At 56.1% G+C, this 69,038-nt stretch overlaps 2 protein-coding genes and 1 long non-coding RNA gene across 5 annotated transcripts; all 3 read left to right on the top strand.

The window, feature by feature from the left end:
- The first annotated feature begins 11,184 nt into the window (after positions 1-11,184).
- On the top strand, positions 11,185-29,162 carry Nptxr (neuronal pentraxin receptor). The gene is made up of 6 exons (XM_077109275.1): positions 11,185-11,271; positions 12,320-13,231; positions 24,272-24,497; positions 25,394-25,641; positions 27,829-28,008; positions 28,702-29,162. The coding sequence occupies exons 1-6, from the start codon at positions 11,185-11,187 to the stop codon at positions 28,924-28,926; spliced, it is 1,878 nt and encodes a 625-aa protein (XP_076965390.1). The 3' UTR covers positions 28,927-29,162.
- Positions 29,163-44,793: 15,631 nt separating this feature from the next.
- On the top strand, positions 44,794-56,369 carry Dnal4 (dynein axonemal light chain 4). Of its 2 annotated transcripts, XM_076853322.2 has the most exons (5): positions 44,794-44,872; positions 52,305-52,502; positions 53,958-54,041; positions 55,268-55,366; positions 55,733-56,369. In XM_076853322.2, the coding sequence occupies exons 2-5, from the start codon at positions 52,434-52,436 to the stop codon at positions 56,069-56,071; spliced, it is 591 nt and encodes a 196-aa protein (XP_076709437.2). In that variant the 5' UTR covers positions 44,794-44,872; positions 52,305-52,433; the 3' UTR covers positions 56,072-56,369. The 2 variants fall into 2 exon arrangements, with proteins under 2 accessions (XP_076709437.2, XP_076709438.1); XM_076853323.2 differs by having other exon boundaries at positions 55,268-55,815.
- An 8,820-nt stretch (positions 56,370-65,189) lies between these two features.
- Positions 65,190-67,046, top strand: LOC143397241 (uncharacterized). Of its 2 annotated transcripts, none has more exons than XR_013091143.2 (3): positions 65,190-65,475; positions 66,415-66,511; positions 66,819-67,046. It is a non-coding gene; the product is annotated as an uncharacterized LOC143397241 (long non-coding RNA). The 2 variants fall into 2 exon arrangements; XR_013091144.2 differs by having other exon boundaries at positions 66,415-66,565.
- Positions 67,047-69,038: the final 1,992 nt, after the last annotated feature.

The following is a 69,038-nucleotide window of genomic DNA, read 5'->3' as shown; positions in this document are numbered from 1 at the left end:
CAACAGATGAATGGATAAAGAAAGTGAGGTACATATACACGATGAAATATTATTCAGCCATAAAGAAGAATGAAATGATAGCATTTTCCAGCAAACGGACAGAACTGGAGAGTGTCATGCTAAGTGAAATAAGCCAATCCCTGAAAACCAAAGGCTGAATGTTCTCTTTGATATGAGGATGCTAATTCACAATAAGTGGTGGGGGTGGGGGAGGGAAGAATAGAAGTTCAATGGATTAGACAAAGGGGAATGAAGGGAAGAGAGGGGGTATGGGAATAGGAAAGACAGTAGAATGAACTGGACATAACTTTCCTATGTTCTTATATGGATACACGACCAGTGTAACTCCACCGCATGTACAACCAAACCAACAGGAAGTTACTGCAGGTATGTGTGGTATGTCAAAACACATCCTATGTCATGAAGGACTAAAAAGAAAAAAGAAAAAAATCTAGGAAATCAATAGCAAGCAATAGTCAAAACAATGTTGCTCTGACATAAAGACAGACATCTGGACCAAAGGACTTGGACAGGATCTGGAATGTAACCTTCACACACATGTCGAGTGATTTGGGGCAAGGAAGAGTTGCAGGACTATTTGAAGGCAGAAGGACAGTCAACCCACACTGCTGGGAAAACGATTTCCATGAGGAAAAGAATGAAGTTGGGTCCTCCTCACTTAGCAGTGGCCCCTTGGGATCCAGGGGGGTTGGCTCCAGCCCGCCCCCAACATTCCACAGCCTCCCAACGCTCAAATTCCTTATATAAAATGACATGGTATTTGCATATAACCTGCATTCATACTTCCCTCGTTTGTCACCTCTAGATTATTTATAATACCAAAGGCAACGTAAATGCCGTGTAATACTATCATACTGTGTTGTCTAGGGGATAATAACAAGGGAAATGTCAGCACGGGTGCAGGGTTTGCTTGTGTGTGTGCTTGTTTGTTTTGTTGGTTTGTTTGTTTTTTGCAGTTCTGTGGATGGAACCAGGGCCTCTACCATGGGGCCACACCCCAGCCCTGTTTTTAGTATTTTTTTAGTTGTAGATGGACACAATACCTTTATTTATTTATATGTGGTGCTGAGGATGGAACCCAGTGCCTCACACATGCCAGGCAAGCACCCTACCACTGAGCCACAACCCCAGCCCCTGTTTTTGATATTTTTGATCAGTAATTGCATGAATCCGGGGTCATGGAACTCACAGACACTGAAGGCCAACTGGGTCAGAATGAACTCAGAATGGGTCAAAGATCCAAATGTAAGACCTAGAACTAAAGACTTAAAACAGTGCAGAAGCTTCGTGACATCAGGTTTGGCAATGATTTCTTGGTGTAACATCGAAGGTAGAGGCCCCCAAAAGAACTAAACAGGAAAAATTGGGCCTGGTGTGGTGGCGCACGCCTATAATCCCAGAAGCTTAAGAGGCGGAGGCAGGAGGATCAAGAGTTCAAAGCCAGCCTCAGCAACTTAGTGAGACCCTACGCAAACCACTGAGACCCTGTCTCTAAATAAAATACCAAAAAAGGGCTGGGATGTGGCTCAGGGGTTGAGTGCTCCTGGGTTCAATCCCCAATCCAAAAAAAAAAAAAAAAAAAAGGCATATTGGGCTGCATGAAAATTTAAAAATTTCCTGCATCCAAGGACATTACCAACCGTAACAGGGCAGAACAGGAAAAAATACTTGCGAGTCATATATCTGATAAGAGGTTAATATCCAGCATACGTAGAGAACTCCAAAAGCTCAACAACAACAACACCAAAAGACTCAAAAATAGGGAAAGGACTTGATTAGACATTTGTCCAGAGGATACCCAAATGGCGAATAAGCAGAGCGACAGCAGGGGACTGCCGGTGGTGGGGACAGGCAGCAAGGGGCGGGTGTGTTTAACCGGTGCAGAGTCTGAGTTCTACAGGATGAGCGTTCTGGAGATGGGGGAGGTAGTGCGGGCAGCAGTGTGCCAATATGTACATTGAAAAATGGTTAGGGTGGGGGCTGGGGCTGGGGCTGGGGCTCAGCCTAGCACGGGCTGGACCGGGTTCAATCCTCAGCACCATATGAAAGTAAATAAATTAAATAAAGGTATTGCGTTCAACTACACCTAAAAATAAATATTTTTTTAAAATGGTTAGGGTGGTGAAGTTTATGTTGCATGTTTTACTATAATAAAAAATGGAGGGGGGCAAAACAGAATCAAGAGTAAAAAGATAGCTAGAAAACAAAACTGTCACCCCACTCCCTCTCCCCCCCATCCCCCCCACATCGTGTTCCCTCCCCAAACTTCTGAAAACTCTAGAAAAGTGAGATCCAGGGATGGGTGTGAAAATGTGAAACCGTGAGAGGACAGACACCTGCGGGGCACACAGCCAATCAGAGTTGACATGGATAGGGACAGGTCCCCCTCTGGTCCCCGAGACGGGAAGTGGCCTTCATTAGAGCAAGTTGGTAGCAAAGTCTTCCCTGCTGTTTCCAAAGCGGAGTGAGCTCAGAGCGTGACAGAGACGCGCGTTCCTTTTAAACGACAGCCACCAGCCTTTGTGAGTAAGCGGGTCTGGGGTTGGAGCAGGCAGAGCCAGGGGGAGCCCAGGGAAGCGGAACAAAGCCGGGTGTGGGGGGGCGATTCTGCGGAGCAGAATAAAGTGTGCGCTTTATGCCTCTGTGGTCTGCAGTCCGCTGGGATCAGCAGGCTCTGGGCTGGGTTTGGGGGCCCTGGAGCCCAAGGCCCAGAGACGCCCAGCGTGAGCAAGGAGACGGGACACACTTTGGAAAAGAGAAGTTGGACCCTGGTCCCCCATGGGGGCTCGTGAACGTGCTCCCCTGGCGTTCCCCGCTGGCACCCAGGCCTGGACTCTGGGCAGTGGCCACCCACTCGCTGCCTCGAGGTCTCAGAGGTCCTCCCAGAGCTCCTCCTGCCGCCCACCCTTGTCCAGGACTCGGGAGGCCTGGTTTGTAGGCCAGGCTTTGGTGCTCCTGTCCCATGAAGGAGGACTGGATGCTCCTTACCTAGCAGTGTCATTTGGAAGGAGTGAAGGAGCTGAAGGGGAGGAAGAGGCGCCCGCCACAGCTGGGTGTGGCCTGACCACTGCTCTGGCCTCCTGTCGGGTGGTCAGTCTGCTACCACTCAGTCTTTCCTTTTTTCCCCTGTACTGGGAGTTGGACTCAGGGCCTCCGCCACTGAGCTGTGTCCCTAGCCCTTTTTGTTTGTTTTTTATTTTGAGACAGGATCTCACTAAGTTGCCTATGCTGACCTCAAACTTGTGATCCTCCTGCCTCAGCCTCCCAAGTACTTGGGACCTACAGTATGTGCCAGCGGGCCTGTCTCTCTTGCTAACTCTTTCCTTCCTTCCTCCCTCCCTCTCTCCCTCCCTGCCTTCCCCTCTCTCTTTCTTTCTTTTTTCTTTTGTACCAGGGATTGGACCCAGGGGTGTTTAACCACTGAGCCACATCCCCAGCCCTTTTTATTCTTTATTTTGAGATGGGGTCTCTGCCAAGTTGCTGAGTCTGGCTTTGAACTTGCCATCCTGGAGTTACAGGCCTGTGCCCCCGTGCCTGGCTTTTGCTCCTTCTTGACGCCTTCCTCCCGTGTAACAGCTTGAGGACAGTGGACACTGGCTGGAGTCTCAGTGTGCTGTGATCTCAGGCAGTCAGCCGCCCAGTCTGGGATCCTATATCCTCAGATTGGAGAGGGGCCTTCTTCCAGTTTCCCTTTCCAACTCAGAATTACTCTAAGGATAACTAACGTGCAGAGAGGATTTTATGAGGACTGACTCCTAACAACCCTGAAAACTCAACTCCCACCCAGGCTCAGGCACAGTAGAGACGGGAGTTTATTGTTGTTTTGTTTTGGGGACTTTTTTTTGGTGCCAGGGATTGAACTCAAGGGTGCTTACCCACTGAGCCACATCCCCAGCCCTCTTTATTTTTTATCTTTTTTTTTAAAAAAAAAAGACTTGAAGGAATTGTTTTTATTTTTAAAGAGAGAGGGAGAGAGAATTTTAATATTTATTTTTTAGTTTTCGGCGGACACAACATCTTTGTTTGTATGTGGTGCTGAGGATCGAATCCGGGCTGCACACATGCCAGGCGAGCGCGCCTACCGCTTGAGCTACACCCCAAGCCCTTTATTTTTTATCTTGAGACAGGGTCTACACGAGGTTGCTCATAGCCTTGCTAAGTGGCTGAGGCTGGCTTTGACCTTGCGATCCTCCTGCCTCAGCCTCCCAAGCTGCTGAGATTACAACACGCATCACCACTCCCAGCTAGAGCCAGGGGTTGACCCCTCGCTGTCATGACTGACCACTGCCCGACATGTTACGTTCATAGCAGTGGGTAAGGGAACCATGGTAGAAGCTGGGTCCTGGGCGAATCCCTTACCTGCTCCGAGCTTGGCTTTGCCATCTGGACCAGGGGACAGCAGGGAGCTTTGCAGGCTGGTCCATGAGCCGGGCCCCGAGCTGCCTGTTTGAGCTCCACTTCTCTTGATCCTGCCATGGTGCAGTCAGGGAAACTGAGGGGGAGGCTGAGTCACTCACTCCGGGCGACATTGTTAGCACGGCCCACAGCTGGGACAGAAACCCACAGGCTCCAACTTCAAGGTCCACCCCTCGGACCACTCTGCCCTCCCTCAACGGGACACCTCATAGTCCACATCTGAAGCACACCTCCTGACTGAAAATCTCCGCCGGGCTGCCTGACTCCCCCTCCAGCTCCTGGGAGCCTGTGCCTTGTCCCTGAGTCATTCCTTTCCAGCCAGCGACCAGCGGTGGTGACTAACTGACCCCTGAATGGAAACGCCACTAGATCTATCCCTCCCTCTCCAGCCCTGCAGGTCCCCTCCAGTCCAAAGCTGAGAACAATGGTCCCCATGTCCCCACTTGTCTGGCCCACGGCCCAGCTGTGCCCGGGCAGCAGGAAAGATCGCTGAGAGACCAAAGAAGACACCGGAAGACGGCGGGCAAGACGGGGGCTACTGAAAAATGCTCCCGGGAAGGCCCAGGGGCGCCAGGCTGGACAGGAGCGCCTCGGTGCACAAGGTGCCTCACCAGGACATGACCGCTGTCCCCCTCAGTGCTTCGTCCCTTCAGTCACCCTGGGTTCTGACATCCTGGGTTCTGCCCCAGTGGTCACAGGGAGAGGGGTTTATGCGTTAGGCCACAGAAGCAGTGACGTCATTTGTTGGCTCAGTTTGCTTAGTCCCTTCTGCGACCAGCATCCCAGGGAGCAGCTGTCCTGCTATGTGCAAGGCACCTGCTCCCCCAGAGGGCTCCAGCCCCCCACCTGCAGTGGGTGAGAGAGTCAGGGCCCTCCGGGGTGGTGTGTACCTGGCCACTCTGGTCTGGCCTCTTCTTACCATTCCCCTACCTTGGCTAGATTCTTGGGGATGCCAAGGGGCATACTGGGGTGCTTAAACCCAGGGGTGCTCTACCACTGAGCTACATCGCCAGCCCCTTTCTATTTTTAATTTTGAGGCAGGGTCTAAGTTGCCCAGGCCAGCCTAGAATTTGCCAGTCTCCTGCCCCAGCCTCCAGAGTCCCTGGATTAGAGGCCTGTGCCTCTCAACTGGCTCAGTCCTCCCTTTTTTAAGGAGGACCTCTCAGACCCCCAGGCTCAGACCTGCCAGAAGAGCCTTCCCAGGGCTGGGCCTCCATCTGGAGATATGGTGGGTCCCAGAGGCCGTGGGCTTAAAGCACCTCGACTTCGTCACTGAGTGACCTCCAGCAATTTGCTCCACCTCTCTGTTTCAGCATCACTGCAAACCACCTGGGCATGGTGACCATGGCACTCTCCACGAGAGAGGACTTCCGAGGTTTCAGTGCGCTGTCACATGTCCAGCGGTGCCTGGGAAGCCAGCGCCTCCTCAGCGGGAGGGCTCCCCATTCTCACGAGCCTCCCCCTCGCTGCACACTCTCGGCCCCCCCACTTCTCACTTTCTATATCTGAAAAATAAATTGTGTGTGGGTACAACCCGCTAGTTACTGCCACCGTTGCTGGTGGCAGGCAGATAAGAGATGAGAGAGACCCAAGCTTGGGCCCATCCCTGAGGGCTGGCAAGCTCGGGGCGTGGGAGCAAGGGGGTCCAGCCCGTGGGTCATCCCCCCACGTGCATTGTCCCCTCGCCCAGCCTGAGGGTCTCCCCAGCCTGCTCCCCACTCCTAGGACTCACCCGGGGTACTCTGGCTAGATCAGAAAACAGATGGCATTTGAGGAGTTGCTGCCAGGGACACATGAATAGCCACCCAGGCAAGGTCCCAGCCGGCTCTTGCCATCGGTAGCTCAGTGTTGTGCACACCCATTTTACAGACTAGAAAAGGGCATTTCCCAGAACCCGAAAACTCTAAATGCAGTGTCTTAAGAATCCTGGGGACATCAGGAAACTGCCATTTTTTTGGAGATGTGGCCGTCAGCCCCAGGATTCCATTGTGCATGAAGCGGATACACCCTGGACGCTCCCAGGTGCCAGTGGCCCTCGAATGAGGAGACAAGGTGGCAGGACTTGGGCAGTCTGTGGACTCGTTGGGGAAATGCGAGCTGCAGACCACTGGGCGGGAGCAGAAAGGGCTGCAGCGGCCAGTGGGGACCAGGGACGAGTACAGGCAGGAGGGACCCTTCCCGGGACACCCTGGTGCCTCCTTTCCGGGTGGGGCCTGGTCACCTCTCTGAGGCCTGTGAAGTCTGATAAGTTCTGCCTTCAAAGGCCAGTATGTCCTCACTGGCCGTGGGACCCTGGGCTGAGGCTGGGCCTCTCTGAATTTCCATTTTCTTATCTGTGAAACGGAGACCACTGCAATATGGAGCTGCCATGCTCCACAGGGGAGACCCAGCACAGGACGGGACCAGCCACCAGGGCTGTCACATGCCCTGGGACAGGCAGCCCCCATGCAGCACAGAAAGAGGAGGCGGCCATACTAGCTGGCTACTCTTTCTGGCCTTTCTTCTCTGGGCCTGGACTCTGGCAGGCACTTCCCAGCCAACTCCCAGGCCCCCCACGTGGAGGACACGTTTCCTCCGGTTCCAGTTCCCTCCTGAGCCTGTGTGGGAGCAGATGTCCTCCTTCCTGCCCAAGCCTGTGAGCGGGGTTGGCTTCCAGGGAGGCAGAACTCTGGATGGCACTCTCTGGGCTTCCCCGAGAGGGAAGCTCTCTCGCCTGGCTCCAGCCTCCTCCCTGGTGCGGGCTCCTTTTTCCAGCTCAGGCTAGGGGGGCACAGGCTTCTGGGTCCCAGCTGAGCCTCTCTCCTGGGAGGCCCCAACCGGGGTGTATGGACTGGAAACGTGAATGGGCCTCAGACTGAACCCTCCCCTGACTCTGCTTAGGAAGGGGACCGGAGGGGACCCAAGAAAAGGCTTTGTGGGAGAAGGCGTGGTAGGCGCTGGGAGTTCCAAGCAAAGAAGTAAAAAGGGGAATTAATATTTACAAGAACTGGGAGTAAATAAGGAGGGGGCAGCATGTACTGGACGCCTACTAAGTGCCAGGGGTAATGTTGGGCCCCTGGGAGAGTCCGCACACTGCCTCTCACCTGGCCTTCTTTAAATCCACCCCGCAGATGAGGAGACCAAGGCAGCTCAGGACCCCAGACCAGACCCCGAGGAGACCAGACCCAGACCTTTGGGATGGAAATGTCCAGGATGGACACGGAGGGCTCTGTGTGTCCCCAACCCCTGTTCCCCACATCCTGGGGGGGCAGTACCCACCCATTGTGCACCAGCACCGAGGGATGCAGCTGAAGGGCGGGGCCATCTGAGACTGCCATGGTGACCCACTGTCACAGTTTGTCAGGGACTGAGGTTTCCGAGGATGCAGGACTCTCAATGATGAAACTGTTCCAAAGAGCCCAGGCCAACTGGCCCAAGTTGGTCACCTTGAGCGCCATGTTCAAATTCTAGCTCTACCCTGGCTTGTGGCAGAGGTGACCAGTTATCTAACCGGAAGCTGGTGACCGCCGAGCTGTTACCCAACCTCCATCTTTTAGAAATCACCTGGTGGTATTTCCCTGCCCAGTCCTGCTTTCTCCACACCCCACCTTGTTACGATTAATCTCAGTTTAGTGAGCACTTACTAAGCAGATGCCTTCCCACGGATGTGACTGGACCCAGGGAATGAGAGACTGTCCTTCCCCCTGTTGGTCAGTGGAGGCCATGGCGGAGGGCAAGACCAGATGGCGGCTGGGGGAGGCAGCAGGCAGGGAGCACTGCTCATGCCAGAGCCCAGGGGCAGCAGTGGAGCTCCCTTCACCCCACTTCCAAGTCCTCTCAAGAGCAGGGGCCCCCTGGGACCATGAGGAAATGCTCCCTTCCTCCACATGGAGAAGCGGGTCTTGAGAGTGCAGGGGTAGACGGTGGCCCTGTAGGGGGCGCACTCCACACTCCCTTCAAGAACACATTTGCTGCTCAGTTGCCTGAGTGTGGTGAGCAGACACCTCCAACTTCATGATACACCCCACAATTTGAGCTAAAGCCACGCCCTTCTGGGGCAGTTCACAGCCAATGACTGACTTGGTCCAGGAGCTCACTACTGGGTTGGCCAAGACTTTGCCAGATTTGCATTGAGGTCTGAGGCTCTTCCTGCCTCCTCTGTCTCTTCCTCTTGTATCCTTCACATAACACCATTGCTATAAGGAAATGCCTGAGGCTCTCGGTTTATAAAGAAAAAAAAAAAGGTGTACTTAGCTAATAGTTTGGGAGGTTTCCAAGATCACATTGTGGGAAGGGACATTGGTTTGGCTTCTGGAGAAGGCAGTGGATGGCGGCAAATCCTGGGAGGAGTATGGGTAGGAGCAAATGGTCACAACTCAGACCAGAGCCCCACAATCCCCTCAAGGGCATGCCCCCCAGGACAACACTGAAAACTTGATAACAGCACCAGGACCAACCCTTTACTCGCACATCTAACACCATCTCAGTGCCTGCTTCTGGAAGACCCAACTGACAAGGTTATCAAGGTTATCGCTAAATAAATCTACAGTCCATCCTGATCTTCAGCATCATGGTTTCAAGGGCCCCAGGGCTCCAGGGCTCCTGTTTCCCCTCCCATCCTTTTGTGACCCAGTCATATCACTTCCACACTTGAGTCCCTCCAGTTGGACTTGGAATCAAACCCATTCCCCGCCCCCAGGTGGGAAAGCCCTGGCTCTACCTCCTTCCCCAGCCTCTGCCCTCAGGTGGTGCTCACTCTGCCCAGCCCCACTGGCCTTCCTTCCGTTCTAGGAACACACCAAGCTCATTTCTGCCCCAGGGCCTTTGCACTAGTTGCTCCCTCTGCCTAGAACACTCCATCTTTCCCCAGATTTCTGCATGGCTGGTTTCTTAGGTCATTCAGGTCTCAGCGCAAATGCAGGCCTTCTCTGAAAACTATGAATGACGTCCATCTCCCAACTCCCCAAGTCCCAGGTGTCCTATAACTATCACATCACTTTAAAATTTCTCTTTGTAGTTCTCACCACTATTGTAAATTGACTTGCTTATTTAATTATTCATTTGTTTACTGTCCGCCTCCCACTGGAATATGAACTCTGAGATTTCTGGCCCCACCCCACTGCCGGGCATATGCGTCACAAGGACGATGGAAAACTTTTTTATTTTTTAAATGAATGACTATGTTTGTTATTTACAAAAGAATTCTCTCGCCCTAAGAACGAAATGAAAATAAAGAAACCTAAAACTCAGGAGACAGGAGTTAAGGAGGAAAGTGTGGGAATGATCCCAGCTTTATGGAGGGTTCCCCGAGAATTCTGACCAGGCTTTGAAGAATTCTAGGTTAGGATTGAGGAAGGTCCAACAAAAAGCCCCAGAGAAACAGGCTCCCAGACCTCAGTGTCCTCACTCCCCACGGTGTCCCCAGCAGCAGCACTGCCTGGCGGGAGCCAGTCCAGCCAGAATTCATCTAGAGGAACCTGGGAGGCTCCAGCTGGGGCTGGAGAAGAATCCAGGAGGTGTGGCATTCCAGGCTGGGGGGGTCACAGGAGCAAAGGCAGGGAGGAGCAGTCTGGTGGCCTGGGGGCATTGACACAGTGGTATTGCTGCAGGCAGAGGGACTGGAGATGGGCTGCAAGTGGAGGGTGTTCTGGTTACCAACCATCTTGCTAACACCAGAAGATATTTACCAAGGCTGTCCTTGGTCTCCCATGAGTCCCATCTTAGAGATCAAAACACTGAGGCACAGAGAGTGTGTCAACAACTGGGAAAGGCCTGAGATCTGAGCTTACCTGCAAGTTACCGCGACTGCTGATGCTGGCAGAAGACTGGAGACAACCCTGGGTCAGAGACAAAAGACTTTGTTACTCAGGCAGCATGAATATCCCCAGGGGACACAGGCCACCCTAGGTAGGTGCTGCTCACATCACCAGTCTGAGTCACAGCCAAGCAACCATGGGTTTAGGCATCTCCAATCTTCTATGAGAGGCTGTGAGCTCTCCTGCCCTACTTTTAGCCCAGAGACATGAACTTTATTATTCTGAGCAGGGAACATGGTACCTGCTCTCGGGTCCAGAGGGAGACACTTCCTTTGTTTTCCACGGCTGCTCATCAGCCTTGAAATGATGATCCAGAACAAGGATGGAAGCCACTCACAGGTTTTTAAGCAGCAGAGCGACATGTTCCTATCACAAGTTTAAAACCCATGCTAAGGGGTGAGCACACTGGTTGAAATAAGATTCACCTCCAGCCCTGAGACCCACTTATCCAATTGCCCCAAACTCTCTCAGGGCAGCTTACATAAAGGTGGTACCATTTGACACCCAAGTTACCGTGGCTCTGCTGTTCCTGCAGCGGCTCCCTGTCATGGCCTCCCCTGTCCTTCCCTCAAACTCCCACGACAGTTTCTCCTGGGGATGTTGTCTGGATGTGTCTGTCTTCCCAGGACGCGTGAAGATGCACCCAGGGTCCGAATGCTTCATAAGTCTCCAGGGCTTTAGGGGGCCCTGCCACCTGCCCCTGCCTCCACAGAGCCCAGTCACCTTTGTCTGGAGATGTCATCTCCCAGCTGCGCTGCTGGGCTGGGTTTTCAGGTCACTGCTTCAGTGAGCACCAGCTCACACCCATGCACACTCGGCTCTGGTACTGGCTGGAGCTAGAGCTTGCACGCGCCTTACCCCCAGGTGAAGGCTCAGATCTGGACAAAAGTCTGTGACTCCCAGAGAAGGGGTGGGCAGGGAGGACATCATCCCCATGGCGGGGAGGAGCTAGATGGAGCACATGCCCAAGGACTCCTGGACAGGACCCCAGTGGCCAGACGGGGTCCTGCAGGACTGCTGCCTCCGCAGAGATGTTCTGGTAACCCCTCCCCCCAGCACTATGCAGACACCACTCAAGACTACAATGCAGCCCTGGTGACCCCACAACCCTGGTGTGGGCTTCCCTTCAAGTCGGGAATGCAGGCCTGGAAGGAGTTGGGCCTGGGGCGAGGGGTGGCCCCAAGCAATTCCCGTGAGCCACAGGCTGCCCCGGAGACTTCCACATCCTTCCTGTGCCTGGGCAACCCCAAGAATCCGCACTGGTCAGGGGAGGATTTGTGCAAAAATGCAGCTGGAGCTGGAGGGTGAAGGATAGTAGGATTTTTTTTTTAAGTTTTTAATTGCAAAGTTAATTTTCTCCAGCGTATATTTAGACATTTTTGACAGGATGAAGTAAGATGCTTCCCCAGCTGGCCTCCCCACACACTGGCTAATCCCATTGCTGCTTGTTCCTTCCCTGCCCGGTCCTCCTGCCCAAGGGTCTTCCTTCTGCCACCCGACTGCAGACTGTGATGGGTGGGGGGCACAGGCAGGATTCAGAGGAGGGGGTTTCTGCTATCCCCTGAAATCACAGAAATACTTATTAATGGGGGTGGAGGGAAGCGAACTCCTTTAGGAGATTAGAGGTGGCAGGCCACAGGTAAACGGCCATGGTACAAACAGTGGTTCGGTCAACACCCCCACCCCACCCAGCACTGGCCTCTCTCATCCTCTCCATCTTCCACCCCAGCTTTATACAATAATCTGATCCAGTCGGAAGAAACGAGGCACAAATGCTGCTCCAACCCATACTGGCTGTGCGACCTTGGCCAGCGCCTTGACCACAGTGGGCCTCAGTTTCCTCATTTGTATTGTGCGCCTGTCCCCAGCGAGACTTAATTGAGACCCGGCTTGTAGGGCGCTCAGCACAGAGCTGCACAGGAGGAAGCTCGCTGCAAGGTGGCTGTCGGCATTGGGTACCCGGGTGAGGCCAGAGGGCGCGAGGGGAGGGCTGGGGGTCGCCCAGGATCCCGCCGCGCGACCACGGCGTCTCCGCCCTCTGCGCCGCGGTGACATAGAAGTCCTGGGCGCGGGCCCGTGGTCCGCAGCGGCGGGCATCCTCGGGCGACCGCACCTGGGCGCCCGGCACAGAACGGGTGCGGGGCTGGGCCAGGGCCGCCGGGGGAGCGAGTGGGGCGGGGCCGCGGCGCCCGCTCCCTCCCCGCCGCCCGCCGCCTTCTCCGCCTCCCGCCGCCCGGGCTCAGAGCGGCGGCAGCAGCGGCCGCGGCGACAGCTCCGGCTCCCGCTCCCGATCGGCCCTGCGCTCCCGGGCCCGCGCCCCGACCCCGCCGCCGCGCCTGCCGGGGGCCTCGGGCGCCCCCGCCGCCCGCCTCACGCTGAAGTTCCTGGCCGTGCTGCTGGCCGCGGGCATGCTGGCGTTCCTCGGTGCCGTCATCTGCATCATCGCCAGCGTGCCCCTGGCGGCCAGCCCCGCGCGGGCGCTGCCCGGCGGCACCGACAACGCTTCGGCCGCCGCGGGCGCCGCCGCGTCCCCGGGCCCGCAGCGCAGCCTGAGCGCGCTGCACGGCGCGGGCGCCTCGGCCGGGCCCTCAGTGCTGCCCGGGGCGCCGGCGGCCAGCGCGTACCCGCTGCCACCCGGGCCGCTCTTCAGTCGCTTCCTGTGCACGCCGCTGGCGGCCGCTTGCCCGTCGGGGACCGAGCAAGGGGACGCGGCGGGCGCGGGGCCGGGCGAGCGCGAAGAGCTGCTGCTGCTGCAGAGCACGGCGGAGCAGCTGCGCCAGACGGCGCTGCAGCAGGAGGCGCGCATCCGCGCCGACCAGGACACCATCCGCGAGCTCACCGGCAAGCTGGGCCGCTGCGAGAGCGGCCTGCCGCGCGGCCTCCAGGACGCCGGGCCCCGCCGCGACACCATGGCCGACGGGGCCTGGGACTCGCCCGCGCTCATCCTGGAGCTGGAGGACGCCGTGCGCGCCCTCCGGGACCGCATAGACCGCATCGAGGTGAGCGCCGCGCGCCGTCGGGGAGCCGCCGGGGTGGGAGGGGCCGCCGCCCGCGTGCAAGGGCGCCAGATGCCCGCGCCACACCCGCGGATCTCGGAGCCTCAGATCTGCTGTCTGTGTAACCGGAGGATCTTTCCTTGCGGGCGAGGCGGGAGGGTTGCTGCCAGGAGCAAGCAGGTGTCTGGAACGGTGACAGCGGCTCCTGGAGCGCGCCAGAAAGGCTCAGTCCCTTTTCTCTCCATGCACCTCCCGGAGTCTCAGTTTCTGCGACTGTAAAATGGGTATAACGGCGTCCCCTTGTAGTGGAAATTGAACGTGTGTGGAAATGCTTGGCACGTATGAAGATCTCATTAAATGTCCGTTTCCTTCTCCACGAACCCCCAAACAGCTCCAGTCCCACTCCTCGGTCAGGTGAGAAGAGGCACTGGCCAAGACTCAGAGTTCCCCTCGCATGCCAACGAGCCGAGAACAGAGTGCCCATAAGACAAACCTGGGTGCCCCTCACCCTCTCTCACTCTTGAAGGGGCTGGGGCTGTGGACCTGAGGGAAGCAGCTCAGAGGCCAGGTCCCGCCTCAGATACTTGGAAGGACACAGCTATCGGGTGGGGAATGGATGGCGATGGGGGACCCACCCTGCTGCCTCCTCCTCCTCCACTCACCTTTTCCAGATTTTCCCGGCCCAAGTTCTGGGTCAGGCATGGGTGGTCTGAGGCAGCAGCCTGCTTCTCTTGGGTGTGATGAACAAACAGCAGGAAGACCCTGGCCATCCCCAGGCATGGAAGTGGACCACAGGAAGGGGGTAGCCTGGTGGAAAAGGGGGAGAAGGTGACAGCACCTCCGCTTTCCAATCTGAGTGCCACCAGGCAAGGCGAGGACGGAGAGAGGAAGGAAGTAAATGTGGGGCCCCCACGGCTCCTTCAGGAAATCCCAGGGCAAGCAGCACAGGGGATGCCCACCAGAGGGTTGGCGGTGCCCCTGACCAGCAGTCCTCTAGCCGGCTAAGGGCAGAACCCTCCCCAGGGTGTCAGAGTCATGACTCACAGCACTGCAGCCGCCCTCTGATCCCCTTACAGGTGGGAAAACCCAGCTCAAAAACCTCCTCAAGTGAGGAGAAGAGAGGGAGGAAGCCAGTCCAGCACCCTCTCCCCTGATTCCACCTGGGCAGTGTAAGGACATTACCAGGGATAAGCTTAAACTCCAAAGCAAAAGGGAGCCTGGGTTTCTTCACCTGTGAAATGGGCATAACAGTAGCATGTGCCTCACCAGGTGGCAGAGGATTGAGTGAGTCTACCTGATGTGAAAGGACCCGGAACCGTCTCTGGCACAGAGGCACGCTCAGGCAATTTGAATGAATGCTATTCTGATCATTGTGCTATAATATAATCAATTTTAAAAAAGCAATCAAAAATAAAAATGGAAACAAACTCTTCTTTTAGGAAAACAGATTTTATTCATGTTAAATAATTAATGTCCAGTCAACGTCCTTTGGCCTCTCTTAGCCCCCACCCCCATGCCCAGATGGCACGGGCATCTCCTCCCATGTGTGGGCTGGCAGGCTGGGCTGGCCTGGATCTGTTCCCCAGCACCCGCAGCTCTTGGCAGGGTGGGCTCCCCTCGGGAGAACCCACTGAGGCCAGGGGATCCTGGCGGCTGGGATCTGGCGCAGGTTGGCCTTCCAGGCAGGGGGCCGGGCTTCCCCACATACACCTTCTCATTTTTTCTGTGTGGTCGACAGGAAGAAACAAAGGCGGGTGGCCTCCTGGCCGCCGGGGCTGTCTTCTGAGGCTGGCGGGGGCCAAAGCCAGTCTCAGGGGGCCTTTGGCAGGGGCCCACGAATATGGGGTCAGGCTCTGGCTCTCAGGTGGGACCATGAAGCCAGCATCTAATTTCTCACTTCTCTTCCCATTCAGTATCTTCAGGAAGCCCCCAGATTTTTCAGGGTCTACCTCCTCTGCCACCAGTGTCCTGAAAGTGCTCTTGCTAATGTCCCCAGAATTGATAAGCAGCATAGAGACTTTCCTTTTCTTGCTGGGCCTGACAGCTGCCTCTCCCCCTGCCCCCTGCCTGCTCTGCCCGGCTCCTGTCTCCTGGCAGGGTCCACCTCCTGCATGGTGTGTGCCCCTCTTGGCTGGCCTGTCCCTTTCCCTGCATGAACCTAGCCACATCTGGAAGCTTCCAGCACCCTTTCCACAATGGGCCAAACCAAATCTCAGTTCTGGCCCCAACTTCCTTCCCAGCTCCAGACCCGGGGGTGTGGACACCACCTGAGCTCCTGCTCCTGGCCTCCCCCCTCCTGACCGCCCTTGTTCTCCCTGCTCCAAGGGCCCACTCGCTCTGGACTCATCTCCCGTGCACCTTGCAGCAGCAGCCTTTTTGCTGGTGTCCCACCTCCAGGTCCCCCCTCCTCCAGGCAGCCCCAGGGGTCCCCCTTATATCGCTAGAGGGGCTCCCCTGGGGTGCAGTCTCCAGGCTGCAGTTTGGGACTCTGCTGTGCTTCCAGCCTTACCTCTAGCTCTTCCTACCTCTGCCTGGGTCACCCCAGCACTTCCTGCTCCCCATCTAAGAGTCCCTCCTGAGGTCACCTCCTCCCAGAGGGCTCCCGGATCATGCTCTGCCCACCCCACACCATGCCGTCCCTGCCCACCATCACCCATGCCTCTTGGACTCCCCCTCCCCTCCCAGCCACGCGCTACTAGAACCTTCTCCCCATAGACCTCAGGTGAAACCATCCTTTTGTGTATTATGTACACATGTATTTATTTATTGTTGTTCATTGAAAAAGTCAAAGGTTTGGGGGAATTTCATTTAATTCCATTTTCTCCCTTTCTGCAGCCCCCCTAAGTCCCAAACATGCGCAGTGAGCTGCTGTGTAATTAGCATGTTAATGACTGACAGTTCCCTGGGACTCACCTTCCAGCGCTTTCTCTCCTCGGTCACTTGACGGGCTCCTGTTGCTGGGCTGTTGCCATGGGCTGTATCTACTTGTTTTTCTTCTAGATTCTCATTGTCACATCAACTTGATGTACAGTTGTTTCCTTTTTAAGTCTGTTGAATCATTTCTCTCACTGAATTCCCAGGAGTCACATTACTGGGTCAGAAGATATTGACTTTGATCCTGGGGATAGAACCCAGGACCTCACAGGCGCTAGGCAGGTGCTCACCACTGAGCTACATCCCCAGTCCCTTTCTTTTTTCTTTTTTTTCCTTTGAGGGGCTGGGGATTGAACCCAGGGCCTTGTGCATTCGAGACAAGCACTCAACCAACTGACCTATATCCCCAGCCCTGGCGTCAAACTTTTGATCCTCCTGCCTCAGCCTCCAAAGTAGCTTTTCAGCCTCCGATTATAGGTGTGTGATTTTTTTTTTTTTATGGCTCTGGCCAAGAACTACTTTCTAAGAGAGTTAGACCATTTACGTGGCAACTCACTGTGAATGCATGTCCCAGTATTTCATTTTTGTGCTAATTTATGTGCACAATGAAACTTCAAGGCTGATTTAGCGTTTCTTTGACATAAACCCCACCCTTAACCCAGCCTGGCAAGATGATTGCCTTCCCCCATCCTGAAGTAGGAGCCATAGCAAGGAATATCCTGCTGCTGACCACAGGAGACGTTGGATTCAGGGAAGCCACAATTTCTGCTGTATCCGAAATCAGTGCTAGTGCCAGGTGTGGTGGCGCACACCTGTAATCCCAGCAAGCTCAGGAGGCTGAGACAGAGGATTGTGAGTTCAAACCCAGCCTCAGCAAAATGAGGCACTAAGCAACTCAGTGAGACCCTGTCTCTACATAAAATACAAAATGGGGCTGGGGATGTGGCTCAGTGGGCGATTGCCCCTGAGATCAATCCCTGGTACCTGCCAAAAAAATCAATGATAGCAATTATAAGTCACAGTTACTGAGCACTTACCCTGCATCAGGAACTATGCATTATCTCATTTAATCCTTCTAAAATCTCTATGGGGAAGTACTATTCTATCCTCCTTTTACAAAGAAACAGCTGTTTAGAGAGGTTAAAAAATTTGCCCCAGGTCCCATAGCAGTGGAGCCTGGATTTGATCCATGCAGTGTCTGGCTCCAGAGCCCAAATTCTTTGATTAACGCCAGACTCATCTGCAAGGGTCAGATGCAAGAAAGAAAGACAAGTGAGGGCAGTGCCCATTGCTGGATACTGTGCTAGACCACGTTGGCCTTAGAACACTCAGAACAAGAGAGGGCCAGGCCAGAGCTCAAAGGCACGTCCTCCAGCCATTGAAATAATCCGGGGCCTCACTGTGCTGTTCATGATAATGGCAACTTAACGAGGCACTTGCAACATACCTATTAGCTTGTCAGTCTTCAGTCCTATGAAGTAGGCCACACGCAATCCCATCTTACACAGGGGCCTGGAGGCTCCGAGTCTGAGGGGCACACCCACACCGGGGCCAGATGCTCCCTGACTCCCTTCCAGCTCCAGATAACTTCTGCTCTGGGAAGGCTGCTGGGCAGGGCTGAGTCCTTGCTTTGACTCTCCTTTTCCGGGCCTCAGTGTCCTTGCCTGTAAGATGAGAGGAGGGGGCTAGGTGAGGCCCACTTTGGAGTCCCTGAACCTCCCACTCCAGCTGATGGTGGCCCTTCACTCTAGGAAGAAGCCTGGACTCTAAGTTTCTGCATTTGCTTTTTGTGGTCCTGGGGGTTTAACCCAGAGGAGCTCGACCACTGAGCCACATCCTTGGTCCTTATTTTTTCAAGATTGCATCTCACTAATTGTCCAGGCTGGCCTCGAATTTGCCATTCTCCTGCCTCAGCCTCCTGAGCCACTGGGATTATAGGCCACGGCACCTGCTGAAGCCTGGCTTCTTAAATCCCACCTCTCCGACCTGCTTGCTGTGACCTCAGAAAACTCCTTCTCCTCTCTGACCCCCAGTCTCCCATCTGTCAAATGGGAAGGGCCAGCCTGTGTCCTTATAGTTCATACCTGCCCGTCTCCTCTGGGAGGGGAAACCCTTCCCTGCTGTTTCAAGCTGGCAGGAGCCACTTGGGCAGAAGGCAGAGTGTCCCCTGTGGATATCTTAGATCCAAAACATGGAAAAGCTCGTCCATGGTGCTTTCGAAGGACACAAATCCTATGTGGACAGCTCCTGGAGATGGTGCACGGGTACATCCCTGAAAGCACCCCCAGATCAAAGCTAAGACCCCCCGGCATACCAGAAGGCTCCCTCCTGCCCCTCAAAGTCAACACCTCCCCACAGGCCCTTCCTAGTCCACCCTTTGGGGTCCATCTTGCTTGTACTTGAACTCGGGCCTCCTTTGTGCCTGGGTTTTCCATTCTACATCACACCTGGGACATCAGTCTCCAGGCATGTGCCCAGGGCTCCTGGGGGTTCACTGCCGGGTGATGTCCCGCACTTTAATTCACTCACCTCTTCTTCTGCCGGTGGGCATTCGGGTTGTTGCTGATGTCACAAATAAAGCTGCTTTGGACATGTTGGTGACATCTTTCGGTGGCTGTCAGCCCTGGTTCTCCTGCATTCATCTATCCCCAGAAGTGGGACGTCTGGGTGGCAGGAGCGGTTATATTTAGCGCCGGGGGTACTGCCAAATGTGTTCCCAAAGTGGCGGTGAGAGTTTACACGCCCACCTGCATTTGAGCCTCGCCAGCCTGGGCCTGGTCATTTTCAGACACCCCTGTCGTGGTGGGCGTGGAGTGGGCCCACGTGGTTCTAATCTGGGTGGTCCTGGTGACTCCTGCTTAGCTGTGTATTGCCCGTGGGAGGTGGGGTGAGGTCAGAGGTCAGTGCTCCTCACCGGGGGAGGCATAGGTTGGGGTCTTTCCTGGACAGCCTTGGGTGCACCAGCCCCGTGGAACTCCGGGGACCAGGAGTGAGGTGCTCAACCCAAAGTGGAAGCTCCTGGAGATGGTGTCCCCACAACCCTGGTTTAACTCCAGGGGAAACTGAGGTTCCCAGAGGCACAGGGCTTGCCAGGGCCACCCAGTGTGGCAGAGGTTGATCCAGGGCCACCCCAGGTCTGGGTGTGGGTCCCAGAAGGTGTGTGGGCAGGCAGGACCTGGGAGGAAGTTCTATCGCCTTCTGGAAGCAATAGCTTGATTTGAAGTCCTTAGAGGGGACAGGTGACAGAGGCTGGGGAGGCTGGGTCCTAACCACACTCTGGGGACTCTGGGCCCACAGGGACACATGCACCCTTCTGCAGCTCCAGAGAGAGTCTTGTCCCCTTTCGTGTCCTCTTTGCCTGTTTGTCTTCTCAAGACAGCTCCAAGCTGGCACTGGGGACCAGGATGACAGAACCCAGTCTGGCCCCTGCCCCTGGCTCTCCAGGCTGGGCTGGGGGAGTCAGGAAGCTTCTGGGTGTGTTCCTGAGGAGGAAGGTGGACAGCAGGGCGGGGCGCATGGCTCCCACTGGGCTCCTTGAGAGGCCTCCCAGGCCCCACCCTGGTCTCTGTGGTGCCGTCGCCCTGTGCTCTGGCCACACGTGCAGCAGCTGCCTCTGTGCCACGGGGTTGTGCCACGTGAGCACCCAGGGCAGGCATGGGGTCTTCCTCTCCTTAGGGACACAGCAAGCAGCAGCAGCGATGAGATGCCCCTGTGCCCCAGCCTTCCAGCCCCTACTGCCCTCCCTTTCACAGACAGTGACACAAAGGAGGCTCAGAGACATCCAGACGCTTGCCTACTTGTTCTGCTGGCACTTTGATCCATTAACCCAGGTCCAGGACCCAGACTCCTGCCCCTCAATAATAGCAAAGAATAATAAGAATAGTTATGACCATTTGCCAGTCACTTATGTGCCGGGCTGTCCATCTATTCTCTCATTTTATCATTACTTATGTTCCCAAAGGTAGGCATTGTTAGAACCCACATCTTACAGATGAGGAGACTGAGGGTCAGAGTGGTTGAACAACTTGCCCAAGGTCACAGATCTAGTATCAAGGAGCCTAGAAATAATGCAGACCTGTGTGGTGTCCATAATAGGAACACAGTTGACAGATGGATGAATGAGTGAATAAAATGAATGAGCGATCTGCAGCTCTGCCAGAGAAGCCCTCAGGGTCGCTTCTCTCCCTTCGGAGCATCTTAGCTCAGGCATCAGGGAAGCTGCCATCTGGAGGGGGGCAGGCACTGGGCAGGGTGGGGGGCGGGGAGAGTGTTCTTGGAAGAAGGAACAGCATGTGCGGAGGCCTTAGGAGGGAGCTCAGTTGGGGGAGTTGGGGCAGCTGGGGACTTTGGGTGGGCGTGACAGACAGCCTGCTGGGTGTGAGTGTGGTCCTGTAGTGGGGTCAGAGACCAGAGAGGGACTTTATTATGGGGAAGAGGCTACTGAAGGATTTTAGGCAGGAGACCAGCGCGGCTGGACTGAGTTTAGGTGGCGGCCTCTGGCTGCTTTGCGAAGGGACACAGCCACAGCGGGATCCCAGCCCAAGGGACCCGGCCTGCGCTGGAGGAGACAAAGGGCTGGGCGACGCCAAGGAAGACACAAGACGCGGGGCTGGATTCTGCCGTCAGGCGCTCTGCTTCGGGATTTTGTTTTCGGTTTTTTTAGTCTCTGGAGACGATTTCAGATCAGGGGTGTAAGTGTGGCCAGCCCCTGGGGACCCGGAGCGGTGGTCCCAGAGCCCGCCGCGCCGGCCCCGCCCCCTGGGGGCCCGCCGTCCTGATTGGCTGGTGTCAGCCCCGCCTTTCCAGGCGGCCGCCTCAGTCCCGCGTCCGGGCCGCGCTACGAACAGGTCAGGAGTTGGAGACGGACAGTGGCCCCTGCCAGGGAGAGTTGAGTGGTGTTGGCCAGTAACGGGCCGGCCCTCCTGCAGCCCTTCGGTGCCAGCTGTACCCTACCCTCCTCCAGTCGCCCGTCCAACCGTCACGATGCCATGAGACAGTAGTGTCATTGCGCCCTTTCTGCCTGGGGGAGACTGAGGCCCCGCACCCCGCCACGGCAAGGTCGTCCAGTGGTGGAGCCAGGGCGGATGCCGGGCAGGACTCACATAGGACGTGGGGTGCTTGGTTGGGAAGGTGGGGGTGTGACCCACCCTGCCCTGCCGCCTCCAGAGCCCGCCCTGTGCTCAGCCAAGCAGGGGTGGCCTGTGCCTTCAAGGCAGCCGAGGCAACCAGCGCAGTGCCCACTGGGCCAATCAACCATCTGAGACCCACACCCTCAGGGCAGCACTGAGGAGTGGACACAGTTCCCTGGGTGGTGGAGGCCTTGGCGGAGTGTGTGCTCAGAGCGTCCCTAGAGCAGTACTCGGCATGCCCGGAACGCGCCCTCTTGGCATTCCTGGTACCGAGTGCCCAGGAGCCCCACACACTAGCGGCTGAGCTGGACTCTCCTGGGCTCTGCTCCAGGCCCAGGAAACTTACCCTAAACTCCACCTGCACTCCCAGCAGGACGGCCACGGCTCCAAGCCCCACTTTCCTGCCTCATCAGGAGCTGAGTGGGGCGGTGGCGTGGTCATCACCCCCTCTCTCCCACACCATCTCAGGCCAGGGGCCCACTTGGCAGCTGGCCGGGAGCCCACGCAGCATAGCGAGCGCCCGCAGCAGATGGCAAGGGGGGTGGGGGAGTGGTGTTCTGATTCAGGCGCTGGGGTGGGGAGGGGCTGTGCGTGATGGGGAGCCCACCTCCTCCCTGGAACACGTGGCCACCCCCCAGCTGGCATGCATCCTGAGGGGGCAGTGGATCAGCATTAGTGTAAATAGCCGGTGTCCCCCCTGTCCTGATGCCCAGCTAGAGAGGCATTGGCTCCAGCGGCACCAGGCAATGCAGAAGCACTCCTGCTTCAGTGTCCCCAGCAGTTCAAAGGGGTCCTGAGAGTGTCACTTTCGGTGAAAGCGTGAAGATTTATTAACTGCACGGGAAGTGTCAGGTCTGGCCTGACCTGCGGTCTCCCGGGTGCGCACTCTTTCCAAGTGTGGCACGGAGGCTGGTGGGGAACTGGGAGCAGATCAGAGGGTCAGAGCCGGGGGCGGGGGTCTCTGCCACGGCCTTCTCAGCTCTGAGGAGGGGCACCCCTGTGAGCTAATCGCCACAGGCCAAGCCGGACATACTGAGAGGCCCACCCACCCATCCCCACTTCCCCCAGCCCAGGGACCACGAGGGCATTTGGAAGGGTGGGCAGCTGTGACCTCTAAGGTGGCCGGGGTCTCCCTGCCCCACTGCTTCATGGGGTCTCCTGGACCTTTTCAGAGGCTGGAATAGGGAGGTCGAGCTCAGTCCCTCCCCCCGCCACCAGATGGAGCGGGGCTGAATTTGCACTGGTACAGACCCCAAGGCCACCTCATCTTTCCCACAGGAGCCTCTCAGCAGAGCTTGGGGACAGACAGGACAGAGCAGTGGCAGGACAAGTGTCCAGAACAGCCAGGTGACAAATGATGCCTAGTGAAGATAGTGGAGTGGGGCTGCCAGGGGACTCCTCTGCTGCCTGCTCCCGAAGTGACAGTGGGTGACTCTCACCCCAGTTTCCCTGCCCACAAAATGGGGACACTGATGGTATCTTCATCACAGACGTGTTACATGGATCAGTGGGTGACTGTTGGCGAGAGGCCTGTTGGGCCTGAGCCAGAGAGACAGCACCGTCCCACCTGGCCCAAGCCGCGCGTCATGCCCCAGCACCCACTCTGGCCAGGCTCTGGGTGGGACCCTCCCTGCGGGACCCCCCCCCCGCCCCCGCAGGCCATCACTCACCCTGCACAGCCTGCAGCGAGCGTGCCAAGGCCCCGTCCTGCAGACAGGAGCAGTGGTCCCAGGTGGTCGGCCACCTGCTCCTGCTCTCTGGGCACAGTGCCAGGGAGCTGGTCCCTCCAGTTCCTTGACATGAGGCCACCCCAGTATTCACGGGGTCAGCTCCCATTGAAACATGGGACACACTTATCCTCCTGCCACGTGGCTAAAAACAGGGACATGCCTGTCACCCAGTAAATGACCAGCAAGGCTGGGGCTGGGCTGATGAGGCTGAGAGGGTCATCTCTGCTTGTCCCAAGCTCCAGAGGCAGCCCCTGGCAGTTTGGGGCACTCACGAGATGGCAGGTCCTGGGCTTTCTGTGTCGCTGTATCTCTACCAGCCTAAATGGGGGCCCAGCATGTAGTAGGTGCTCAGTGAGTGAACTGTGAGGATTTGAGGAACTCAAGTCTGGGTCCCAGGCCTGGGGACAGGGCCATGACCAGGCAGAGCGGGAACTGCCCAGGAGCATGGAGGAGACAGGAAACCCCTGGGAGCGCGGATGTTCAGTTTGTTCCTAGAAGCTATTAGGAATTCTTAATCTCTGACTGATTTCCTGTGACGTGTCTGCCAGAGACTGTCCCCCAAGAGTCTGAAGCCGCAGCCTTACCCATCTCCCTCCACCAGGAGAGGGCAAGAAGAGCTCCCTGCTCCCTGCCCCAGTTCTCCTTCCGGCTGGGACCTTATGGCAGGACAGGAGGGGCTCTGAGCACTCGGTCCCCATCCTGAGCTGGGTGAAGTGAGTCCCCCACCCCAAACACCGTGTCCCAGGCAGTAATCGCAACAGCAGGCTGCCTGTTGGCGTTGGCCCTCAGTGCCCCACAGCCCTGCCAACTGGGTGCCATTGTCTGGGGAGAAAGTAAGTTCAGCGAGCTCGGGATTTCCCAGGGCCACGGGGCAGGCTGCCTCCAAGCTGGACTTGAGTCCGGGGACATCAAACTCCAGTCTGGGATCTTCTTCCTCCAAAGGCTGTGCCCCAGAGTCCTGTTCCAGAAGACCCTGGCTTATGCCTCTGGGTCTGCCTTGATGGCAGTGCCACGTGCAGAGAGCCAACGCCCCTGGGGGCAGTGGACACGGCCCAGCAGGCTGACCCCGACTGGTGCCTGGGTGTGAGCAGTGAGTAGAGGGGCCCGGCCCCAGCACTCCCAGGCCTCGGCAGAGCTGTGCCAGCCCCCGTGGCTCTAGTGACAGGCCACCCAGGCCTTGCTAGCTAGAAGGCCGACAGACCCGCGGAGGCTCGGCCGCTGGCTTCTCTAAGACAGTGGGCGTCCAGGTGCCTGAGGCTTCCCTCTCCGTCCCGCGGCCTCACCTTCCCTCCTTCTCTCCCTCTGAGCAGCAGGAGCTCCCAGCCCATGTGAACCTCTCGGCCGCCCCAGCCCCCGCCCCCGTGGTGCCCACCACCCTGCACTCCAAGATGGACGAGCTGGAGGGGCAGCTGCTGGCCAAGGTGCTGGCGCTGGAGAAGGAACGCGTGGCCCTCAGTCACAGCAGCCACCAGCAGCGGCAGGAGGTGGAGAAGGAGCTGGACGCCCTGCAGGACCGTGTGGCTGAGCTGGAGCACGGTGGGTCCTGGGCCCCACGAGGCCCCGAGGTGCCAGGTCCACCCTGAGCTCGTGCTTTCCAGAGGCTAAAGCTGGATGGGATGGTGGGGAGGAGGCTGGGAGTACAGAGTAAGTGGGGGACAGTATCATCAGACCTAAGTTATCATTGACAGTTGAGGAGTGGGCTAAGCGCACGACATGTCAGCTGTCAGTCCTCACAAACTGCACAGGGATTTTCACAGGCGAGGAAACTGAGGTTCAGAGGTCAAGTGACTTGCCCAAGGTCACACAGCCAAAAAGTGGAGGATTGAGACCTTTATCCAGTTCTGTTCGACTCCACCGTCATGCATTTAAACACCCACCAAATAACACCTGCAGCAACTACCAGGCCTGGCCCTGCTGGGAAGGCAGAGCAGCATAATAGATGGTGTCAGGTGTGGGCATCAGGAGGGCTCGCTCCAGGCTCCATATCTGTCACTGGCTTACTCTGTGACCTGGGAAGGTCACTTATTTCCCCAGGCCTGTTCTTCTCATCCAAGAAATGGGGGTTTAGGACTCCTGAGATCTCATGGGCCTTTTAGACTTGAAACCTTGTGGAAACAAGTTGGGGAGCAGGAGAAACCATTGGCGGAAGGAACTGAGGCCCAGAGAGGTCAAGTTGAACTTGTTGATGGTCACACAGCCTGGAAATGGCAGAGGGAGGATTTGAACTCAGGACATCTAGGTCCAGACCCCGGGGGTGGGGGTGGGCGGGCTTTCATCACGTATATCCCTTAGTCAGAGGCAGGGTAGAGAAGACCTGGTGGGAACGACCCGCTCGACGCCTGTGGGTGGCCGGGCGCCCCTAGCCCTCTTTCTGGAGCGCCTGTGCACCCAGCCCTTGCTGGCTGCTCTGACCCCGCCATGCCACCCCCCAGGGTCCTCGGCCTACAGCCCCCCGGACGCCTTCAAGATCAGCATCCCCATCCGCAACAACTACATGTACGGGCGCGTGCGCAAGGCGCTGCCGGAGCTCTACGCGTTCACCGCCTGCATGTGGCTGCGGTCCAAGTCCGGCGGCACCGGCCAGGGCACCCCCTTCTCCTACTCGGTGCCCGGGCAGGCCAACGAGATCGTGCTGCTGGAGGCTGGCCACGAGCCCATGGAGCTGCTGATTAACGACAAGGTAGGCAGGAGGGGCCCTGCAGTGCCGCCTTGCGACGGGTCAGCGCTGGAGCTCTGCCGATTCAGCACACATTAAATGCCTCCTGTGGGCCAGGCGGGTGCTGGGATGGCAAAGGCAATCCAGAGGTGGGCTGGCCAGGTCGGGTCGCTCCCGTTGTCTAGAGGAGCAGGGGAGGTCACAGACTCGTGGTGACTTCCCCAGTGGCCCAGCTGTGGGGGCGGGGCTGGAGGTGCCCGTGCCCAGGGCCTGCTCTGTTCTCCCAGAAAAAGAGAAAGAAGGAAGGGAGGCGCATGGACCGGCTTGGGGAGGGGCAAGGCTGAGGACTTCCCCCTCTGCCAGTTCCTTTGCCCTCCACTCTGTGGGGGAGACATGGCTGGGGCCATTCTGGGACCCGAGTGCCTGGTGGAAGCAAGTGCATGGCGCCCACTGAGTGAGGTGGCCATTCGCCTGCCTGGGCCTTGATTTCCCACCTGTGAGCAGGAAGGACAATAGTCCCTGCCCCTCAGGTTGTCATAGGAAGCAAGTGGCTTAACCTCACATAGAGGGTCTGAGCAGAGCCTGGCATTTAGCACGCCTTGACAATGTGAGCTCCGCTGTCACCCAAGGCACAGCGCTAAAAAGCTCTCTCCTGCTGCCACCCCAGCCTGCCCCACAGCCTGGGAGGCAGGTCCCTTCATTGTCCCCATCCTGCAAGGGGAGCAGAGAGACTCAGAGGGGAAGCCAGGCTTCCTGGCCACGCTGCTGGTGGAGGGCGAAGGTGTGATTTGGGGTTTTGGGCCCCAGAAGTCACCTCTTACCCCCTCCCTTGTTCTGCCTCCTCACACCCAGGCTCCCGTCCCCATGTCCCTTCCCCTGACCTGGCTGGAATACAGGGAAGGAGGAGTGATTGGCAGGGCAGGTGATGGAGGGGCAAGAAGAGGAACCTCTCATCTCCCCTGTTCCCTGCCAAAGTTCCTCCTCCTGCCTGACACACTGCTTTGGCCTTGCTGGTACAGTGATCCCTTAAGGTCCCCTGGAAATGCAGGCATCACATGTCACACCCACCTCTGACGAGCTCACAGCCATGCAGAGTCAGGAGGTGCCTCTCCTGGGTGTCGTGGGAGAAAAGGAAGGAGATGGGCCCAGGATATAGTGAATTTCTCTTGTGGCCCCAGAAGCTCCAAGACCGTCCAGGTAGCTGGGCTCCATCTAGACCCTGCCACCTTGCTCCCACCACCACCGGCTGGCTGCCATCCCTGGCCTTGCCCAGGACAGCCCAGGAGTTCAGCACCCTGGACAAGGCACCAGGCCTCTCACTTTCCTGCTGGGTGGTGCGTGGTTTGCCTGGCACAAAGTGGCCAGATACCACTGACCTTCCAGGTGTCCTCTCTTCCCATCTCCCCCTTCCTCTGGCCTTCACAGCCACTGTGTCTCCCCGTGGCCTCTGTACTACTTTGGCAGTGCTGACCCTGAAGTCCTGCCCTCCTGGGCAGGCACAGCTCACTTGAGGCCATGACCAGACCCATCTCCCCAGTGTCCAGAATCAGGCCTGGCACCAAGTAGGCCCCAGAGAGCGCATGGGATGAGGGAGCCCTTTGGGAGTGCCATGTCCACGTACTGCAAGTGCTGTCACCTCACAGGCCAAGCCCAGTCCCTCAGCAGAGGCCCCAGAGCTCGGTGATGAGTCTGAGGCTCGTGGTGAACTAACCGTGGCTTCCTGGCTGGAGGGAAAGACAGGGCTGCTGTTTGCCCTCCTTTGACCACTTCGCTTTACAGACGAGGAAACTGAGGTCCAAGGCGGGAAGAACAGCCTCCCTGGTCACACAGGGGGTTGGTGGCAGAGCTAGAGCCAGATACTGGCACCTGGCCTTGGGTCCATGGCCTCTTTTTTGCTGCCAGTGCCCCGGCCCCGGCTGTGTGTGGACATGGGGTGCTGCATGCAGGGGAGTGGGCCATGGGACACTGCCTCCACCCGCATGACCTTGTGGGCCTAGAAGCAGTGGAAGACCTGAACTGGACCGTAACTCGTGACCTGAGGGAAGCTGCTTGGTTAGGCTGTGGGGGAAGGGAGAGGGGTCAGCGGAACCCTGGGACGGGAGGGAGGCAGGTTCAGGACTTGGGCCAGTCCCTGGGTCTCCCAGCCCCACCCCCCTGCTCCAGCTTTGGGCCTGTGGCTCCCCTGACCTGGGTTGGGGGACCTGTGTCCAGGTGGCCCAGCTGCCCCTGAGCCTGAAGGACAACAGCTGGCACCACATCTGCATCGCCTGGACCACAAGGGATGGCCTGTGGTCTGCCTACCAGAACGGGGAGCTGCGAGGCTCTGGGGAGAACCTGGCGGCCTGGCACCCCATCAAGCCCCATGGGATCCTCATCCTGGGCCAGGAGCAGGTAAGGGTCGGACTGGTGTCAGGCTGGAGGCCCAAGAGCCTTCCCAGGGCCCCTGAGGGGAGAGGTAGGTATAGGGGACCTGAGAACACAGCAGTGACCATTCAGGCAGATCTCCCATTCTACAAATGGGCAGACTGAGGGCCAAAGACAGTAGGGACTGGCCAAAGGGACTGGGACCTTAGGGAGGACTAGAACCTCAAGGTGGGGCTATGTCCTTGGAGGTGGGGCTAGAACCTTGGAGGTAGGGGTAGAGCTTGGAGGTAAAGGGAGAACCTGGGGGTGGGGCTGGAACCTGGATGTGGGGCTAGAACCTTGAAGATGGTGCTAGAACCTTAGGGATGGAGCTAGAACCTTGTAAGTGGAGCTAGATCTGGAGGTGGGGCTAGGACCTTAGAGTGGAGCTTGGATGGAAGCAGAGCTAGGACCCTGGAGGCGGGACTAGGACCTAGAGGTGGGGCTAGAACCTGGAGGCGGGGCTAGGACCCGAAGGCGGGGCTAGGACCTGGAGGCGGGGCTAGGACCTGGAGGTGGGGCTAGGACCTGGAGGTGGGGCTAGGACCTGGAGGCGGGGCTAGGGCCTGGAGGCGGGGCTAGGACCTTGGGCAGGGCCTCCCGGGGAAGGGGCCTGGCTGCTGTCCTTTCTGCTCCCTCACGCCACACCTCTTTCTTCTCCCTGCTGCTCTCTTGGCCTAGGACACCCTCGGGGGCCGATTTGATGCCACCCAGGCCTTCGTCGGGGACATCACCCAGTTTAACCTGTGGGACCATGCCCTGACACCCGCCCAGGTCCTGGGCATTGCCAACTGTACTGGGCCGCTGCTTGGCAACGTCCTCCCCTGGGAGGACAAGCTGGTTGAGGCCTTCGGGGGTGCAACGAAGTCCTCCTTCGACGTGTGCAAGGGGCGAGCCAAGGCATGAGGGGCCACCTCGCCTGCCACCTGGGGGACCCCGGGGCGGTCCTTCCCTCCTCAGCCTGCCCACACTCTGGCCTCCCTCCTGCCCCTCCTGGCCATGTCTCCCATCCCTCTCATCTGTACACACACCTCCAGAATCCCTGCCCTTCGATGGGTCCCCTTGGCCTCCTGGGTGGGCACAAGCATCTCAACAGGCCAAGCCCGGGGACTCCAGGCCCCGCCCACCCTCCTGGCGTTACGTGGTGGCCTGACCTGCCCGCCCTCAGCAGCATCCCCTCGGGGTCGTGTATGGCGTGGCCTTCAGTACCTTTGTCCCCCAGGCTGCAGGTGGCCCCTTTCTCTCGGGGCCGCAGCAGGAGGTGGAAGGGGCTGATGCAGGCATTGGAGAGCAGACTGCCTCTCCCTCCTCTCCCGCTGCCCATGGAGGGCTGGGTCTGGACGAGCCGCCCACCCTTACCCCTCCTCCCTCCTGTGTGTGTGCAGTGGTGTGAATGTCGGTCCCACAACCAGGCTCACCCGCCTCAGTTTCCAGGACATTCCCTGCCCAGCCCCACCTGCAGGGCTGGAGTCCCATGGACCAGAGGCCACAGGACTATCGTCACTTCTTGTGTCCAGGGCTTGGTTCACTTTCTCTGGTCTGGAAGCAGCTTAAAGCAGAAGCGTCATGGCCCAGGACACTCCTTCTGCATAGCCCTGGGGAGGGAGGAAAATGCTGAGAGGGCCCTGCTGCTAACCTGCTGTGTGGTCTTCTATAAGTGCCTGCCCTCTCTGGGCCTAGTTTTCTCTTTGTGAGTTGAGGCCCTTGGTTTGGCCATTTCCGAGAGCTCTCCAGATGGATAGTGAGATGACGCCCCCACCTGACCAGGTGGATAGTGCAGAGAAAACCTGAGAACCCAGGGGCTTGGTAGGGGCAGGTCCTGGGACTGGGCATCAGATGGATCAGGCTGGACATGTGTCTCCAAGGGTCAAGGTTCAGGGTAAGGTTCAAGACAGAACAGACTCACACATGGATCCTAAGTATCAGCTCCTTCTGGGTCCTGCCAGCCTGGTACCCTTGCCTAAGAGTGTCACAAAGACCTTGAGTCCTCACCAGCTCCCCCAAGAGAGTGGAAGAATGTCAAAGCTGAGAAAAGCCATCGAGCCTCACCTCTTGCTGTGAGAAATGGGGAAGAACTCAGAGAGGGCAAGTATCTTGCACAGGATCACACAGCACAATGGGGCAGAGTCAGAACTAGAATCCAGAGCTTTTTGACTTCCTCTTCAGTGCTCCTTCCTCCACACCACACTTTCTTTGGGTCCAGTCCACACCTGAAAGGGTGGACATTTGAGAGGGCAGGATGCTTTCTAGCACGCCACCGGAACGTCTCCCTTCAGGCAACACCCAGACATCTTGGCACCCCAGGACGGGAGCATGAGCCCTGGGCACTGTGGCAGAAGGGACAGCTAGGGATGCACGTGTCCCTCCCAGGCATCTGAGCAATGGCACTGGTGCCTCTCACCCCACCTCTTGTTTCCTGCTCCGCTCTCCATGGCCGCTCAGCCTGAGCTGAGACGCGAGAGCCACAGGATGTGGGGCTCAGTGCCCTGGAAGTGTGTCCATGTCCTGGACTTGTGGCCTCCGCCCCCAGGTCCTCGTTTCCATTTTGAGAGCACAGACGATTGCTCAGCCCCTCGGTCCCAGGGCCCTGGAAGCCGGGCTTCAGCCAGGACCACTGCGATCTCGGTTGCCCCGGTAACAGCCAATGACATCAGCCCAAGTGCTGGGTCAAGCGTCTCATCGTGACGACACGGGCTGTTGCTGGGGCAATGGCGGGTTCGGAACGTAGATGCTGGGGACGTGACCTTGTTGGGTTTCTGCTACTATTTTGAGACCTTAGAAGGATCAGGCCTTGGGAGGGAGGTGACAGAAACTGCTTGGCCACTTGAGCCCACCCAGACAGTCATCCCCAGTCCTTTATGCTTTGTCACAGTGAGGACTCCACATTGACGCCTGAGCCTCGTTTCTATGCCAATCACCTTGGTCAGCCCCAAGAGGGAAGGGAACAAACTGGCGATGTTGGGGTGTGCCTCTGAGTGTGTCCCCACCCCTCCCTCATCTTTTCAGCCTTCTGCGGACCCAGGGCACCTGCTTTTGGGACAGTCGGGTAACTTGAGCTGCTCCCGGACATGTCCAAGAGACAGGGAGAAAGGGGCTGGGCCTGGCCACCAAGGAGGATGGAGCTGGCCATGTCGGGCCTCTTTAGGTACCTGGCGCTCGCTGAGCCCTGCGCAGGCATCGGATCGTCCTCACAGCACAGTCACAGGTTAGGACCCTCTTGGCCCTGCATACAGGGAGGTCACTGGGGCTCAGAGGGTGAAGCGCCCTGCCTGTGTCCATCAGCCTCCCAGGGGTGAAGTACAGATTTCTACCCAAAGGCCACACACAGGGCCAGCCTCAGCCCAGGGCCGGAGAACCCAACCGCACAGACGAGCTCAGGTGCGCTGCTGCAGGTGTGGTTCGGCCTGAAGGTACGGCCCACCTGGCTCAGAGGGATGGAGAGACAGGTGTTTCTGGAGGGACCTTCCCCAGGGCCAAGGTCCCTTTGGTGAGGCCGTGAGAAGGGTCCCAGCCCTGAGGGATCTTGTCCCGGGGACCAGGCAGGGAGGGGACGCATCTGCTCCTCTTCAGACTCCGCTGTGGGCCACGCCCTGGGCAGGTGCTCCACAGCTGCGCTCTGCCAGATTTGCCCACCTTGAGGCATGTGGCTGCACCCCTCCCAGAGTCCCAAGGGGGCGTACGCCCTTGCCACAGTCGGGCATGACCCGGGACCACAGATGGGGCACGGAAGTTCTCGGAGGAGGACGAAGCCCTCACTTTACAGATGAGGAAGCTGAGGCTGGGGAGGGCGAGTGATCCCCCAAAGCACCCTGCTGAGCCTGGGGTGCTGTGAGCCCCGCTGGCAGGCCGGGCCCCATTCTCTCCAGGACCCAGGCCCCTTTCCACGCATCCTAGGTGTCCCAGACCCTGGCCTGAGGTGACCAGGGAGGGGCCCTGCCAGAGATGGGATCACTCTTCACCCCTATTTCAGATGCCTGCCACCCCAGACCCCACCCGACACCCTGACCCTGGGAAGGGGCCCGTGTGGCCCAGGCTGAGCAGCCGGCAAGCATGTCACGTTGTCTGTGAAGTCAGTGCCCCCACTGCCCGCCCTCCGCGGCTGCCCTCCGGGTCCCTCCTCCCCGTTTGTACACAGTGGCCTGCGATGCAACGTGTGCGCGTGTGTGACCTGTGTCATGGTTTTTGTTACTTTTTCGTTTTTGTAAATTTGAATGTTCAAAATAAACTTTCGGTTTACTCGAAGGCTCTTCTTTGGGGGTGGGGGGTGCTGTCCCCGGGGCACCCGCCCTGGACTGCCCCAGAGCCTCCCCACCAGAGCCGCCCTGGACCTGGCTGGTTCTGCCAGTGGCGCTCAGTCACACCTCTGTTCCAGCGTTCATGCCGCAAGCTGTGGGAACCAGGTCCCTCATGGAAAGTGCCCCAGTTCTGAGAACTGGGCTTTGGCCTCGTTCTGAACACCCCTTCCCCACCATGTGCCCCAGTTCCAGGATCCAGGCCCCCGACTTGTTCCCTAGGACCCAGTCTGAGTCACCTGCTTGGACCCTTGGGGTCCTGGAGATGGAGTCGGGCAGGTAGAAGGACCCTGTCATATTCCAACCCCTCCCCCAAGGCGGCTGGACTCCTCTGGCACCTGCGGCCTGGAGCCTGGGCCCTGGGAGCAGCATTAGGGTCTGCTCCCGACCCCACCCTTCTACCACCCACCCCCAGCCCTGCGGGGTCTCCATCTTTCCCGGGACCTCCCTGCGCACATGGTCACGGGGGCACTTTACCAATGTGACCACTGTTTGGGGCTGGACTTTGTCTACAAATGACCCCTGTGAAGTCAGGGGCTAGGCAGGGTCACACGAGCAGAAGGGACTCGGCAGGCTGTCCCCAAAGCCTCCCAACCTTCCAGGAATTCCAAGAGTGAATTCCAGGTAGGGCTGGCTGCAAGTGGCCTGTCCAGCTGGAAAGGCCCGAGGGAAGTCGGCTACGGTAGCTGAGAAGCCCACGCGCTGCCTTGACTCCAGGCCAGAGCCCCAGATTTGTTTTAGGACAAGGATGTTTTCAGCGACTTCCCACCAACCAGAAGACACACCTTGAAGGCCGAGCTGCCAGATGCGTCCTGTTTATCCTCTCCTGCAGGATTCACCTGCAGACGCCCCCTCTCCCTCTGTCCCCCAGGCTGGCTGCCCAGCCCGGTGCCATCCCACCTCCCCGTCTGCTTCCCAGCTCTGCACAGCTGAGTCCTGTGTGGGGAGGCCCAGCCCTGGCACCCCCTGATTCCCATTGAACTTCAGGCCCGAGGTCCCCAGGGCTGCGTCTCCCTGCCCCGCGACCCAAGCACTCTCTAAGGCTACGTTATACTGTCCCTGTCCTCAACTCTGCAACCCCGCACCCCAGCCCTGTGCCTCACATCAATTGTACCTCCTCATTCCTGGAGGGGACAAGGCCATCACGCGGTCCCTCCCTCCTCACGACCTCCAGGTGCCCGTGAACCAGCTGGAGCCCACTCCTCAGCTTCCTCCTGTCACCCTAACCTGTCCCTGCTTCTCTCAGAGGCGCTGTGAGCTAGAGCCCTTCCCCTCGACCATCTCCAAAACGTGTCCCCCAAGTGACCAACTCATCCCCCATTGCTTTGTCACCCCAGCGGGCGCGCACTTCCCCCCAGTGTCTCCTCCCTTAAACAAAATGGCTTTGGTTCCTGGAGGGGCTTGGAGAGGGGCCTCGCTCAGGATGACCGTGTCCTTGACGCGCCAGCTGCAGAAGACAGCAAGGCTCAGACGGGCAACGCGGGAGGGCAGCACAGGCATCAGGGTCTCGGGTTGTTCAGTCAAAGAGGATTTGGTGGGGGTGGGGTGGGAAAGTGCGTGGGGATGGCATCGGCATGGTGACCACAGGACAGTTTAAGGTGGCCTAACGGTTCTCAGGATCCCAGGTGGACGTTGTCTCCTCTGCTTGATCCGTGGACAAGGCTGGGAACGCTGCCTGTATTACAGGTTTCTTAAAATATCATATGTCCTTTTGTTAAATCTATTCTAAAAATATGCGTTCATAACTCACTCTGTGCAGTTCTCATGAGCGCATGAACCCACAGGAGCTTTAAGGTTCACAGATTTCCCAAGAATTTGCGAATGGCAGGCCTGGGAATGGAACCCAAGGCCTCACACATGAGGCCAGTGTACTACCACCGAGCTACATCCCAGCCCTTTCTATTTATTATTTTGAAAGAAGACCTTGCTCAAATGCCCAGGCTGATTTTGAACTTCAATCTTCCCTCAGCCTCCCGAGTAGCCGGGATGCTGGCTCACACTGGAATTTTAATTCAGTCTGACTCTGGAAAAAGCCTGCTATGTGAGCCAGCTTCTGACACTGTAGCAAAATACCGGAGACAGTCAGTTCACAAAGAAAATATTTATTTGGGCTCACAGCTTGATAGGTTCCAGTCAGTGGTCAACTGCTCTGTTGTTCTGGGCCTGTGGCTGGGCAGCACGTCATGGAGGGCATGTGGCAGAGCCAAGCCACCCACCTCATGGCCAGAAAGCAAAGAGAAAGAGCCTGGGGTCTCACAGTCCCCTTCAAGCACACTCCTAATGATCTAAGGACCTCCCATAGCCCCCGCCACCAACACTGCTACCCTCTCCCAGTAGAGTCCCTGTGGGGACCGAGCTTTTAACACAGGGCTGTTCAACATCCAGGCTGTGGCACACAGATGCCACACTAGGTGTCTGTGATTGGGTCCCCTGTCCTTTCAGAGTATCAAAACAACAGCTGGCAGAGTTTTCCCACTCCCCGCTGAGAAGCCCAGGAGAAAACGAAGGGCATGTTTGAGATGTCCAAGGGGCGCCGAGGCTGTAGCTCAGTGGTCAAGTGCTTGCCTCTCATATGTGAGGCACTGGGTTCAATCCTCAGCACCACATAAAAGTAAATAAAGGTACTGAGTGTCCATCTACAACTAAATAAATATTAAAAAAAAAAAAAAAAAAAAAGACGTCCAAGGAAGGCACCAGGGAGGAGCCAACCACAGGCGGTTTGAGGGACACCAATGTGAGGGATGAGAAGTGCAGAGGGTGAGTCTGACCTCAGGGCAGAGCCCGCCATTGCAGGCACCTCCCACAAATGGCTGTGTCCCACAGCTGGCCAACTGTCCTAGAAGTCAGATACCAAAGAGGTGTAGAGCGTCCAGCTGAGAAGAACTCCAGGTTCAGGAGGATGCACTCTGGCAAATGACCCAGACTTTCAGGGGGCCCCAAAGCGTTAGTTTATTATTATTTTGTGTACCAGGGATTGAACCAGGGGGCACTTTACCACTGAGCTGCATCCACAGTCCTTTCTATTTTTTATGTTGAGGCACAGTCTTTCTTGTTAAGTTGTTGAGGCTGGTCTCCAACTTGCAATCCTCCTGCCTCAGCCTCCCGAGTCACTGAGATGATAGATGTGCCACTGCACCCAGCCAGGGTCACAGCTTCACAATAGGTACCCTGCAAACATCCAGTCCTTCTGTGGATTACCAGCTTCCATTCCATTCATCAACTGAATTACAGTATCAGCCAGTTCACCGGCAGCTTTCTAGAAGCAAGCAAGAAAGAAAGAAGCAATAAAGAAAACACTATTTTACTTTTTCCCCCTAAGGTGAGGTCTCACTACATTGCCCAGGCTGGTCCGGAATTCCTGGGCTCAAATGACCCTCCTACTCTGGCTTCCCAAGTAGCTGGAACTACAACATTGCCAGGCTTGTAAGATATTTGCTATACATGATTTGGCATTCAATAGAAAAGTATCACATATCCAGAAACAAACTGAATGGCTGAATTTCCACAGGGGGGAACAACATTTAAAGTCATCTGATAAAAGTGCATAGAAATAGAAACACACACACGGGTAAAAGTGGAGGGAATCTGGATATGGTCGCATCTGAGTCCATACCTTGGTGATGTTTTACTCGGGTAAGAACACAAGAGATCTCACTTTGATACACACACACACACACACACACACACACACACACACACCAGAATGGAATCTACAATTATCTCAAAGTAAAAAATAAAAAAATTAAGAGATCCAAATAGTGGAGTTATAAGACCCTTGAAAGCAATTATGAAGTCACTTTCGTAATTGAAACACTGGAAGGCTATTCTATTTGGGACATTAGAGAACAAACTGGAGAATTTCAACAGAGAATGAAAAAAGAATCAAATGGAAATCTGAGAACTGAAAAATACACCACCCAAATCTGTGAACTTAATAGATCTAACAACAGGCCAGATGCAGGGAGGAATCTCTATTCAAGAAATCAAACCAAACGAGGGGAACATGGAGTGCCGAGAAGGGTGAAGCAAACATCAGGCACCGCGCAAAGCCTGACACACAGGGAGCCCGAGGAAATGGGAAGTGGGATCAGGGCAGAAATGACATTAGAACACATAGTGTCTAGGAATTTTCCTCAAACCATCGAAATACATTAAGCCACAGGTTCAAGAACCTCAGGAACTCCAAACATGGGGAATGCAAAGAACACCACAATGAGGGCCTGAAAGTGAAAAAACCGTAAATCAAAGACAAGAAGAAGATCTTAAAAGCACCCAGAGAAGGATGTTCTACTTTCCAAGAAGCAACAGCAAGAAGGATAGCTTCCTGCTGTGACTTGAATGTGTCCCCTAAGCTCACACGTTAGAAATGCAACCCCAGTGCAGCAGCTCAGACAGGCAGGTTCAACAAGGGAGTGGAGGTCACAGGACTCTGCCCCTGGTGCACTAATGTCGTAGTGGCCAAGGTGGCTCCCTCTGGTTCTGATGCTCTTCCCCTTCCCACCCTGTTCAGCTGTGGGATGCACAGTCAGATCGCCTTCACCAACTGCAGGTGCCGTGCTGTTGGCCTCCCCAGCCTTAGAACTGTGGGAAATAAACTCCTGTTCCTTATAAATCACTCAGTCTTGCAGAGTGCAGTGCTGCATGCCTGTAATCTCAGTTACTCTGGAGGCTGAGGCAGGAGGATTGCAAGTTCGAGACTAGCCTCAGAAACTTAGCAAGACCCTGTCTCAAAATTCAAAAATAAAAGGGCTGGGGATGTGGCTCAATACTAAGGAGTCCCTGTGTTCAATCCCCAGTATCAAAAAACTAAAAACAAACAACTCAGTCTCAGTTAAAACTCAGCACAAAATGGAGTAAGACAATAACTTTTCTATAAAAGGAAGGGAGAAAGGAAGAAATCTCCCAAGTGCTGGAAGGAAATAACTGGCTCCATGGAATTCTGTATTCACTGAAAACATCCTTCAGAAATAAGACAGAGAGGACTCTGAGCCAGGCGTGTTGTGCACTCCCATAACCGGCTTAGGAAGTGAAGGCAGGAGGAGGGAGAGTTCGAGGCCGGCCTCACCAGCAGAGCTTCCCTGAAGGAAATACTAAAGAAAGTGCATCAGGGGAGAGAAAGTAATCCCTGAGGCGAGCATGGAGATTCCAATGGAGACCACCAAAAAGGATGGCTGTGTACCAAGTAAATATTGATGGAAAAAAACAAAAGCAATTACGTCTTGTGAGGTTTCAAACCCATGACACCAACAGGAACAAAAGGTGGGGGAGACACACACAGGTAAAGTAGTTCAATGTCCTTCCTTTGTCCTGGAAGTAGCAAAAATATGAATTTACATTAAACTTTAATATGCCTAGGAGCACTGTTATTTGTCCTATGGTATCACTAAAAGAACTGTGTATTAACATGGGACTCACAAGTTATTACAAAAAAAATGGAATGATAAAAATTCAAAAGAAGACCGAAAAGTGAGAGAAAAGGTGGTACAATAGAAAACAAATGGGAAATTTGCTGATTTAATCAAGAATTTAGAGAAGACTATCAGACAGTGCACAGATCCACACCCTAGCCCTGGAAGGTGAGGAACTGCCTCCAACGCCCATCTCAGATGACATCTCCCTGGCCATCGTTTTTTTTTTTTTTTTTTTGGAGGTGTCAATCTTTTGTCACTGAGTTTAAAGAGCCAGGTATTAGGAATAAGATTATGCATAAAAGTTTCCTAAAGATTCCCAGATGGTTGCAGATACAGATAAAGTATGTGATATTTTAGAAACTTGGGGGGGGGAGCAAAGTGGTATTTTTATGTAAAGCCTTGACCTAGTGTTTAAAAGCCTAATCGTATTTAGATCTTGTTACTGCTCCAGTACATAGGAGATGTCTAAAGTGTTACAGCAGTTGTTTATGTTTAAATTGTGGGTGTCAAAGATCAGGAAAAATAGAGTGGTTATTTTTCCTAAGTGAAATAACTCTTCTCTCCACCCAATTTTTTTCTCTGAAGTTGCTGGCATTTGGGTCAAGGTTTTAGTAAAAGCTACATTTAATAACAGTAGCACAAAAAAAGGTTAAAGTAAATAAAATAAATTTAATGTGCCTGATTGATTACTTTAAATACAAAAAGATAAATATTCCAATGAAAAATTAATATGTCAATCTGAATTTAAAATTGTCATTTGAAAGATTCAAATTAAAAGGATAAAAAATACATACTGTGAAAATATTGAGTAAAAGTTGGTATACTTAGTGTAAAGTACACTTTAATACAAAAAGCACAGCTGGGGATAAAAGGGACATTTCATGATGATAAAGAGTCAGTTTTGGGGGTGGGGGTCTAGCTCAGCAGTAGAGCACTTGCCCAGCATATGTGAGGCCCTGGATTTGATCCCAACACTGCAGGGAAAAAACAGTCAATCTCTTAGGAAGATATAACTATTATAAATTTGAATGCACATATGAACATAGTTCCATATATACAAAATAAAAAGTGACAGAACCAAAAGGAAAAATCTAGAAATCCAAAATCATAGTGGGGTAGTTTAACACACCTCTTTCAATTATAAGGGTCCGGCGAAGTGTCGGAGAAAGAGACCACCAAGAGACTGACTTTATGCAATAAGCAGGTGGGGGTTTATTGAGGATCCAATCCAACGCACTGGGGCTCCCGGCCCACTCAAGAAGGGAAAGCAGCCAAGAGCCCCGGGCAGGGGTTGAGCAGCGCTTAAGTACACTTTTTGGGGAGGGCGGGGGATTTGCATACATCAGAACAAATCATCATGAGGCCCAGGAAAATTGAACAACAACTCTGAGACATGATTAGCACATTCATTGGTGGGAACAGATTGGGCAGGGGTGATTGGTCACTCCTAAGCGGGGTACACATTTAAACTGATTGGTTCGGGCCCTGTATGCTTACGTGACAAGCTGCACAGGGCCCTAGGCTAAATGGCCAGTAGGCTTGTCTTAACGGCCTCAGGAATTTCAGGTTCTGGGTGTAGCAGAGGAATTTAACAATACAATGCCCGGTCTTTTACACTTTAACTCAGGCCTTGCAGCTAAGAAACTTTACCCTTTCACAATAACTTGTAGGACAGACAAAAATATCAATGTGGGTGAAAGGCCAAGGTTCATCCTCGGAGATTAAAAGGCACACACACAGATAGCTTTGACAAAGATGAAGCACTTTACTGCAAGCTGGTGCTAGCTTATATAGAAAGTGAGAGTCAGCTATCTTAAACCAGGAAGCTGGGTAAATCATAGTAAAGGTCAGGTCATCACCTTACTGTGCATGCACATCCACCCTGCATAAGATTCATGGGGGGCACGAACTGTCCACAAGCGCAGAAGACAGGAGGACCAATTAGAGGGTTTTCAAAACAACTCGTTATCCACCCACTGGCAACTTGCCCACTGCCATATTGCATTAAGGGCTCCTTATCTGAAAGGCCCAGGGAGTTCTAGCCGCCCACTGGCAATTTGCCCACCGCCATGTTTGAAAGGCCTGGGGAGTTCTCAGGGAGACTCCCAACAGTGGGTACAGAAAATTTAAACAAAATGATCAACAATTTTGACCCAACAAAGTAACTACCGAGTAGACATCCCTTGCAATTTCACAGGGAAAATTTACTGATTATGACAGGGCAAAATAATACCTCCTCCCGAAGAGGACCACACCCTAATCCCCAGAGACTGTCACTATGTCACAAGGCATCTGGGTTTGGATATTAATCGTCCCCCCAAAGGCTGATGTGTTGAAGACTTGATCCCCAACTCAGGGTACTATTGGGAGGTGGGGGTGAGGTGGAGGAAGGAGGGCATTGGGGGCGCATCCTTGAAGGGTGCTTCTTGTCCCCAATCCCTTCTGCAGCTCTCTGTTTCCTGGCCACCCTGAGGTGAGCAGTTCTGCCATGTTGCTTCTGCCTCATCACAGACCTAAAAGCAATGGAGTCAGATGACCATGGGCTGAAACTTCTGAAACCAAAATAAAGCTTTCTCTTTACCTAGTTTTTCTCAGAAATTTTGTCACAGAATGGAAAGCTTAGTGACAGGCAATGGCAAAGGAAATTAAGGCTGCAGATGGAATTACTGTGGCTAATCAGAGGAAACAGGATCCTGGATTATCCAGATGAACCCAATGTCTTCACGTGTGTGCTTACATACGGAGGAGGAAGGCGGAAGAGCGTGTCAGAGAGAGGTAATTGGAGACTCAACCAATGGTTGCTGGCCTTGAGATGGATGGGGCCATGACCCAAGGCAAGAAGGAACCTGCCGCAGTCTGGCTGGGCACAAAATCACGAGCCACTCACAGCTTTGTAGATTCAAACAGCAATTCTTTATTCCCAAACTCACACCGGCCCTCTACAAACACGTTCTGGGGGCAAACATGTTCTGGGGGAAAATCCCAAATACTCTCTGAATCCCGGGAGAACTCATGGGAACTACAGGAACGGGCACGCCTCAGGCAGCAGGATACGCCCTATTCCCTTAAACCTGGAACCGCCCTAAACCCAAGGAGAGCCCTAAACCCTGATCCGCCCTGGTCCTTGAGCAAGGTCACCTTACATGCAATGTCACTGCAAAATGTCCAAGGCAAGTCCATTTCCACGAGTCCTTCCTCTAAGCAATATGGGGTACGCTGGCAAGGAAATTGTCATACCTACTTGGCTAATGGCTCTCAGCAGGAACCCCTGGAAGCTGGAAAAGCAAGGAAACAAGAGTCTCTCTTAGGAGGGATGCAGCCCTGGGGACATTGATTGTGGGTCAACAGGACCTATTTCAGACATCTGACCTCCAGGACCATCACAGATGACAAGTTTGTGTGGAGTCACTAAGTCTGCTGTAATTTGTGTGGCAGCAGCAGGAAGCTAATGCACAGCTAATGATATGCCGGATGAAAGCAAGTTTCAATAAACTCTAGAGAATGAAAGCACACGGGGTGTGAAGCCAGATATCAATAATAGAAGAAGCTACATAACGCCCAGATGTTCACAAACGAAGCAAAACACAAATGACTCACGGATCCATGAATGTGGATCAAGGAAGGGACCTCTTTGATTAGACCATTTGAGTCAGATGACAACGAAAATATGGAATACCAAAACGTGTGAGATGCAGAGGGAAATTTTTAGCCTAGAAGTGTATATTGGGAAACAGGAAAAAAAAAAGAAGGAAAATAATAAAGATAATAGCAGAAACTAATAAAATAGAAAATGAAAAATACTATAAAGAGAATAACATCAAAAGTTGGCTCTTTAGAAACAAGGAATCAGAATGGTTAAATTTCAGTGAACAGGGCAGGAGGAAAAGGCAGGGAGAAAGTTCTGGGATCATGAAGTAGGCTACTTAGGGAACCGAGCCAGGTCGAGAGCCACCAAGAATGAGCCCCAGGGAGTTGTGACACAGATTTGTCACAGCTAGCATGGAGCCAGCTCTGCTCTGGGAAAGGACACAAGCCATGAGCTGAGTCACACGTCCCACCATGAGGCATAAAGGGGCCTCGAGAGCCTGCTCTCTATTGGGTCCTGTGAGGAACACAGGGTGGAAAGATGAAGAGGACCAGGTCCTGCTCTTCAAGAGCCCTGAGGAGGCAGAATTAAACCATAGGGAACAGAGGGGAAGACAGTGACAGAAACACGCACCACATCAGACAGGAACACAAAGGGCTCTTCTGATTACACATGATGGGATCCCAATGTGGCAAGTTTAGGCCAAAAGCTTATTAACTCCTCTAACAAAAAGGAGGGTGAAGGAGGAGTAGGGGCAGGGTGTAAGAAGGGAGGTGAGAACAGCCTGGAGGGTGGGGAGAGGAGGGAGAGTCGGCGTCTGGGGCATAAAGCTCACGGGATGGAGCAGCAAGAGGAGATATAGCAACTAAAAGAATGAGAAGGTAAACTCCATTTCGTATGCTGTGTCAAGACACATTCCACTGTCTTGTATGACTAATTAGAACAAATGAAAGAGAGAGATGTGGGTACCACGGCCCACACGAGGGGCCTTGACTACCAGGTCACGGCACGTGGATGTCACCTGGCAAGCGCTGGGGCTCCGTGGAGGAGGGAAGTTGTTAAACAGGTGGGACTGGTATGGAGGATGATTAGACAGAGCAAGACTGCAGACGGGGAGTCCTGCCAGAAAGCTGGGCAGCAACACAGCCAGGATCGTGGTGTGGTGCACGTGGGGAGGGCCCCGAGCGTGGCCAGGAGGGCCTGTACTGGGAGACAGGAGTCAGACCTGGCAGATGTGACTGGCCAGAGGTGGGCTATGTTCGTCAGCTTTGGGCTGTGACAAAATACCTGACAAGAAGAGCTTAGAAGAGGAAAAGTTCATTTTGGCTCATGGTTTCAGAGGTTCAATCCATGGTCAATGATTCCATTGCTCTGGGCCCAGCTGAGGCGGACATCAAGGAGGAAGGGTGTGGCGGAGGTGCGCTGCCCACCGTGTGGTGGCCAGGAAGCAGGGATGGAGGGGAAAGGACCAGAGGAAAGACCCACCCTTCCAGGGCCCACCCCTAGGGACCCACCTCCTCCAGCTAAATCCCACCTGCTTACAGGTACCACTCAATCCGTCCATTCAAATCCGGATGACTGGGGAATGAGATGGAAGGAAACCCTGCTACTGAGGAATAAGTAGGTGATTCAAGGTAGCAAGAAACTTGAGAGCGCTGGTGAAGCACAGAGGGCAAAGGGAGACAAGCCCAAGAAAGGGGCCAAAAAGGGAGGGAGGTCTGTGGAGATGCAGGAGCGGGTGTCAGGATGGAGCAGCAACTCTCAACCGTGGGTGTGCACCCATGTGCCTGGGAAGGTCCATGTTCCTACCCCTCACCATTCTGGTGCAGTGGGGCCTTGGAATCTGCACTGTAGAGTTCTAAGGCGCTGACTCCATGCTACAGCTGCCTGAGGGGGTCATGGAGAGCAGATTTCAGCCTACAGACCGATGGAGGCAGGAACGTAAAGCTGGAAAGTGGGGCTTTCAGATCCCACGGCTCAGGAGGTCACTGGCAACTGTGAAAGAGGCAATTTGGGTGGTGTTGTGGGAGTGGAAGCCAGATTGCAACAGGCTGAAGACTGAAGGGGAGGTGAAAAAGAAGACAGCAGATGTGGACCCCCTGCTGGAGGAGTCTGGGTGAGAGGCGGAAGTGAGAGCATCATCTCACTCAAAGGCCACCTTCCATCTCCCAGAGTGAGCTGGCAAAGAGGACTAAGGAAGTCTGGAGGCTGAGTGACACATTCCATGGACCCTCACAACGCGCCAGGGCTGCAAGCTGGGAACGGCAGGGACCTAGTGCACTTCAAGCTGCCAAGTCTCAAAACCAAAATCATTGTAGCTGCCTTCTGTCTACACCCTCCAAATCCAGCCCACTGTCCTCACCACCTAAGTGATCTTCTTGGATCTTAAATAAGACTTGTTACTGCCCTGCCTGAAATCCTCCAACAGCCACTCTCCCCCGTTCCTCCCTCACTTGGGGGAGGACTGGAGTTCCTGAACCCAGCATCTGAACTCCTTCTGTCTACTCCTACTTCCTTCTGGATCCTCACTCCCCTGGCCTCCTACCTGCACTACACTTGCTCTACATCCAAGCTTCACGGGAGCCCCCAATAGTCCCCCATAGAACCATTCTGTCTCTTGGGCTGGGGATATGGCTCAGTTGTAGAGTGCTCGCCTCACATGCACAAGGCCCTGGGATCAATCCCCAGCACCACACTAGCAAAAGAAAGAATTGTTCTGTCCCTACTGATCTGTGCCTTTGGTGGAATCAAGGTGCTCATCTTGCTACTCTCTGAATCACTAACACCTGGCCATGGCTGAGCTCCCAGTAACTGCCAGGGACTAATAGGGGTTCAACCCCAAAGTAAGCATGAAGTAAATTTTTAAAATTATGGAGTCCCTCACGCACCCTTTGATCCACCCAATGTAATCTGCAATGTAATCTTCTGGCTCTTCCCCCTCCCCTTCTCCTAATTTTTCGTTAATTGTCCTCCCGAGAGAGCGACCAGGACTGGGCGACCTTGGAGGAGGGTGTGGCGCGATGGAAAGAGCACCTGGGTTCTTCTCCAGTGTCATTACCTTGTTTCCTTTAAGTGGTTCCTTAGCTTCACTTTAGTTCGGGAGGGAACGTGGATCCTACCACCTAAAAGTACTGAGGTGAGAACTGAGTGGGCTTCTGAGAGCCTAATAAAGTAGCAGCTCAGTGTCACGAAGCCAGTAAAATTTGCATTTGTTATTTCAAATGTCGAAAAAACCCCAAGGTAATACCGCTTCTCCAAGTTCGTCCGTCCGAACCGAGAACTTCTGTCTGTCCCTGGCTCCTCGGGCACACTTAAGACGACTATAAGCGAAGCCCCGCCTCCCTAGCCTGTAAGTCACGCCCCCTTCCGTGCAAACCCGTGCGTCGTAGGTCCCTTCCACATGATTGACACTTTTATACACCAATAACAAGTTAAATTCCTGTCAACGTCCGGTGAGGGGGCAGGACTTCCTTGCTGGTTGCTAAGACACTCTTGTTTGCTCCTTGACAACCCTGGCGGGGGTGCGCTGGCTGCGGCCCCGGCTCCGGCCCCCTCGGGAGCAGGTGAGGCCCCGGGGCGCGGCGGGCAGCCAGGCGGGGAGGGCTGGCCTGGAGGGAGGGCGGGAGGCAACGCGGGGCGGACGAGGCCTCGCCCACCGCCGAGGCCCCACCTCAGTCTCCTGCCTGCTGTTCCCCAGCCCCAGGACCTCCCCCCCTCCTCCCCGCAAACCCACCAGGGGGACCTGCGTGCTGGGTCGCGACAGATTCGCCGTCGCGACTGTGCAGGCCGCCTCTCCCCACTACCCGGCGCCCCGTCCAGCTTTGGGCTCGCTCAGCCTCTCTGATCCGACTCCCCCAGCACCGCGATTCCCCAACCTTTCGCGAAGTAATCCACCTTCCGCGTCTGGGCTGATGGTCACCTTCGCCTCGGCCCAAGACTGCTTGGTTTGGAGAGTTGGCAACTAGTGGGACTCTGGACTGGTCATTACTCTTTTGGGGACACAGACTCCCCATCTGTAAATGAGAACTCGGTTTGAATGATCTCAAAAGGCCTCTTGGACTTGGCGTCCAAGGATATTATTCTTAGACCCCACTGTAGGTTTTCCTGAGGATGCTTTCTCGGTGGGAGGAAGTGTGTGTGATGCGGAGAACTGGCCAACCTGCTTTAGATTCCTGCTTGCAGGACCCTTGCAAGTTACCTAACCTCCCTGGGCACCAGTCTGTGCATATATGAAACCAGTGCATCTCCTTTGGGAATTCTGAGGATATGAATTGAAGTACAGAGTCCCGCCCAATGTAGAGTCAGTATTTGTTTCTCTTCCCTCCCCACATTTCCCCCGCTCAGGGAAGTATGAACCAATTTCCAACAGCATCAGCTGTCATTTCTCCAGTTGATTCTCAGATCCGCATCTCCAGTTTTGATCGTTTGCCTGTGCTTTGCGGTTAGGGATACGGATGAGGAGGCAGGAAGCAATTAATACAGTGATGCACCTGGTGGGACTCAATGGCTTCCCTTCTGCCTCTGATCATCCATGATTCAGCGATTTCCTACTCGTGACTAAATCTGCCATTTGCACATCTTGTCAGCGACTTAAACCTAATAGTTCTAAAATCAAGCTGGCCTTCTCTCCCACCCCTCTGCTGGTTTCCCTGGTGTCTGTCAGTAGCCTACTCATCCTTCTAGGGCATCCGCAATCACTCTACTGTGCCCATGCCACTTGGGCAATTGTCAGGTTATTCTGAACCTGTCATCCTCTCCATTCCTCTCCATTAAAGACCACCCTGGCTCAGGTCTTTAATGTCTGTCACCTGGGCTTCCTGACTGCTGTCACTGTCTCCTCTCTCCACAGATGAGATGGTGACAGCAACACACAACCCACCAAAACACACAGCCCTGACACCAACCACCAAGGACACTCTAAAGGGCTTCCCATTCCCCGCCAAAAAAAAAAAAAAAATCCACTTCTTAAGCCTGGGTTTTAGGGTCTTTTACATTTCCACAACCCAACCCTAGCCTATTTCTTTCTTTTTGGCCAAATTCTATACTGTAGTCAAATTGGACTATTGCATTTCCCCAGAAAATGCTTTGCACTTTCTGCCTAGGTGCCTAGGTGCCACTGTTCGGTCATCTCACTGCCTGGAAGGCTTCTCACCTGCTCACCTGTCAGGATCCCACTTACCTTTGAAGGCCTGACTCCAGTGCTGCCACTGCCCCCATCCCCAAGCTTTTCTTGCTGTCCTCTCTTAGCCTCCTTCTCCCCCTCCAGAATTTTCTTCCCTCTTCTCTACATCTGTCTTGTGACCCTTTTTGGAACGGTGAACCATAACCCCTTGAGGCATGCATGTTGGTCTGTTTGACTGCAAACTCCTTGAAGGCAGGGGCTCTCTTGCTTAAAGTAGTTGAAGTCATATATACCTGGGTTGGAATCCCAACTCCTCCATTTATCAGCTGGGTAAAGGATCTCCTTTACTCAGGCTCTGTGCTCCTCAGTAGAATAGGAATAATGGTGCCTGCCAGATAGTTCCTGAGGGAATAAAAGAGATCCTGTGTGTAGAATGCCCCTCCTGGTACCTGGCTTAAGGTCAGTTTCCTTAAATGTGATTGGATAGCTTTGATAGGTCCTCTCCCTTCTCAGAGGCTAATGAAATATAATTTTTGTGTGTGTGTGATGCTAGGGATTGAATCCAGGCCCTTTTGCAAGCGAGGCAAGCACTCTACTCTACCAACTGAGCTATATCCCCAGCTCCTGAAATATAATGTAATTACAATGTTCATATTTCTTGGACTTCTGCCATGTGGTCTTTGTGCTCCGGGACATCTAGAAGAGACCAGATGAAGTCCCTCAGCCTCAGGGAACTGTCTGGACTCACAGGCTTGGCCAAGTCGTGATCGGTTGTGAGATGTCACCGGCAATTAGCAATTGTGAATGAGTTTTTAAGAAATAAATCAGTGCTGGCTGAGTCCAATTTCTTTCCGTGATAATGTCATTCTTAGTCCCTGCGTTCAAATCTGTTCCACCAAGTGGGAAAGACGAGGGGTGGGGGAACTGCCGCCTGCACGCAGCTGCTCTCGCTCGGCGCTGGTGGCTGCATGGCCGTGACTTTCTGTATCTTGACAAACGTGTTTGGGATTTCATCCAAATTTGGGTATGTCCACAAGGAGGTACCACCCCAGTCAGTGTCATTTATCACATGGTGTTAGACACAGATAGCTGTGGGAACTGAATCTCTACTAGTCGACAGATGTCCCCTCCCTCCCCCACCTCTCACCCCGCTTCTTTCCCTTATTTTCTTCCTCCTCCCTCTCATGTCTAAGGCACATGCAGTTTTCACTGGACCTCAGTAAAGTGAGAAAATTGAAGGACAGTGTTAACAAAACAAACAGAACAGCCTGTGTGTGTGTGAAAGGTGGCGTCTTTCCTCGAGAGGAGCTGACCTTCCTTCTGCAGTCGACTCCTTCTTCCCATCACATCTCCCTCTTGTACGGCAGGCGACGTGTTTAATGCTCTTACTTAGCACAATGAAGACTGACACCCTGGGTTTGCCCCCCACTCAGCTGGTCTGAGAGCCCCAGGCCTCTGGGAAGCCCAACCTTCCACCCTGCCCTTGCTATGGCCCTTCCTCCTCACCTCCCAGCTTTGTTCGTTTGTTTGCTAGAAGGTGGAGCACAGGCGTGTCAGGAAAAGGATGTGCGTGACCAAGGTGCACATGCGTGCATCCAGGCCGAGGCTGGGAGCAGGAGGCTGGCCTACACAGATGGCAGCACTCATGGCTGCCAATACTGGAGTGACAAGGGAGAAAACAGAGAAGGAAGTAGTCAGAAAATAGATCTGGGCTCAGGTCCTGGCTCGGCCCTTGCTGACCGTGCACCTTGGGCCAGCCACAGCCTCGGAGCTCAGGTGCCTGGTCTGAGTGGGGTGCTCATAGTTTGCTCGTACTTCCCTCGTAGGCCTCACCAGGTGGAAGGGAGAAAATGCGTGTAAAGGCACAAAGTGACCATACCCTGCCACCTGGGCCTGCACCTTGTGACCTTCCTCCTCCAACACTAGCACGGTGGTTTGCACACAGTAGGAACTTGGGAAATGTTGGTTTGCTGGGCTGAATGTTTCGAAGTGTGAGTGCTAGTCTATGAGGAAGGATATGGAAGGTTCCCATCAGTGACAGAACTGATCCCTCTGGGAGGGGAGGCCCCTCTTACTCCTGGTCCCAGCTGAGAGAACCAAGGCCGGGAGCAGTGGGCAGTTGTCTGACCTCCCTTCTGCAGAACCGAGATGTGAATCAGACCTGCCGTGGAGGCTGCTCTCGGAACCACCATGACAAGCTGGTGGCCTGCGGTCTGTCAGACGCATTGTAGGCCTTAGATCGTGGAAAGCTGTGATTAAGGCCGTGAGTGACTGGGCTCCCCCACCCATGGAGCCAGCAGATACATTTGGCCTATTTCCCAGAGTCCACTCATTTCCCCACCCCTCCCACGCACCCTGGCCCTCTTATGTGTTCTCCATAACGGCTTCAGAAGCAAAATAAAAAATGGTGACTGAGGCCAGTGCCACACAAGAACAGGCTTGGCGACGCGGGGGGAGCCCTGCCTGCGCCTCTAGGCAAGGCCGCGAGAGGAACCTGGGAGGGGGATGGTAAAGGGCACCTGGGAGAGCAAGGCTATCCCTGGCTTGGTGTGTCACTTGGGGCCAGGTGGCGAGGGGCCGAGCTTCAGCACCTAGCACATTCGAGTCCCATGGCGTGGACACACTTACATTATTAAAAGGCTCTTTCCAGCCTGACATGGCTTCTCTCAGGCACGTGCTCATTCACAGGGGAGATTGATAAGGTCATTAAAATGCCTAGTCCTTCTATTTTGGGTAGCATCCTTTCAGCAGGGTTCTCCAACCATGGCTGAATGACTGCAGCTGGACCATAATAATACAGTGTCATAAAAAATCCTCGTGCCTTTCTGTACTTGAAAACACACGATCTCCAACCACACATTTTAACCCTGTAAGTCCCATCCCTTGTACACAATAGAAGTACATGTAGTATAGGAAAGGCTATTTACAATAATAAATCATAGTCCTTAATAAAGTTGAGCGAGACTTGGCCAATAATAAGGTGGTGGTCACAGAGAACAGGCCAAGAGCAGCGCAGAGAGCTTGAACATCTGTAATATCCTGCACACGAGGTGGACCTGCATCAGCTTTCTGAACATGAGAAGACGGGAATCAGTTTCCTGTTTCACAGAGCAGACCAAGGCCTAGGCAAATTACTTGCCGAAGGTCAGAGAGCCAGGAAGTGGGAAGAATTGGACTTCCTGGGCTGGGGATACAGCTCAGTTGGTAGAGGGCTTGCCTAACATGCACAAGGCCCTGGGTTCAATCCCCAGCACCACAGGAAAAAAAAAAAAAAAAAAGAATTGGACTTCCTTTCTGGAACTGGCTTTCAGACCTACATGTTCTGACTTGTGGGCCAAAGCAGTCCTCTCCTCTGGGCCAGGCCCCATACCTGTCCTGGAGCTTTTCCCTCTTTGGTTCCTAACGAATAGGCTCAGGTAGGCCCCTGAGGTCCCGTGGGCTTCCGCAGGACTCTGTAGGTAGAACAGACCCTGCCCACCTGGGTTGGCGCACACCGTGGCTCTCAAGTCCCTTCCGGCCTCCTGCTTCTGGCACTTTTAGCTCCAAGGATGAATTGAACTGAATTGAAATGATTAGGTGGAAGATGCCTCAGCAGCTGCTTCCACATTTGAAATCATTCCCACTTGAACTTCCCAGAGAGCCCTGGGACACTTTCATTATCAAGGTAGCCACCGGCTCTGTCACCCCTTGAGGAGGGTGGAGGAGGAGGCAATACAATGGCCATCCTAAAACTTCCAGGACAGGGCGGAACTGGAGAAGGGCCTTAACGTAATGAGCAAAGATAAATGATCCACTGAATTCTGCGAAATAAGAAACCTGACCAGAAAGTCCAGCGAGATGGAGCTGGTGATCTGCCAGCACATGCAGAGACAAACAAAAACTGCAATATCAGAGTGGCTCAAATGCCCAGAATCATGAGATAAGAGGAGCCATCTGTCCCCTGGGAAATCAGAAAATACCAGTGTAGTGCGGTGGCAGAGCTGGTGCCAGGCTGCCAGCCTTGCCCAGGAAAGCCAAGGGAGGTGCTGTGGGCTTCGGAAGCATCAGAGAGCCCAGCCCAGACGGGAAAGCATGCCCAGGGAACTGTGCTTGGCACCCAAGGGTCACAGTCACCTTAGAACGCTGGACACTGAAAGGGAAGATCAAAAACTCACATCACTGTGGGACCACCCGAGCTACACTAGTGGCCAGGTGTGAGCGTGCTGTGAATGCCACCGCGTGTGAAGCCAGGAGGCCCAAAGAATAAAGCTACAGAGTGCTCATGCAAAGGTAGCACCTGGATGCCATCCTGCCTCTGCTGCTGCCTAGCTGGCTGGCCTCAGGCCGGCGTGTGAGGCCTCCTGCCTCCATTCACCCAGGCCCTGACTTCCGGGTCATCATTGTGATGAGCTGCATAAATGCATGTGGAGCGCTTGGCACGGTGGCTGGAACACAGCACATCACCTGTGACTCTCTACCTGTTAGCCAGGCATAATAGCACCCACCTACAGTCCCAGCTACTCAGGAGGCTGAGGCAGGAGGTCCCTTGAGCCCAGGAGTCTAGGGCCAACCTGAGCAAGATGAGGCCCTGACTTAAAAAAAGTTTTTTGTTGTTGTTGTTGTTGTTGTTTTTAAAGAGAGAGAGATAGAGAGAATTTTTTTTAATATTTATTTTTCAGTTTTTTGGCAGACACAACATCTTTGTTTGTATGTGGTGCTGAGGATCGAACCCTGGCCGCACACATGCCAGGCAAGCACGCCACCACTTGAGCCACATCCCCAGCCCCCTAAAAAATGTTTTTTAATAAAATATTTACACCTACCAGTTAGTTCCTGTGGCAGGCATCCTGAGTTGAGTAGTGGTGCAGTAAAAGTAAATTTATTTGGGAAAGTGAGACATGCTGTAATGTTGTTTGGCTGGATTTGTTCAATATAGATTATTAAAATAGTTCCACTGTCGCAGTGATCTGTGCTCGTGTGTCGGTACCGCTTCTGGGATTACAAAGCCCTTTGAGTTGATACATTGATAAGGAGAAATCAAAACATCCAGACATCCAGCAGTGCGCCCGGTCATTTCGGACCCAGGCCCATCTCTTTAGGAAAGGCCCCTTCTGTTATTGATACTAGATTTGGTGGGGGCCCTGCATGGGTATAAGTTTTATAACTTCCTGTCATTCCCAGTCTCTCCCTTGGTCTCCCTGGAAGCAGGTGGAGAGAATGGAGAGAATGACAGGTACCACCGCGTGCCTGGCGTTGCTTTCTGTGCCTTGTCTCACTGAGTTCTCGTGGTGGCCCCTTTCTCATTGTGAGAGAGACGTGACTGTCCCTGGGTTGCTGATGGGGAATCTGAAGCCCAGGTTACTCTGCTGGTCACTGCAAACCATCACCAGCACCCAGTCTGCCCAATTCTGGGCCAGCCAGAGAGAACTCAGTGACCTGAGAGGGACAGCCAGGGATGGCAATAGACCTGGTATGCCAGGGAAGGTACTGCGTGTTGTCCAGGTCCTCACAGATCAGGTCCTGCAGGGAGGACCCCTCACTTGGCAGTAATCCCAGATTGACAGTTGTCACCTGAACATTTAACTTCCTGCCCACGTCTGCTGGAAAGTAAAGCCGGTGCGTCGTGGGCACAAGGAGAAGCCGCGTTTGTTGATTGCTAGCTTGAGGCTCCATCCTGGGCCTGGCCCGCAGTCAGCATCTATCTTGACAATGACAGTGTGTTCTTACAGCATCTCGCGTTGACTCACCCTCCGTCTGCAGACTTGCTGGCCATTTGGGAAAGGATGTGGGGGAGTTAAGATGGGGAGGTGTCAAATTGTTACTGAGACGTTTCTAATTTGTGATGTGTGGTTCGAAAGCCAAGTCTCCTCTCCTGGTTTTCCTGTTTTCTACAGCACCCCTTGGGGAAAGACATTCTCTGCTCCCACCAAGTTGGCAGGGCGTGCTTCCTGAGTCTCCTGGGCGTCCTCATTGCCAGTGCCGGCACCTTCTGAGAGTCCCACTCTCTCCTCCCGGGAAGGATCATGGGAGAAACAGAAGGGAAGAAGGATGAGGCGGACTATAAGCGCCTGCAGACCTTCCCTCTGGTCAGGGTAAGCCCTGTGGGAGGGAGACACAGCCCAGGGCCCTTGCAGCCTGGAGGGAGGTGGGTGAAGCACGTCCCCTACAGGATGGCGGTGCCAAGAGGAGGAGGCTCTGCTGGCTCAATCTAAACATCCAGGGGGCCACAGTGATCCATCCTTTCATTCATTCATTCATTTGCCAAGTATATATTTAGGCCTCTTGCTATATGCCGGACATGGTTCTGGGCACTGTGGAGAGGGTGGTATGTGAGACAGATGTCCCTGGCCCACGTGAAAGGAATGTTTAAAGGACACGGTTGCAGACAGTAAGTGCTACAAAGCAACACAGAGCCGGTGTGCGGGGCGAGCAGGCAGAGGCCAGCATTTTTGGAGAAGCTCCTCGATCGGAGACCAGAATGGAGTTAGAGAGTAGACCTCGCAGAGTTGTGGGGGAGGACACTCCCAGCAGAGAAACAGCAGGCCCAGGAGGCCCAGGAGGCCCAGGTGGGATGGGCACAGCATCCTGGAGCAGCAGAGAAAAAGGCCCCATGGCTGGCCCGGCGGGCAGGACATCAGGACATGAGGGTCAGTGTGACGGGGAGCAGACTGGACAGGCCTGGCGGGGCTGCAGGAAGGACTGCGGCTAGGAATGCGGGTGCGTCCTGAGGTCAGGGAAGCAGGAGAGGGCCTAAGCCAAGGTGTGATGGGATCGCTTTTTAAGATTGGGACGCCAGGTGGCAGCAGGGAAAGCAGGGAGGCCCAGACGGAGCAGCGGCTGGGTAGGGCCTGGAGGAGGCCTGGAGGCAGCAGGGCTCATGGGGGAGGGGCCCGAGTGAGGGGAGGAGGGTTGAGGACTGTTCCCAGAGTGACCAAGGAAGGGAAGATGTAGGAAGAGTAGGTTTGTGGGGGAAAGTGACTTTTCAGACATCTAAATGAGGTTGTCAAGGGGGTAGTTGGACATGGGAATCCAGAGCCCAAGGAAGAGGTTAGCGCTGGGGAAGAAGGTGCGGAAAGCCTCTCCCTGTATAGAGGACACAGACGAAGTCCCCCGGAGCAGAGAGTGGGCACGGCCAGCCTTCCTGAAGCTGGGAGGAGGAAGCCAGCAAGCTAATTAAGAGAGAGCATCCGGAGAGGCGCCAGAGGCACAGGAGCCCTCAGAGTGGTGAGGCTGTGCCTTCTGGCTCTGAGAGGTCTAATCGGAAGCCACACCACCACTGCCCCCAAGCCCGGCCTGCCCTTCTCCCCTTGTCCTGGCTGGGCCTTGGCACCTCACAGGGCACCTAGGCTCCAGAGCACCTGGACTCCACTCTGTGCCACACCCCTTGGCCTCAACTGCAGGCCTGTCAGGAGTTGAGTCCCCTGCCCGAGGCTGTGCCAGGGAAGTCACCTGGTGTCCGTGCCTTAAGCATGAAACGGAGAGGCCAGCCAGGGAGGCCAGGCCGTGGGATAAGAAGCCTCTCTTTGTTTGTCCCCTGCCCTCTCTAGCACTCGGACATGCCAGAGGAGATGCGAGTGGAAACCATGGAGCTGTGTGTCACAGCCTGTGAGAAATTCTCCAACAACAATGAGGTACTGCCACCAGCACAGGCGGCCCCTCGTGTCTCTGCTGACCCTGCGTGTGAACAGAGTGGCCCCCGACCCCTGTAACCAGTGCCAAAGGGTCCTGCTAAGACTAGGCCCAAGGCTTCCTGGGATTCAGTCAGTCTGGAGGCCAGGGAGAGAAGAGGCTGCTGCTGCCCGGGCACCGAGGGTCACGCCCAGCCTAGAGGGAGAGAAGCCGGAGGGTCTCTGCAGCCCTGCCTCAGACCCTCAGGTGGGCTGCTGGCCCGGGAAGTCCCCAGGGCTCCATCTCAGTGGCGAGCGGAGGCCCGCCCAGCCGTTCATCCACGCATCCATTCATCCATCCAGAGGAGCGAGGGCCCCCTCCATGCCAGGGACTGTCACCGTGGCCGGGATGTGGCCAGTGGGCTTGTTTCCAGGGGTGGTGGGAAGCAGATCCTGGGCACCTGGCTCTGGCCGAGCAGGCCAAGTCCCTGTCCCATCTCGGCCCCTCCTGCTCCCTACTCTCAGGCCGGCCTTTCTCATCTCTGAGCCCAGCGACCTAGTCTGTAAGTTCAGGACAGTGGCCACAGCTCCTTACTGGGCAGCCTTGGTTTACTTACTGGGCTTTGGGGACAGAGGGCTCAGTTGTGTGCCTGTCACGGTGGTAGGTGATCCTGGTACACAGCCATGCTGGAGCATGGGCCGCACCCTGCAAGACGGGTGCTCTGCCCCTCGCCAGACCTGCTCTTCCTGCTGGGGACGCTTCCGGAGAGAGCCAGCACTGAAGGCAGTGGGCTGCCACCCTGACCAGGACAAGCAGTCTGGCCTCTCCCTGAGCCCCGTTAGGGCAAAGCCCTAGGCCCCTGCGGGACAATGACAATCCCTTACAGTCTGCAAACTGCTCTCATGTCTGCCATTTCATGTGGTCCCAAGATCAGCTTTGTGCCCCATCCTGTCAGCTCACAGACGAGGACTTGGTGGCCTGGCCCAGGAGCCAGCACTGAGTACAGAGGCCGACTCAGCCCAGGGGCTGCCCTCAGCCCGAGCCCTCCCGCCCGCGTCGCTGGTTCCCTCCTGGCTGGTGAGGGATGTCTGGTTTTGCTGTGTGATGGCCCTGGCAGGAGGTGGCCTGTGGGGAGGCCCTTCCTGAAGGTTCTAGGAGCAGGAGAGCAACAGAAATGGTGCCCCAGGACCGTGGTGCCAGCTGATGCCTGCCCCTCGCTGCCCCCTCACGAGCTCCCTCTCCCTTCCAGAGCGCCGCCAAGATGATCAAAGAGACCATGGACAAGAAGTTCGGCTCCTCCTGGCACGTGGTGATCGGCGAGGGCTTCGGGTTTGAGATCACTCACGAGGTGAAGAACCTCCTCTACCTGTACTTCGGGGGCACGCTGGCCGTGTGTGTCTGGAAGTGCTCCTGACACTCTGTCCCCTGCAGGGCTTTGTCCTGCCCCTGCTCTGGGATGGGGAGCAGCTCCAGGCAGGTCCTGGCTTTTCCAAGGAGTTTGGGGTCTTTTATTTTTGTCCTTGTGTACCAGTGTGTTGAGCCACGCCAGTGTGTGAATTTGCTGACGTCGCCACTCCCGGCTCTCAGCCCTCCCCCTGGGTCCCAAGCTACGGGTGGGGCTGAGGCAGCCCTCTCCCTTAGGGAGGGTGGGAGTGACGGTGGCAGGGTAGGGAGTGGGTTTCTTCTGAGGACACGCCATCCTACCTTTCTCCAGGGTGGCTGTCCCCTGGCATCCCTGGAGCCCGCTGCCTTCCATCCCTGTGCTGCTGGGAAATGCCCACTGTCCTTGTGTCCATATGAAAGTGGCCCCAAGAAGGAGCCTGTCCTCTCAAGGGACACGGGCAGCTTCTTGTCCTCTGGGGAAGTGGTGATCACCCCCCCAAAGAAGCCCCTTCCCAGCTGGACCCCAGGTGCACAAGCCACCACATCCCACTGGACCTGCTCTCCCGGCCCGGCCTTGGCTGAGGACCAAGCAGTCCTCCCATCCTCCCCTCCCCGCCCCAGGCTGCATGACCCTTGTATGCTGCCTCCGCCAACCGCGCAGTCGCAGTGAGAGCAGGGCACTGGAGGTGTCACTGAGCCTCGGGTGAGACGCCTGGGCCAGGAGTGCTCTCACCGCAAGGCCGCTTCAGCAGGGAACCTGGCCTGCAGTGGCTTTCATCAGGGACCGCATGCTGATTTGTACTTCGTATCTCTGCTGGGTTTTCTATATTCTTTCTGAGTGTGGGGAGAAGGGTTTAGTAGAAGGGACGAATCATATTTTACACAGCGGTCTTATTTATATGAATGTTTTGGTTTTTACAATTAAAATGACCAAAAACTGACCCTGGTCTGCAGCCTCTTAAGGTTAGATGGGATCCGTGTCTTCAGGCTTGGCAGATCCCCGGGGCCTAGGGAAGGTTCTGGCTAAATGCAAAGCCCTGTGCCACGCACGGCCGCTCACCCTGGCCCTGCCCTTCTCATCCATACTTCGTGGTCAGGGGTGGTCAGGGGCGAAAGCTGTTGGGTGGAACCAGACCAAGCTCTGTAAGGACGTTTTTAGGCCACATAATGGCGCTCAGCTCAACGGTTGTGTATTCAAAAGCCGTGGATGCCAGGCCCCGGGAGTTGGGGCTGCAAAGATGGAGACCCTCTGGCAGCAGGGCAAGGCCTGAAGCCTACCCTGACTCCGCCAGGGTGAGGGCTGCAGTGCAGTGGGGGACAGCGGAGTAAACCCATGGACAAGGAGCGGTTGGGAACGGGAGCCACATTTCAGAGCCAGGAAGCCCCTTCAGTTCAGGACCAGAGAACACCAGGCATGGCAGCCTGTCTGTCTTCCCCTTGCCCACAGGTGCCCCCAAGATGGTGCAGCCAAACACAGGCCCGGAGCCTGGGGCCTTGGCTGGTCCTGCCCTTCTCAGGCCATGTGTCCAGTTGTAGCAAGATCTGTCACCAGATCTGGCAGCTGGCATCGCAAGGAAGACCAGTGGGGTGAGGAGGGACCTTGTGGCTGTGCTGGGTTCTGAGCTGAGTGCAGAGGGACAGCCGGGAGCAGGAAGGAGGAGCAGGAGTTGCTGCCTTGAGGCCAACCCTCCGGCCAGGGGCTTGCCATCCTGGGGGCTCGAGGACCTAACCTCAGCAGGCCCTGGCCCTCCAGACTTGGTGGTGGGCAGCTTCTCGACCCAGGCAGCTCACTGGCAGGCTGGATCCTGGGCCTTACCCGGTGCTGCTGGAGAGATGGGCACGCGTGCAGATGGCAATAGAGGAGTGAGGCGGCGGTGGCGCCGGGGGTGGGAGGGGGCCGGGGCCGGGGCCTGGAATAGCCGCGGATCCACCGCCTGCTTTGCATCTGTTCTGCTGCATGTGGGAGCCCGCATGTGAGGCTGGCTCAGCCTCGGCGGGGTGGCAGGTGGCGTGGTGGCCCCAGGAGTATAGACCCAACCTCCCCAAGTCTGGCCGGGCTCAGCCTTGCTCCTAGGGCTTCCGTGCCTCCGCTGTGGCCTGTGGAGTGGAACGGGAAGCACCTGCCTCCCAAGCCCTAACCTGCAGTGGGGCTGTCGCTGCTGGGCACTCCTGCTAGCCCCCCAGGACTGGGCCGAGCTCACGAGATGGGGCTTGTGCAGTGCCCCTCCCTCGCGACACAGAGCAGTGGTGCCACTGGTGGGAAGCCCCCCCCCAGTCACATCCCTCTGCGGCAGACCCTCCTGCTCCCAGGGCGGCATGGTCACTGTTACATAAGTGACCAGGGCCCGTGGCAGCTGCGTTCCCATGGAGGCCTATGACAGCCAGTTGCCCTGGCCTCCCCCACAGGGCTGCTGGAAGAGGAGAGGGACATGACCACAGAAAGCAGCCATCCTGCTGGCCGATGGCCCACAGTCTAGTGAGGGAAGGGACCTAGGGAAGGAAGAGCAGCGCACAGCCTCTCGGGAAAGTGAGGCAGGAGATGGCGAGTTCGAAGCCGGCCTCGGCAACTTAGTGAGACCCTTCTCAGAATAAACAGAAAGGGCTGGGGTGGGGAGTTGACTCTGAGGCAGAGCACCCGTGTGGGGGGGGAGCCCACTGAAGTAACTTGCTAGTAGAGAACAGGTGGGGTTCAGGGAGTCCTGGGCTCCGGGAAGGGAGGCCGATCACTAGAGACTGGGGAGGCTTCCCCAGGGAGGTGGTGTGGAAAGAGGCCTCGGCATTTCCTGGGGCTGGTGAGCCAGGGGGGTTCCCCACCACTGGAGGAGAGGGGCTCCCCTGGGGCTGGAGGAGGGGGGTGATCTGGCACAGGGTCCAGCTGGGAGGTACCTCCACAGCTGTCCACCTCACAGCAGCTGCTGCCCCTCTCAGAGTTCAGGGCCGTCCTGGGTCTGCCTGACACCAGGTCCCCACGCCTGGTGCGCCCCATCCACGTGAGGGCCCCGATGCCTGGGGTGAAACGTGGGTCCCTCCACCAGGGCCACAGCCCCACCAGCAGAGGCTCGCCTCTCACGAGCAGCCGCGTGTGCCAGGACACTGAGGCCTGGCACATTCGCGTGAGGAAGTGAATGGCCAGGACTTGGCGACCAAGAGGTGGACTGCTGTCTGCCCGGGGGTGGGGGCCACCTTTGAAGCTCGTGGGGCTGGTGGGGAATCTCGGGCAGAGGTTTAATGTCGCCTTGGAAGTGTGCAGAGCAACCTAGCATCTCATTCACCTCCTGCAGCTTCTCCAGAGGACTGGCCTAGCAGGCAGGGGTGTCTGGGGGTTGTGGAGTCCCAGCCTGGCCACTGTCACCACCTGCTCCCAGTCCTCCACTGAGCAGACTCCTTCCTAGCTCTGCGCCCTGGGTCTGGGAGGGGAGGGTGGCTTGGCCACAGCAGCACCCAGTCCCATTTTCCTTTGTTCTACTCAGTGTATTTAAGGCAGCCTCCTCCCACCTCCAGCTGCCACTTCAATCCCTGGAAAGGCGGGGGGCGGCGGGGGCGGGGCGGGAGATGGGGAGTATTAATAACGTCCCCAGACGGCGCTGCCCCCAGTGCGCCAGGTGGGCATCCATCGATCCGCTCTGTCGGGTTTGCTTCTGTCCCTTTGGTGGGGATGCCACTCGTGTCCCCTCTTCAGATGAGTGGAAGGGATTTGGGGGCAGAGCGGGGTTCACTGGGGGCCGGCACCTGAGCCCCCTTCAAAGCCTCTCAAGCCGGCTGCCTGCCGGCTGGGACAGGCCACCTTGCTCCTCTGCGCCCAGAATCCCACCTACTTTGCAGTAGGACCCACAGTTCCGCCTGCCTCCCCCCAGGGCTGACTGTGGGCCCGGGGGACAGGCGGTGGCCATGAATGTGCCAGTGCCTTGAAGTTGCCAGGGCTGGTGGAAGACGGGTCAGGGCCAGGGTGCGAACCACCCCCTGCTCCTGGGATGAGTCGTGGGCTCTGGAAGGCTGGGCTAAGGGACAGGTAGGGCACTGCTTCCCAGCCCCTGGGCCCCCCCCCCAGAGCCACAGCAGGGGAGCCGGCGGCCACACGGGCACACCCAGTGACCAACACACACACACACACACACACACACACACACACACACACGGCTGGGACCAGATGATGATGTTCATCCTGAGCCAGGAGAGTCCCAACAGCAAGCGCACCTGGGGACCGTGCTATGACCAAGCAGCGGCCACACTGTGTGTGCTTCCAGCCTCTATGTGGCCCAGAAGTGAGCCAGGGAGGTTCCGTGAGGGTCCCCCACCTCACAGTGAGGAAATGGCTTCCCAGAGATCTCGGGCCATGCAGAGCGGGGCTGGCCCGGGCCACGGTGCACCGGCAGCACAGGGCAGCCGGAGTGACACCAGCCCCTCCAGGACACCAGCCCCATGGCACCCCAGACATGCATCCAGTCACTTGTGCCACTACTGGGCTGTGTCCGGTGTCCACCCCTCCTGCCCCTGAGTAACTCAGTGGCTGGGACTGTGTCCCATCTACCTGTGCTTCCCCACGGCCTGGCACAGGGCCTGCCTGCAGCCAAAAAGCATGTGGCCGGTCCCGGTGATGCACTTAACGCCAGCAGCTCGGGAGGCTGAGGCAGGAGGATTGCGAGTTCAAAGCCAGCCTCAGCAACTGTGAGGCACTAGGCAACTGAGTGAGACCCTGTCTCTAAGTAAAATGCAAAGTCGGGCTGGGGATGTGCCCCTGAGTTTAATCCCCGGTACCAAAAAAAAAAAAAGGAAAAAAAAAAAAAGAAAAAGATGTATTTTGACGAGTGGGGGAGAGGGAAGGAAAGGATGAATGGACCAGTGGATGGGTGGGTGGTGGAATGTATGATGGGTGGGTGACGGGTGGGCGGTGGGTGGGTGGATGGGTAGAAAAGATGGAAGACTTCTCCGGTAGGCTCGCGGCGGCAGGCACATCTGTAACCAGGAAAGTGCCTGATCCCTGTCCTTTGACTCCGATGCCCTCTGCCGAGCTCTCAGCCCTGCCACAACAGGCCCCGGGTGTCCGGTCTGACAGTACCCACACGGCTGGGCTTCGGCCTGGTTCTTAGGATGAAACCCAGAAGCAGCGTGAATGGATTCCCGCGGGGGAGCCCCTCTGCTCACGGGGAGTGCGCGGGGAGCACGTGGATGTCACCATTAGACCTGAGTTCTAGCACAGTCTTGCCATTTGCCAGCCATGTGGCCTTTTGTGAGTCCCTCTGTCTCTGAGCCCGTCCTTCATGTGTATGGAGTGGGGAGAGGTCCTTGCCCCTGACCCCAGAGGGCCACTGGGAAGGCTGAGGCATGGAGGAGGGAAGGCCAGTGCAGCCTGGGTAGCTTCTGTGGCCAGGTGTCGCCCGGGGGCCTAGCCAGCAGCAAGCCAGAGGTGACGTGGCCCTAGGCCTCGGCTGCCTGTGACAGCAGCTTCCAGCCTCACTTGCAGGCGGGGCCGGCCTGCTGACCTGGTCCTCCCAGCAGTCACTCAGCAGATCCCAGGAGCTCAAGGGAGTGCTGAGCCCACTCGGGACAAAGGGACCATCCTGGCCTGGGGGTGGGGACTTTAAAGAGACCTCCTGGAAGAAGGCTGGCAGGGCCGGGGGTGCCTTCCCAACAGGAACCTCTTCAAGCCCTTTCTAGAGCCTTCCCTGACCACCGTGGGCACAGAATCTCCCTGCTTTTGACTGCTCTGGAGGTCTGGGGCCTGTAGGAGCTGAGGGGCCTGGCAAGATCCTCTGTGGCACTTAGCACAGGGTTGCGTACACTTCTGGCGCTCAATAAAGGGTTATTAAGTGAACGTCCTTGTCATCCATTCATCAGAACTTCCTGCCAAATTTTTTTTTTTTTTTTTTTTTTTTTTTGCCAGATTCTGCTGGGACCAGGGACACAGGTCACAGTGTAACATGACTGTTACCTTGTGTACTGCAGTCAGGCCTCTGGGGGAGCCAACAGGATCACGAGTGTCCCAGGGGGCAGGCACCAAAGAGGCACCTTTGAACTGCATCTATTTTATTTATTTTGGTGCTGGGGATTGAACTCAGAGATGCTCTACCGCTGAGATCCATCCCCAGCCTTTTTTATCTTAAGGCAGGATCTCACTAAGATGCCGAGGGTCTTGCTAAGCAGCTGAAGCTGGCCTCCAACTTGCAGTCCCCCTGTCTCAGCCTCCCAAGTTACTGGGATTACATCAAATGTGCCAATGAGGCAGGAGAAAGGCTTAAAAGAGGCACAAAGTTAATTTGGGCCCCATCTGGTTCAGGTCTCCGTGCAGCAGGGCTGAGAAACTACGGGCACAAGCCAGGCCATCAGGGTCAGGGAGACCTGTGTGAGCAGAAAACAGTGGGTCATGTGTTGCCTCGTACCCAGACCCCACCAAACAAAGGCACTGATCAGGTAACCTGACTGAGCCAAAGGGCACGCCTCCGATGACTAATGACGTGTGAAGTGTGCGAAGAGCTCGTAGACACTGAGTGCCCCACCCAGCACTGGGTTGGGGGCTAGCTTCCTTAACCCTGTAGATTCACATGAGCCCCTAGAGAGGCCACTCTCCGGGATCCCTGTCTTGGGGTCTTGGGACCCCAAGGTCTTGAGACCTCCCACCGCCCCTTTGGGAGCTATGCTTTCTATTACTTTATTTTTTTTTCTTGTTTTTTATTTTTGTATTTTTTTGGTACCAGGGATTGAACCCAAGGATGCTTAAAAACTGAGCCATGTCCCCAGAACTTTTAATTTTTTATTTTTGATACCAGATCTCGCTAAGTTGCTCAGGTTCTCACTAAGTTGCTTAGGGCCTTTCTAAATTGCTGAGGCTGGCCTTGAACTTGTGATCCTCCTGTCTCAGCCTCCCAAGTCGTGCCACCGCACCCGGCCTTTTCCTATTACTCTAATAAATCCTGTTACTGTGCTGTCACCCTGTGTCTATGAAGTTCATTCTTCACAAGACAAAGACCCCAACCCCATGCTCCGTCCTGCACCACTGCGCCCGCTTTGAACTGCCTCCTCAGGAAGGACGCGGAGCTGAACCCAGAGGGGGTCTTGAGGCAGAGCAGGAGTGCGGGCACAAGTAAGGAGGACGAAAGAGCAGGGCAGCTTCCAAGGACAAGGCCTGGGCACAGCCAGAGTGAGGGGCCCAGTGGGTGACAGTGAGAGGGCTCTGGAGAAGCTGGCAGGGGCGGATTTTGTGGGCCTCGTTCGCTGAGATGAGTAGAAATGTGGTAGTGAAGGGGGTGATGGTGTCCACTGGCAGGTCTGGCTGCCACACGGCGGGAGGTGACGGTGTGCTCCATTGAATGTTGGAAGCCAGGTGTGGGGAGAGGGCCTGGAGGACACATGGATGGTCCCACTCTCTCGCCGCCCCACCCTTGGCTCAGGGGCCTGTGGAAGGGGTCAGTGCCACCCTGGAGATGCACCAGTATCTGTGAGGCTTGTCCAGGGCAGATGGGCCTCTGTCACCGAGCAACTGGAGCCAGCCCTGCCTTCTCCAACCTGGCTCTGCAGGTCAGAAGCAGGATGCTGCTGTGTGCTGGGGAGAGGCCCGTCCCTCCTGCCTCCCCATCAGAGTGAGCTCGGACCCTCGGGACTCCAGGACAGGCCCTGGCTGGTTCTCTAGGCCCTCTGGGCCTCTCTGACCCAGGCTCCGTCCTCCCTCCTCCTCCATCCCTCTCACCAGGAGCTTCATGTGCTGTGGGCCCTGCCATTAGGCGGCACTACCTACTGCCAAGGTCTGGGACAAACCCGGCTAGAGGGGTGGTGGTTGCCGAGGGCTGGAGGTGCTGGGGAGCCCTGAGGAGGGGAGGCCTCAAGGCCAGGACTGGCCTGCAGACTTCTGAGGGGAAGTGTCTGAGCTGGGCCTGAAAAGGACTTCAGAAGGTAGCCTGGGAAGGTGAGGGAGGGCTACGGCAGCCGGGGATCTATGGGCAGGGAGGGGCTCGCCCATATTACTGGACCAGTGGCTTGTGGGATGGTCACGCCACAGATCAGGGCCTTAGAAACTCAGGCCTCTTCTCCCAGCTCTGAGCCAAGGGTATCCTCTAGCCAAGGATAGAGCTGGGCCTCAAGCTACACCACAGGCCCAGGAAAGCAGTGGCCTCCTCCCCAGTCCCACTCCATCTTACCTGCAGTCAGCAGAGCGCCATGTTGTCAGCTCGGCTTAACCTCTCTGCCCCTGGATGACACTGAAATCCTGAACTTGTCCTCAGGGTCCAGCTTCTCCTGGTCCCACCACCTCTCGTCAGGGCCAGTGTGCCGGACATCCAGGGATTGGGTCTGCAGGCCCAGGGTCAATGAGGTCCAAGCCAACTGGGACCTGTACAACCACATGTTGAACCTCAGGAAGAGCCAGTTTCACCCCCATGCCCACACCCCACGATCCTCCCCAGCCTGCCCTCTCCAATCTCATCTGCACTGTGCTGCAGCCTAAAATCCAGGGCAACCCCCCTCAAGCTCCTCGTGTGTGCCCCAACCATGGGAAGGCTCGGTACAAGCCAGGAGGTGAGGACCTGGGCAGGAACACACTCTCTGCTCCACCACAAGGTAGCTGTGTGTCCTTGGGGCCAGCCATACCCTCTCTGGATCTATCTCTCCTTTGTGCTCCAAGGGCCCCGTTTTCAAAATGCCGGTCAGTTGACACCACCCCCAACCCGGGGCTCAGGCAGCCCTGACCTCCGGAAGGTCAATTCTCCATCCTTACCCAGTTCATCCTGCTTTTTCCACAGGATGAGCTCCTTCCTCTGATCCCTGGGCCAGGCTTGTCTTGCTGCTGCAGACAGTGCGGGGCGACCTCTTGTGGTCACGTGTGGGTATGACATGGTTCACCTGCTCCTGCCCTGGTGGTGGCATGGTGGAGGGGGCGGGGTGCTGGGGGCAGGAGAGGATAGGACAGGCTGGAGGGCAAACCTGCCCTCGAAGATGGACCTCCACACCGCACTGCCACTTCCTCCAGAGGGTCATTCCCAGGTTCCTGCCTAGGGTCCAAACCCCAATCCCTCAGCGCCTCCCTCCACACTGGGCACCTCCCTGGAGCTCCGTGGGTGGTCCAGTGACCCAGACTGCCCCCAGAGGGCCAGGTGATGCAGCTGGTTGAGACGCTTGTAATCAGGGTCCTTGTGCAGATCAGGGGCCATCCCAGAATTTCCTTTCTCAGCCCTTCTGGGCTTTTCTGAGGTTTGCCTGCTGGTCTACCCAGGGGACAGACACTGCTCTCTAGCAACCCACCAGCAACCTGGGACGGCCACCTTCAGCCCCAGAGGAAATGCAGGCAAGGCCAGTCCCCTCAGCCAACTCAGCAGACACCCTAGGCGCACCTCACCCTGTGGCCTGCCCCCCCAGCTTACAGTCTCCCTGGGAACAGCTCCTCGCCCTGTTCCGCACGCCCAAAATAACCCCGTCCCAGAGCGTTCCTCCTCCACCCCCGCTCACATCTGTGAGGACAGGGTGAGGAAACTGAAGCCCAGAGAAGTTCAGTGCCCTGACCTGGGTCACACAGCCTAGGGAGGCTGAGCCGAGCAGACACGAAGCCCAGTGTTCTCGAGAGACCCACTTTCCTGGACCTCTGCCCTTGATTCTAGAATGGCCAGCCGAGGCACTGTCTGGAAGGGAGCCAGATAGGAGGGGAGGGTGCATTTAAGTTCAAGGCCTTCTAATTCCATCCTTCCCAGAGTCCTCTGAGGCAGATGTCATCATCCCACTTTTAACAGTTGCAGAAACCAAGGCCCAGGGAGGCGAGGCCACGCCCTGGTCACCTGGCTCCCTCCCAAGTGGGGGAGAGAGGCTGGGGCTGCTCCCTCCACCAGGACCAGCAGTGGCTGCCTCTGGGCTAGCGTGGCACACCCCCGTCCTCCAAGGCATCCCCAGTTCCTGGGACTGTGGGGTGGAGGGCCCCTAGGGAATGGGCCATGTGGCTAAGTGGGTGACCAGTTCCAGGCAGAGGGAGCGGCAAGAGCAAGGGCCGAGACAGACAAGGTGTAAGAACCTCCCGTTGCTGGAGTGATCCAGGAAGTAGCCCTCTCCCCGGGGAACTGGCCCAGGAACCCAGGCCTCTCTCATTCTTTCCAGGAAAAGGTAAGTCTGGCCGCGGTTCCTTGAGTTAATCAATGGCCACGCCCCTTCCCACGGAGGAGGCTGAGCCAATCCTTCCCTGAGCCCGGGACCCAGTCTGCTGGGACACCCGCGGCCCTTTCCGTGACTCCCCGAGACTGTCAGGCAGTGCCTTCCTTCCTGGGCCAGCCTGGCCTGGCCATCGCCCCTTGCTGGGGCAGCATGGGCCAAGCTTGCCCTCCCCTTGCCTGGCACGGCTCTTAGCTGGGAGATGCACCCGGACTAGGGGGCCTGGGTCCAGGGAATCCGCCTGCTCAGCCTCACTGACACGACAGTCCTGGACTCAGGTGCCAGCCCTGTGGCCAGGGTGGGATCCAGGGAACTGGCCAGGTCAGTTCTCTTCATCGTCACCACCGTCATCGCTGACATCATCTCAGCAGAATATTTATCTTCAAATACTTGCTCAGGGAACCCCCGGGGTCAAGCCAATAGAGAGGAGCAGCTGTCGTCGCAGTGGGACAGTGGACAGGGAGCCTCTCCTCAGATCCTGGGAACATTCTAGCGAACTGTTGCATGGGCCGAGGTCACAGCAGCTGCTCAGCTTGGGTGGCATCCAGGCCCACCTGCTCCCGGGGGGCGGGGTGGCCCTGGAACTCGGTCAAGGCCAGACTGCTCACTCCCTCCTTAGTGGTGGACCCTGCAGACTACAGCCTCCCCATTCCTGAGCACCCACCGGCCCCACCATTGTCCCTTATGGCCCCTCATTGGGGCTTGGAGGGTTTTCCTGGACCTGGGCATCCCCAGGGTGGCAGTGGCTTCAAGGGTTAAGTGGGCAGCCCCACACCCTTATACCCCATGTGTCCTAGGGGAGCCGCTTCCCCCGACCCTGCCTACCTTTTCCCCAGGGTCCCCTTGGGGCCTTACCACATCCTTCATCTCTTCCCTGCCCACTTCTTACCCCAGGGACCTGGATCAGCATCATAACATGTTCAAAAGTCTGGTAATGAAGGTGGTGCTCGCCTGCAATCCCAGCAACTCAGGAGGCTGAGGCAAGAGGAAGGCAAGTCCAAGACAACCTCAGCAACTTAGTGGGACCCTGTCTCAAAAAGTGGAGGTATAGCAGTGGTAGAGTGCCTCTGGGTTCCGTCCCCAGTATGGAAAAAAAAAAAAGTCTGGCAATGGCACGTCCCTACTCCACCTGGAGAGCAGGTGGGGGAGGCCAGGACCCACAGGGGCTCCCAGGAGTGAGTATGTGTTGTCCATGTTTCCTTGCAACTTTGTGTGTCTCTGTACCTGTCTGACTCTGCGGCCTTGTGTGCCCATGTGTCTGTATACCTGAGTGTCCTGAACCTGCTTCATCTCTCCAGGCGCTGACAGAGCAGCAAGGGCCACCCAGGCTGTTTGCCTGCTGTCCTTCAGGATTCTGACACTTCTGTGACCCAGCCCAAGTGAGGCTCCCTGGACTTCAGACCAAGCCCGGACCTGGGTGCACCCAGGGCCCCAGTCCTTCCTGATCTAAAATGTGCAGCCCAGATTCATTAATTAATTCATATTAGATTATTTTTAATGATTAAAAAAATCATTTGAAATGAAAATCATTTCATTTGACCCTTGCAATAACCCTACAAAGTATCATCATCCTCTGAGATGGCAGGTGTCTGACAAGGTCTCACAATGACTAAGGTGGGGCACCTGAGGCCTGGCCTCACACAGGGATGGTTGCCTTTTGGTCCTCACTAGAATAAGGGGTCCTGAGGGTGAGCCCAGGGTAGCTCCGTTTCCAGCCTTGGTGACCCCGCCTCCCTCCTAGGTTGAGACAGCAGTGACTGTCCCAAGGGCTGGAGGACCAGGGCATTTCTAACAGGCAAAGCCAGGTGTGTTCCAGCCCCTCCCTGGCTGCCCAGTCCGTGTTTTTGCCAACAGCACAAGAGTGTGGTAGGAGGGGGTGTCCCTGGCCCCTGTCCAGCAGGGAGTGTTGTCACCTAGACGTGGGCAGACCAGGTCTCCTGCAGCTGCCACCAGCCCGACTCAGGTGTACCTCACTGCGTTGACGGGGGGCCTCCCACCACACCAGGCCAAGGAGAAACGGTAGTTCACAGCACGCTCAAGGGGCTTAAAGCCCGGAGGCTGCAGAAGATAGGGACCTCAGCTCCTCTGGAGATGCTTCCAAGGAATGGCCCCAGTGACACGGAGTCTCGTGTCTCACTAGCCCAGGCCTGAGCCCACCTGGGCAGCTCGTGAGCACCCAGCCGCGTGAGCTCAGTGGCCAGGCTCAGACTCACGAAGGTCCCCAGCCTCCATCCCATTTTCGTCCCCCCAAGCCCTCCTCCCTCTGGTGGGCTTTGATTTCTGCAGGCTGCTGACAGAACAGGGACAAGTTCTCCATCCTGGTCCCCACCACCCCTGGAGATCTCTGCCAAGAGACCCCAGGAATCAGGGCAGGGATCCCCCAACTCTGGTATATCTCGACCCTGGAATTCCTGCAACAGTGTTAAAATGTCTCTGCCAAGTCTGCAGATGCCCCTGTGCCTTCTCCAACAGGCAGCTCTGGCAAAGTCCCACTGCCTGAGTCACGTCAGGTGGAGCCTCTGGCCCCGCAGGCCCTGGAGACCCCAGGCCGGCAGCTGCCCGCGCTGCTGGACACGATGCACAGGTGTGCAGACGGGACCCTCAGTTGCTGGCCAAGGGGCGCCACAGCCTGGCAGGGCCGAGCAGATGGGCACGTTAGCCTCCGCAGCCCCGCCCCGCCCCACTGTGTGCCACTAAGGCCGGCCACCCGCCTCCCCACACCTGAAGAGTGGCCAGCAACAAGTACTCTTTTTCCTTTCCCTCACGCCCTGTGGTGCTCCACAACTGAGCTCTTTTGTTTTTTATTTTGAGACAGGATCTCACTAAGTTGCTGGGGCTGGCCTCAAACTTTCTATCCTCCTACCTCAGCCTCCTGAGTTGCTGGGATAGCAGCACCTGGCTCGTGGACATGGACTCTTCCCATCCTAGGGAACAGATGGTGGGGAGCTGAGGCAGATGTCTGTGTGGACCAAATGCCTAGAACTTGGGCTAGGAAACCTCAGGGAAGAAGAGACACGGAGCCTGTCCCCGAAGGTTAGCAGGACTTCATCAGGCAGAGAAATGGAGAAGGGCTCTGCAGGCCATGAGGCACCCTGACCAAGGGCTCTGCGGTGGCAGAGGCCATAGGCGAGGCCCTAGGAGGGAAGGAGGCCAGCAGGAGGTCTGCACCCGAAGCCACCTGGAGGCCACACCAGGGGTCAGGTAATTGAAGCCTGGGACTGCACACCACGGAGCATTTCTTAGGAGCCAGGCCCTGTACTTGGCATGGGGGGGTTGGCGGTGACTAAGGCATAGTCATCCGTGAGTCTGGGCCATCTCTGTGCCCTGTGGTCACGGACCCACACTCTGTCTCTGGCGCACCAGCTGACCACTGTGACCTGGAGGCTGCCCCTCCTTGGGCCGGACCTCCTCCTTAAAACAAGCTGAGCTGAGCTCACCTCCTGGTGACGGGCTCTTTGAGCTCTCCGGATGAAAGAGTCTGTAAATCCGGAGCCCCTAGCAGACCGCGCAGCTAGAGG

This window comes from Callospermophilus lateralis, chromosome 4, assembly GCF_048772815.1.
Source record: "Callospermophilus lateralis isolate mCalLat2 chromosome 4, mCalLat2.hap1, whole genome shotgun sequence".
Lineage (NCBI taxonomy): Eukaryota > Metazoa > Chordata > Mammalia > Rodentia > Sciuridae > Callospermophilus > Callospermophilus lateralis.
This window is presented reverse-complemented; position numbering and strand designations above follow the sequence as displayed.

Bases quoted from the DNA above. Each gene is read 5' to 3' on its own strand.
- Nptxr (XM_077109275.1), top strand. From the start codon at position 11,185: ATGGAGCACATGCCCAAGGACTCCTGGACAGGACCCCAGTGGCCAGAC. The intron at 25,642-27,828 runs GTAGGCAGGAGG...ACCTGTGTCCAG, and splicing joins AGCTGCTGATTAACGACAAG to GTGGCCCAGCTGCCCCTGAG. The intron at 28,009-28,701 runs GTAAGGGTCGGA...CTCTTGGCCTAG, and splicing joins TCATCCTGGGCCAGGAGCAG to GACACCCTCGGGGGCCGATT.
- Dnal4 (XM_076853322.2), top strand. From the start codon at position 52,434: ATGGGAGAAACAGAAGGGAAGAAGGATGAGGCGGACTATAAGCGCCTG. The intron at 54,042-55,267 runs GTACTGCCACCA...TCTCCCTTCCAG, and splicing joins AATTCTCCAACAACAATGAG to AGCGCCGCCAAGATGATCAA. The intron at 55,367-55,732 runs GTGAAGAACCTC...ACCTTTCTCCAG, and splicing joins GGTTTGAGATCACTCACGAG to GGTGGCTGTCCCCTGGCATC.